The 72,089-nt window shown below is 38.6% G+C and overlaps 4 protein-coding genes across 9 annotated transcripts in view; 3 read left to right on the top strand and 1 right to left on the bottom strand.

Moving 5' to 3' along the window:
* Positions 1–10,459, bottom strand: part of dennd1b (DENN/MADD domain containing 1B) — a 93,596-nt gene extending 83,137 nt beyond the window's left edge. Inside the window, exons 1-2 of the mRNA XM_034308759.2 lie at positions 10,241–10,459; positions 6,631–6,695 (exon numbers count right to left, since the gene is read on the bottom strand). Of these exons, the coding sequence (XP_034164650.1) occupies positions 6,631–6,695; positions 10,241–10,257 (82 nt within the window). The 5' untranslated portion in view covers positions 10,258–10,459. The remainder of the gene's footprint in view (positions 1–6,630; positions 6,696–10,240) is intronic.
* An 8,674-nt stretch (positions 10,460–19,133) lies between these two features.
* On the top strand, positions 19,134–31,194 carry c11h1orf53 (chromosome 11 C1orf53 homolog). 2 transcript variants are annotated; one of them, XM_053238374.1, is made up of 4 exons: positions 19,134–19,674; positions 21,236–21,532; positions 27,346–27,447; positions 27,693–31,194. In XM_053238374.1, exons 1-4 carry the CDS (start codon positions 19,354–19,356, stop codon positions 27,762–27,764), a joined length of 792 nt encoding a protein of 263 aa, XP_053094349.1. In that variant the 5' UTR covers positions 19,134–19,353; the 3' UTR covers positions 27,765–31,194. The 2 variants fall into 2 exon arrangements, with proteins under 2 accessions (XP_053094349.1, XP_026780661.3); XM_026924860.3 differs by lacking the exon at positions 21,236–21,532 and having other exon boundaries at positions 19,201–19,674; positions 27,693–31,185.
* A 9,392-nt stretch (positions 31,195–40,586) lies between these two features.
* Positions 40,587–54,035, top strand: lhx9 (LIM homeobox 9). Of its 5 annotated transcripts, none has more exons than XM_053238346.1 (6): positions 40,587–40,810; positions 43,155–43,391; positions 44,392–44,594; positions 45,150–45,523; positions 48,630–48,832; positions 49,592–51,723. In XM_053238346.1, exons 2-6 carry the CDS (start codon positions 43,197–43,199, stop codon positions 49,844–49,846), a joined length of 1,230 nt encoding a protein of 409 aa, XP_053094321.1. In that variant the 5' UTR covers positions 40,587–40,810; positions 43,155–43,196; the 3' UTR covers positions 49,847–51,723. The 5 variants fall into 5 exon arrangements, with proteins under 5 accessions (XP_053094321.1, XP_026778857.1, XP_026778866.1 ...); XM_026923056.3 differs by having other exon boundaries at positions 43,141–43,391; XM_026923065.3 differs by lacking the exon at positions 40,587–40,810 and having other exon boundaries at positions 41,576–43,391; positions 45,153–45,523.
* A 12,959-nt stretch (positions 54,036–66,994) lies between these two features.
* Positions 66,995–72,089, top strand: part of nek7 (NIMA-related kinase 7) — a 66,575-nt gene continuing 61,480 nt past the window's right edge. The window contains exon 1 of the mRNA XM_026927964.3: positions 66,995–67,279. The gene's annotated coding sequence lies outside the window, so the exon portion shown is untranslated. The remainder of the gene's footprint in view (positions 67,280–72,089) is intronic.

Below are 72,089 nucleotides of genomic sequence, written 5' to 3'. Positions count from 1 at the left end.
TCTAATGCACCTTTGAGTCATTTTTATATAAAATAACAGTGCTTAAACACACACAAAAAATCTGTGGATGAAATTTTAAATCATGTTTACAAATAGTTCCCTATTTATTCTCAGCTCAAGATCGAATAAATTGTGAATCAAATCAAAGATAAAATAAAGCCTTTAGGGATGAAACAAAAAAAAAAAAAAAAAAAAGATGTATTATCTAACTGCTGCACAAGTATAGTTGTAACATTGCTTTTCAGGTGCATTATCATTATCGCTTTATTACTGGGAGCAATTTGGATGAAAAGAACACACTGGACAGGTAGCATCTGTCTCCACCTACTGCCTTGGCACAGTCAGCAACTTCTGCTAGCTTTGGCACGGGCTTGGAAAAACATCAATATGGCTCTATAAAGCCAAGCGCAGGCATGCCAGTCATGCTCGACAAGAGCTGGCCAAGTATTCGCCATCTAACGTTACAGCTCGGCTTAAAAAAAAAAAAAAAAAAAAAAACCACCAGATATTTCTCCACCTCTACTTCAATTCTGCGTTCAGCTAACAGACTGTCATAGCATTACACATTTCCCTATAATGAAAGCATAATGAAAGCATAGTCTCAGAAGGCTGCTTCGTTATAACAGCAATTCAGTGATTCCGAGAAAATGACTGAATTAATGCTGCTAACGTGCCACGATGAACTGTTTATTCTGCACTGATGGCATCACGACAGCTTGCAGTCCAACAAAAGTGTTAAATAAGTGCCCTCCTGCTTTGTAACAGATAAATGTAAGACAGTTTCCTTACAGGACTTTGCGCTTTCTCAGTAACATGACGATCTGCATTTTTTTTGTCTTATTAACTTTAAGAGAGAGAAAATACAAGCTGATGACTGAATGATTGCTCATAGCTGCTATAACGAGTGATGACAGGAACAAACCCGTTTCGTAGACGTTCAACAAAACAAAACTATAAATGAATAAAAGGTATGATGTCATTTCTTAATAGATAGAAATTGTAACCGTTGATACATTGCTGTGGCATAAGAGGAAGATCATCCTGTTCTTGAGGATGTGCAGTTTTTGAAAAAATTATCTACTTTAGAGATGGGTTGCATCACACCATTAATTATTTTTGAATTATTCTCCTATAACAGCACACCCATTGTCATTTATTCCTAACACATTATTACACATTCTCACCATTTCATGTTTCAAGTATCTCAGCAACACTGGTATCCACGTGACTGCGCTGTGACACGTGCTATGACACGTGCTATGACTGCTCTGGACAAAGCCTCCTAGCCACATAACCACTGGTGATGTATCTTGCACGGTCAAATACTTTTTTCTTCCCAAAGACAAAACACTGTAATAGGACAATGAATGAATCCAGTGCAAAAGAATGCATGATAAGAAATTGATAATAAATTAATAATTAATCCCTTCAGTGTTTTTGGATAACATGTCTAATTGTTCTTTGGTCCTAAACTGGCTGAGATGTAACTGAGGTCCTGAGAGCTGGGCTCAGGAAATGAGACTAACCTCAGCAGATCATAAGGGAAGTGGTCTCTAACTATATGTGAGACCTGAACGTTTCACGTCAGTGATTGGACAAGCAACACTTTCCTCTTTCGGTTAGTGTGACCGTTACTCTTGCGGGTCACCTGTGCTTTATCTCCTTAATAGTAAAAACACGCATGAAAAACTGCATACGATCAATTTATATATCACAATAAACTGCAGTGAATGTATTATTTCACATTGTTGTTTTTTTTTGTTCACTACAGAAAATGATTCATTAAATGAAAGCAACAATCATTCTGGTTTTGTTCAGTCCTCAGACAGGAAGTGGTGTACTGCATAAATAAATGCATAAAGTACCTGTATAAGAAGCGACTTGACAGAAGAGTAGCCTGAGCATCAGCAGGGTCATACAAACAAGAAAAACCCTTCTAAAAATAAGTACTGAGTCAGACTCCCAGCTGCGATGTTATAAAAATATACAGATGTAATCACCTACCCATCACCTGATCTAAATCAGGACAGTGCAGTATACTGCATATCAACTCTCATCACAACACTTATGACCAGGACAATCATAAGTAAGGAATAACACACTCCAGACTGTGCGGTTATAGGAGAGTAATGCACGCTGGGGTGGTGTGATGCAGCATGACGCGCAAGCCGAGTGCCGTAACCCCCTGAAGTGCATTATTTTTGTGTAACAGCACGGTCTGAAGTGTGTTAATCTGCTCATACCGCAGTGATTTGCCATTACAGTGTTTAATTTATTAATGTGCAAATGTGCGATGATTTGTACATTACAATGTTTAATTTATTAATGTACAAATCATTGCACATATAAAGGTTTATAGTTAGATTTAATGATGATGTGGAACATCTGAGAGACAAATTACTTCCTGTTCTCACCTATATCTCACCTATGTTATAGCTACCCCTCTCTGTTTCTCTTTCTCTCTCACTCAAAAAAAAAACACAGCTTGTCACTGAGAAAACAGAAAGCATAACTGTGCTGAGAAACTTTGCAAAGCACAGCGACTGTTACAAAGCTCTGACACACAAGAGTCCTTCCATAAATGTTACATAAATGTCTTCTAACAAAAAACATCACCACATCAACAATTACATGTTTTATTTGTTAAACAACAACACATTTTTAATCCTTTTATTCTTAGTCTTAGATTATATGGAGCATCCGCAGTACAAGTCCCTGTGTATGAGCTGTTACTACAGAAACAATAACGCATTAGAACGAGTGCAATAATATTAATCTATCATTCATCTTACAGCTGGAACTACCGTCCATGCTGTTATACAGAAATAATGCACATCTGACCAATCCGATTCGAGCATTCAACCGCTCTATGGTATAAAGAGCAATTATTATGTTTTATATTAATTTATATTATTATACAGCAGTGAGCTGGGGAGAGATTCTCTTGGTTTCTGAAGCCAATAATTCAAAACAATTTTAAAAAAGTTAAATAAAGTTAAGTTTTATACTCTTAATTACCTAGGTGAACTAATCAGTGCCCTGAGCAGCTGGAATAAGCTCACTGCATATCTGGACTACTAGTTATTTACTTATAGTTGCTTGGATGACAATTAAGTTCAAATAAATTTAAAAAAAAATCTTCTCCCTACTGAGTTTCGCAAAAAAAATTATTTGGTATGAATAGCTTACGTTAATGAGCTTCACGATGGTGTGACGCACCTCGGTGCTGTAACTCTATGTGCTACTTGTTTCAGAATCCCCCAGCCTGCTACTTTACACACATCAGATAAGACACAGTAGATTAATTAGCGTTTATAAACGATAGACAATTTCTTTCAGACTCAGGCAAACGCGTACACGTGGCAAAACCGAACAAAATAAGTGCAGAGCGTAGCTGTCACAATTCTCCTGCTAGCACGACATGCACAATACTTCACTCCGCAGTGATATCAAGAGAAAATAAACACGCTAGTTAAAACTCAAACAGCTTTTACGTGACATGCGACTACAGAACACTACATTTCATAGCTGAAACCTTCTGTAAAGACTTGCGATAGGAACAAGAGGAACACTAGGGCTACATGAACTCATGCTCTCTTCCCAAATTCATATACTCATTCGTTTCCGTTAATCTGTATCCATGCGCTTAGAAAGCTAACTAGCACGCCACACATTATTATATTTTATCCCACAGCGCTGCTGATTTCTTGAATCAGAAGGAAGATTAGCTTTCTATAACAACAGCTCTGACAGTAGGTCCAGCTGTAACATAAATGATATAAACCTATCAATGCACTTATTCCAAAATATATACGGTATTGCTTCAATACACAGGAACTTGTATAATAGAAGCTCTACATAATCAAAACTAATAATGAACAGATTAAGAAAACAAGAAGGCAAGTTTTCCAAGTTTTCTTGTTTGCTGGAAAGCAAGTTTTCCTTCAGGACACCGGTGCTTGCGCTTTCCAGTTTGGCTGCATTTTTTATGTCTTATTAACTTCAAATGTAAAGGGAAGGATGTTTATAGCTTCTAAGTAAGTGATAACAGGAACTAACTTGTCTTGTGGATGTTCCATAACAATAAGCGTGACTATAAACAGTTAAAGAGCATGATATGATATGTCATTCATTTGTAAATTAAAAATTGTAAACATTGGCAAACCGTGTGGTAAATGAGGAATAAAACACTTCGTGCCATGCTGTTATAGGAAAACAATCCACGTCAGGGTGGTAACGTTTCACATCGAGCTGTATCACACCACCCCAGCACAGATTCCTTTCCTATAACTGCACAGCCCGTAGTGTGTTATTCCCTATCTGTTCAGTATCATGATATGAAAAGTGATTATGGTCTGAGTTCAGTCTGAAAAACAAAGTCATATTCCTGCTCTTGTTTTTTTTCTTTTCTTTTCTTTTTTTTATCTGGAGTATTTTTTGTGTTGATGTTTAAAAAAAAAAAAAAGAAGCAGCACACACATACACACACACACACACACACACACACACACACAAACATACACGCACACAAACACACACAAACACACACTGAAACCGTAACCCTAGAGAGTTTTTAGCCAGTGTAACTGGACATATGGCAATTAATACGCTAGGTCTCAAGATTAGATTTATTTCTGCAATATTAACTGTCTTGTATATTTTTACTTGCCCAACGAGCTGCATGTTGATTAGCTGAGTAATAAAATACTTCACTATTTAAGGGATTTAAAGAAAAAAATAAGACATGGCTGTAAAATATTTTGCAGTTTTCCTCATAAGCGATAGCCTGCGCTGTAATATTTCCAGCTGCAGATGATATGATGACTAGCCAGGCCTCAGTTATAGGTACAATAGCTGATTTTTTTTTTCCCCCTAGTAGTACACATAACCTGGACAGTATGTAGAACACGATAAAAAATATATATTATTTAAGCCATGGCTTCAGCACACGGGTGTACTGTGTAGCTGAGAAAACTTGTTTGGGAAAGTACGGTTCATGATGATCTGCTTGTTTGTGTTTACATGGGCCTCTCTTTACAGACGCTCCCCAAACAGCCCTTGACTCCACCCCCATCTCAGTCTGTTGCAAAAGAAAACACATGCCGGAAACCGGTAAGCACCCAGCACAGCCAGATACTTTTACAGTGTTATAAGGTCACACTGGATAAGAGAAACGTAATGGCCGTGAATCATCAAATGTAATAAATTGTCACCTGCTGAGCAGAGATACTTATCTATTAGCTGGCTTTCGAAAAAGCAAGCACAGCCACCCTGATACAAACCAGCACACAGCCTCACTGTTCACTTTCGAAATGATCGTTTTAGCTATTAAAGAGGACCGAAGATGTCAACTCCGCTAAGCAAAACGATCGCTGCCACATGATCCGACACTTTTATTTATTTGGGCCTCCTATCAAGCAACGTTAACATAATGTTAACTAGATATTTATCTACTCATAAGGTAACATTATCTTCCCTAATGCAGTGCAACAAACAAAGTAAGGCAATACTCTTAACAAATAAACAACCCACCTCTCATTTGAAAGTAATGTCATGACAGTCCATGTTCTCAGAAAGTTCTCTAAAATCAAATGTTTTACGTAAACCTTATACATCCTAACCTTGGCCAATAAGACAAAAGTATTTACTCATCGCTTAGAGAAGTAGCTAGGTGGTTATTATTTAAAATACAACCGGGAAAAACCAAAGAAAGCACCTCCTAAACTCGGAATTCCTACTCAGGAAATCGGGACGGTGTCCTCAACCCCGAGTTCAGCAAGTGACATCAAATCAACAAAGTAGCTTCTTACTTTTATTATACAGTTATACTGTATCTACAAGTATCTGCTTTAGATTAACCAACATACAGACATATTTATGTGTTAAATCTACAACACTGACTGTACAGTTCACTGTTTTGAGGAGGAATGTATCGCAGCATCACTCATCACCATCAGCTGACCACATCATGGCTAACAAAAGATGAACATGGAGGCGTCCATGTTTTTTTCCCCCGCTTTGTAGCTCTAACTTCCCACTTCTGAGGTAAGCATTAGATGAGTCATCCCTATTAAGCACGCTGTATGTGATTATTAGATAATGCTGTACAAGAAAAACACACTATACTCTCTCTAAACAGGTAATTATGTCATTTCAAACACTCGACTGCAATCCTTCAGCATTAGAATGTTCCTGAAAGAGGAGAGAGGTGCTCTTCATCTAATGCTGAGGCCCACAAGTCACACAGTGACTACTGGAGGATCAGGTTAAGGTAGAGTGGGATAACATGCTGCTCCTTCACGTTCTTAGTACAACTACAGAACTACATCAGGTGTAAACAGCACGACGTGGGCAGTGGAAGCTCAGTAGCGGTTCTGCACTAGTGACCAGAAGGTTTCAAGCTCAAATTCCAACCCGGTCACAGACCTACTGTTGGAACATCTACAGCTGAGCTACACATCTGGGTTACGTTCTGTCTCCCATTGGATAAAAATATCTGTCCGTTGAATCAGTGTTACACAAGAGCACAACAACAGATCTACGTGTAGCACAAATAAAATAAAAAACATAGGATAGTGCTAGCTAACGTATAGGCATTTTTGTTAGTGTGTGAGTGAACTCATTACTCACCTTCATTTTCAGACGACGGACATGACACCTGCAGCACCAGATCAAACGTCCTTTCTGGATTCTCACTGAGACAAATCAAATCATAAGTACACACTCAGTATAAAGTTTATTAGGCATATCTGACTTTTATCTTTGGACACTTTGTAAACATGCACAATATTGCCAAAAGTATGTGGACACCTGAGTATTATTTGAACATCCCATTCCTAAACCATGGGCATTAATATTGACTTGTTGCCTCTTTTGCTGTTATAATAAGCTCCACTCTTCTGAGAAGCTTTCCACTAGATGTTGGAGCGTGGCTGTGGGGATTTGTGATCATTCAGCTACAAGAGCATTAGTGAGATCAGGCGCTGATGTTGGTGAGGAGGTCTGGGGTTCAGTCGGTGTTCCAGTTCATCCCAAAGGTGTTCAGTGGGGTTGAGGTCAGGGCTCTGTGCAGGACACTCGAGTTCTTCCACTCCAACCTTCACACACCATGTCTTCATGGAGCTCGCTTTGTGCACAGGGACATTGTCATGCTGGAACAGGCTTCAGCCTCTTAGTTCCAGTGAAGGGAAACTGTAATGCTACAACATACAGAGACTTTCATTACAATTGTGTGCACAGGTGTCCACATACTTGTGGCCATATAATGTATGTTTGGGGTCATTAACTTACTTACTTAAAGTTCTAAACTGATAAACTGACAATGTTTTGAGCTGAAAATCTTCATATTTGGCTATTAATCTTCACAAGAGCCCCTGGGTCATGAGCTGAAAAACAGCCCCAGAGCATCACTGCTCCATCTGTGTATTAAACGGGGTATCAGGTGCTTTCCTGGTGTTGCAGCAACAGTTCAGTGATGGCCCACATACGAGTCTGATGGTCAGCTATCCACATACTTTTGGCCCTTTAGTGTATGTGTAGGTAGGTAGGTAGGTAGACAATGATGTGCTCGAACATGTTACAGTATACAAAGACATTCTATACAATTGTGTGCTTCAGACGTTGTGGAAACAGTTTGGGGAAGAACCACATATGAGTGTGACGGTCAGGTGTCCACAAACCTCTGGCCATATATTGTACCTAGTGATTGTAGCCCATTTATATGTGTTACATATATATGTGCTATTTGCTGGCCACTATGTACCAAATATTAGCCTCCTAGGCCTCCTAGTTTAAACATTGCCACAAACTGTCTGACACCACAGATGACTAACCACAGACCTTTCCTTGTAATCCGTCTCATTTACTCACCACTATTTCCAATAAACCTCCTTAATAACTTTTAAAGAACAGATGACATGAACTTTTGATGTATGTATATGTGTATATGGAAATTTTGGATGTATGTGTGTGTATATGGAAATGTGCAGAGCCTATCAGACGCCAACACTCACAATCCTGAAACTTGTGGCCAGAAAAGTTACTCTGAGTCTGAGACTATCCTCAGCACAGCAGTGACATGCATAGTAGCACATTAGTGGGTGTTGTGGTGGTATGAGTGTCAAGGTGAAGCAACGTTGCTGGGTTTTCAAAGCGCACACTCACAGCTGGATTGAGAAAAACCACTAACCCAAAAATATCCATCCAACAGTGGGGCTATGGTCTGAATCTGACACTGGGTAGGGGATTTTAGAGGACTTAGCTCAGAAAAAGATAAGCTGTAGTCTTTAACGAGTTGAATCAACAAGTTGGGGTGGTATATAAAAAAAAAATTCATTACGAATACACTGTGTTTTAATACTCAAAGCAAAGCAACCCTTGTACCAGCATAATATCCACTACTGAGAAAGCACTGGCAGAAATTAAAGTACTCCTCCTTGTCGCAGGGGTGGTAGCATTAACGGATAGTGCATGTTCTGCACTTTGTTTGTTTATTGCTTTTTAATGCCATGTCAGCAAGAAGGCTTTTTCATGGTGAGTACAGGGTAAACAATAGCAGCTATACACTTTACAAAACTATAAAAGATATTTAAGCTTAGTACAAGACAGAAATTCTAAAATGCGTTCAGCTGGTACCTTCCTAAATGTTTCCATTAAACGCGTCTCTGAATAAAACCGCCGTCTGATGGTATCAAAGGCTTTGCCGTTCAGTAGGATATGTCTGATAGTCCAAGGCATTTGACAAGGAGGACATAATGGGGGAGCATCGTTCAGCACTTTTCTTTTATGAATCCTTTATCTGCAAAGGTGCATGTGGTGCATCTATAATTAGCTTGCAGAGCACACTTGAAAAGGTCCTTAAGTGCAATCAGTGCATCTTGAGCTAGTTTTAAAAGTAAACTATATTCATGTTCATTCATCCAGGTAAAAGATATTCAGTAAAGGTACACAACATACGCACCTGGAAGCAAGGAAAGCACCTGATACCCCGTGTAACACACAGATGGATCTCTGGGGCTGTTTCTCAGGGGCTCTTGTGAAGATTAATAGCCAAGTATGAAGATTTTCAGCTCAAAATATTGTCAATTCTATCAAGTTAGAACTTTAAGTAAGTAAGTTAATGACCCCAAACATACATTATATGGCCAAAAGTACGTGGACACTCGTGCACACAATTGTATAGAATGTCTTTGTGTGCTGTAACATTACAGTTTCTCTTCACTGGAACTAAGAGGCTGAAGCCTGTTCCAGCATGACAATGCCCCTGTGCACAAAGTGAGCTCCATGAAGACATGGTGTGTGAAGGTTGGAGTGGAAGAACTCGAGTGTCCTGCACAGAGCCCTGACCTCAACCCCACTGAACACCTTTGGGATGAACTGGAACTGGAGACTCCTTACCCAGCATCAGCGCCTGACCTCACTAATACTCTTGTAGCTGAATGAACACAAATCCCCACAGCCACGCTCCAAACTCTAGTGGAAAGCCTTCGCAGAATTGTGGAGGTTATTATAAGAGCTAAGCGGCGAGCAACTTTTGAATGGGATGATGAGAAAGCACATATAGGTGTGATGATCAGGTGACCAGATACAGCGTGCAGAAATTAAAAGATCCCTTTTACACTGATGGACAGATACAAGAGAGCTGACAAACAACAAGCTACAAAGTGACTCACTGAGTGCATTTCCTGTCTTTAAATAAGAAATCTATTCTACATATAGCTTCACAGCAGAGCAGTGTTATATGTTAACCACATTATTATTATTATTATTATTATTATTATTATTAAGTTGTGGATTGTTGATTGCAAACTTGACTCTTCACTGGTGGCTCTTTGAGGAAGAATTGCACACCCCATCAGCAAACAGGTGGGCTAACACACATTTTAAAGCCTTAGTGTGTGTGTGTGTGTGTGTGTGTGTGTGTGTGTGTGTGTGTGTGATACATTTCCAGCTCTGACCCTGCAGGCTAGCTAAAGCTAACAGCTCAGCTTGCATTGCAGCCACAGCACTCCTACTAGCCTGCGTGCTAACTGAACTAGCCAGTCAAGCACCTACACAGCTAATTGGTTTTAATTCATTATAATGCAAGGGTTATGTCGAGTCAAATATTAATAACATGGGTGTACTGAACCCCCTCGCCCACTCCCCACCTCCGTTCTCAGCTGTTATTGGGGAAAAAAGGAAAAATAAACCCAAAACAAAGGCAGAAAGTGTCACTAGGAAGTGAGCAGCTGAGCCTTACCGTATTCTGCTGTCCATGGCTACAGCATCGCGACGCGCCGCGAAGCAACAGGGCACCTCTCTCTCTTTCTGTCTACCTGAGACACATTTCAGACCATCTTTCTTTTTTATTTTTTTTCCCCCCACCTCCCTGTCTTCCTGAGAAGTTCAGTCGCAATGTTTCACTTCTCCTCTTCTGTACACCAGGAAGCGCAAGCGACGCTGCGTGACGTCACGCCGTGTTTGCCAGACACCTCTGGGTTTGTAGTGTCTGAAACTCTAACTCAATAAACACTGAAATTCAGTACACACTCTAACTCAATAAACAGTGAAATTCAGTACACACTCAAACTCAGTAAACACTGAAATTCAGTACACACTCTAACTCAATAAACACTGAAATTCAGTACACACTCTAACTCAGTAAACAGTGATATTCAGTACACACTCTAACTCAATAAACACTGAAATTCAGTACACACTCAAACTCAATAAACACTGAAATTCAGTACACACTCTAACTCAATAAACACTAAAATTCAGTACACACTCAAACTCAGTAAACACTGAAATTCAGTACACACTCAAACTCAATAAACACTGAAATTCAGTACACACTCAAACTCAATAAACACTGAAATTCAGTACACACTCTAACTCAATAAACACTGAAATTCAGTACACACTCTAACTCAATAAACACTGAAATTCAGTACACACTCAAACTCAGTAAACACTGAAATTCAGTACACACTCTAACTCAATAAACACTGAAATTCAGTACACACTCTAACTCAATAAACACTGAAATTCAGTACACACTCAAACTCAATAAACACTGAAATTCAGTACACACTCTAACTCAGTAAACACTGAAATTCAGTACACACTCAAACTCAATAAACAGTGAAATTCAGTACACACTCAAACTCAGTAAACACTGAAATTCAGTACACACTCTAACTCAGTAAACACTGAAATTCAGTACACACTCTAACTCAGTAAACACTGAAATTCAGTACACACTCTAACTCAGTAAACACTGAAATTCAGTACACACTCTAACTCAATAAACAGTGAAATTCAGTACACACTCAAACTCAGTAAACACTGAAATTCAGTACACACTCTAACTCAATAAACACTGAAATTCAGTACACACTCAAACTCAGTAAACACTGAAATTCAGTACACACTCAAACTCAGTAAACACTGAAATTCAGTACACACTCTAACTCAATAAACAGTGAAATTCAGTACACACTCAAACTCAGTAAACACTGAAATTCAGTACACACTCTAACTCAATAAACACTGAAATTCAGTACACACTCTAACTCAATAAACACTGAAATTCAGTACACACTCTAACTCAATAAACACTGAAATTCAGTACACACTCAAACTCAGTAAACACTGAAATTCAGTACACACTCAAACTCAGTAAACACTGAAATTCAGTACACACTCAAACTCAGTAAACACTGAAATTCAGTACACACTCTAACTCAGTAAACACTGAAATTCAGTACACACTCAAACTCAGTAAACACTGAAATTTAGTACACACTCAAACTCAGTAAACAGTGAAATTCAGTACACACTCAAACTCAGTAGATATTGAAATTCAGTACACACTCTAACTCAATAAACACTGAAATTCAGTACACACTCTAACTCAGCAAACACTGAAATTCAGTACACACTCTAACTCAATAAACACTGAAATTCAGTACACACTCTAACTCAGTAAACAGTGATATTCAGTACACACTCAAACTCAATAAACACTGAAATTCAGTACACACTCAAACTCAGTAAACACTGAAATTCAGTACACACTCAAACTCAGTAGACACTGAAATTCAGTACACACTCTAACTCAATAAACAGTGAAATTCAGTACACACTCAAACTCAGTAAACACTGAAATTCAGTACACACTCTAACTCAGTAAACACTGAAATTCAGTACACACTCTAACTCAATAAACACTGAAATTCAGTACACACTCTAACTCAGTAAACACTGAAATTCAGTACACACTCTAACTCAATAAACAGTGAAATTCAGTACACACTCAAACTCAGTAAACACTGAAATTCAGTACACACTCTAACTCAATAAACACTGAAATTCAGTACACACTCAAACTCAGTAAACACTGAAATTCAGTACACACTCAAACTCAGTAAACACTGAAATTCAGTACACACTCTAACTCAATAAACAGTGAAATTCAGTACACACTCAAACTCAGTAAACACTGAAATTCAGTACACACTCTAACTCAATAAACACTGAAATTCAGTACACACTCAAACTCAGTAAACACTGAAATTCAGTACACACTCTAACTCAATAAACACTGAAATTCAGTACACACTCAAACTCAGTAAACACTGAAATTCAGTACACACTCAAACTCAGTAAACACTGAAATTCAGTACACACTCTAACTCAGTAAACACTGAAATTCAGTACACACTCTAACTCAGTAAACACTGAAATTCAGTACACACTCAAACTCAGTAAACACTGAAATTTAGTACACACTCAAACTCAGTAAACAGTGAAATTCAGTACACACTCAAACTCAGTAGATATTGAAATTCAGTACACACTCTAACTCAATAAACACTGAAATTCAGTACACACTCTAACTCAGCAAACACTGAAATTCAGTACACACTCTAACTCAATAAACACTGAAATTCAGTACACACTCTAACTCAGTAAACAGTGATATTCAGTACACACTCAAACTCAATAAACACTGAAATTCAGTACACACTCAAACTCAGTAAACACTGAAATTCAGTACACACTCAAACTCAGTAGACACTGAAATTCAGTACACACTCTAACTCAATAAACAGTGAAATTCAGTACACACTCAAACTCAGTAAACACTGAAATTCAGTACACACTCTAACTCAATAAACACTGAAATTCAGTACACACTCAAACTCAGTAAACACTGAAATTCAGTACACACTCTAACTCAGTAAACAGTGATATTCAGTACACACTCAAACTCAGTAAACACTGAAATTCAGTACACACTCAAACTCAGTAAACAGTGAAATTCAGTACACACTCTAACTCAATAAACACTGAAATTCAGTACACACTCTAACTCAGTAAACAGTGATATTCAGTACACACTCAAACTCAGTAAACACTGAAATTCAGTACACACTCTAACTCAGTAAACACTGAAATTCTGTACACACTCTAACTCAGTAAACACTGAAATTCAGCAAACACTCTAACTCAATAAACACTGAACTTCAGTACACACTCTAACTCAATAAACACTGAAATTCAGTACACACTCTAACTCAATAAACACTGAAATTCAGTACACACTCTAACTCAGTAAACACTGAAATTCAGTACACACTCTAACTCAATAAACACTGAAATTCAGTACACACTCAAACTCAGTAGACACTGAAATTCAGTACACACTCAAACTCAATAAACACTGAACTTCAGTACACACTCTAACTCAATAAACACTGAAATTCAGTACACACTCTAACTCAATAAACACTGAAATTCAGTACACACTCAAACTCAATAAACACTGAAATTCAGTACACACTCTAACTCAGTAAACACTGAAATTCAGTACACACTCTAACTCAGTAAACACTGAAATTCAGTACACACTCTAACTCAATAAACAGTGAAATTCAGTACACACTCAAACTCAGTAAACACTGAAATTCAGTACACACTCTAACTCAATAAACACTGAAATTCAGTACACACTCAAACTCAGTAAACACTGAAATTCAGTACACACTCAAACTCAGTAAACACTGAAATTCAGTACACACTCTAACTCAATAAACAGTGAAATTCAGTACACACTCAAACTCAGTAAACACTGAAATTCAGTACACACTCTAACTCAATAAACAGTGAAATTCAGTACACACTCAAACTCAGTAAACACTGAAATTCAGTACACACTCTAACTCAATAAACACTGAAATTCAGTACACACTCAAACTCAGTAAACACTGAAATTCAGTACACACTCAAACTCAGTAAACACTGAAATTCAGTACACACTCTAACTCAGTAAACACTGAAATTCAGTACACACTCTAACTCAGTAAACACTGAAATTCAGTACACACTCAAACTCAGTAAACACTGAAATTTAGTACACACTCAAACTCAGTAAACAGTGAAATTCAGTACACACTCAAACTCAGTAGATATTGAAATTCAGTACACACTCTAACTCAATAAACACTGAAATTCAGTACACACTCTAACTCAGCAAACACTGAAATTCAGTACACACTCTAACTCAATAAACACTGAAATTCAGTACACACTCTAACTCAGTAAACAGTGATATTCAGTACACACTCAAACTCAATAAACACTGAAATTCAGTACACACTCAAACTCAGTAAACACTGAAATTCAGTACACACTCAAACTCAGTAGACACTGAAATTCAGTACACACTCTAACTCAGTAAACACTGAACTTCAGTACACACTCTAACTCAATAAACACTGAAATTCAGTACACACTCTAACTCAATAAACACTGAAATTCAGTACACACTCTAACTCAGTAAACACTGAAATTCAGTACACACTCTAACTCAGTAAATACTGAAATTCAGTACACACTCAAACTCAGTAGACACTGAAATTCAGTACACACTCTAACTCAATAAACAGTGAAATTCAGTACACACTCAAACTCAGTAAACACTGAAATTCAGTACACACTCAAACTCAATAAACAGTGAAATTCAGTACACACTCAAACTCAGTAAACACTGAAATTCAGTACACACTCTAACTCAGTAAACAGTGATATTCAGTACACACTCAAACTCAGTAAACACTGAAATTCAGTACACACTCAAACTCAGTAAACAGTGAAATTCAGTACACACTCAAACTCAATAAACACTGAAATTCAGTACACACTCTAACTCAGTAAACAGTGATATTCAGTACACACTCAAACTCAATAAACACTGAAATTCAGTACACACTTAAACTCAGTAAACACTGAAATTCAGTACACACTTAAACTCAGTAAACACTGAAATTCAGCAAACACTCTAACTCAATAAACACTGAACTTCAGTACACACTCTAACTCAATAAACACTGAAATTCAGTACACACTCAAACTCAATAAACACTGAAATTCAGTACACACTCAAACTCAGTAAACACTGAAATTCAGTACACACTCTAACTCAATAAACACTGAAATTCAGTACACACTCAAACTCAGTAAACACTGAAATTCAGTACACACTCAAACTCAGTAAACAGTGATATTCAGTACACACTCAAACTCAGTAAACACTGAAATTCAGTACACACTTTAACTCAGTAAACACTGAAATTCAGTACACACTCAAACTCAATAAACACTAAAATTCAGTACACACTCTAACTCAGTAAATACTGAAATTCAGTACACACTCAAACTCAGTAAACAGTGAAATTCAGTACACACTCAAACTCAGTAAACACTGAAATTCAGTACACACTCTAACTCAATAAACACTGAAATTCAGTACAAACTGACACTCAATAAACACTGAAATTCAGTACACACTTAAACTCAATAAACACTGAAATTCAGTACACACTTAAACTCAATAAACACTGAAATTCAGTACACACTCAAACTTAATAAACACTGAAATTCAGTACACACTCTAACTCAGTAGACACTGAAATTCAGTACACACTCTAACTCAGTAAACACTGAAATTCAGTACACACTCAAACTCAGTAAACACTGAAATTCAGTACACACTCAAACTCAATAAACACTGAAATTCAGTACACACTCTAACTCAGTAAATACTGAAATTCAGTACACACTCAAACTCAATAAACACTGAAATTCAGTACACACTCTAACTCAATAAACACTGAAATTCAGTACACACTCAAACTCAGTAAACACTGAAATTCAGTACACACTCAAACTCAGTAAACACTGAAATTCAGTACACACTCTAACTCAATAAACACTGAAATTTAGTACACACTCTAACTCAGTAAACACTGAAATTCAGTACACACTCTAACTCAGTAAACAGTGATATTCAGTACACACTCAAACTCAGTAAACACTGAAATTCAGTACACACTTTAACTCAGTAAACACTGAAATTCAGTACACACTCAAACTCAATAAACACTAAAATTCAGTACACACTCTAACTCAGTAAATACTGAAATTCAGTACACACTCAAACTCAGTAAACAGTGAAATTCAGTACACACTCAAACTCAGTAAACACTGAAATTCAGTACACACTCTAACTCAATAAACACTGAAATTCAGTACAAACTGACACTCAATAAACACTGAAATTCAGTACACACTTAAACTCAATAAACACTGAAATTCAGTACACACTTAAACTCAATAAACACTGAAATTCAGTACACACTCAAACTTAATAAACACTGAAATTCAGTACACACTCTAACTCAGTAGACACTGAAATTCAGTACACACTCAAACTCAATAAACAGTGAAATTCAGTACACACTCAAACTCAGTAAACACTGAAATTCAGTACACACTCTAACTCAATAAACACTGAAATTCAGTACACACTCAAACTCAATAAACACTGAAATTCAGTACACACTCAAACTCAGTAAACAGTGATATTCAGTACACACTCTAACTCAGTAAACACTGAAATTCAGTACACACTCTAACTCAATAAACACTGAAATTCAGTACACACTCAAACTCAGTAAACACTGAAATTCAGTACACACTCAAACTCAGTAGATATTGAAATTCAGTACACACTCAAACTCAGTAGACACTGAAATTCAGTACACACTCTAACTCAGTAAACACTGAAATTCAGTACACACTCAAACTCAGTAGATATTGAAATTCAGTACACACTCAAACTCAGTAAACAGTGAAATTCAGTGCACACTCAAACTCAGTAAACAGTGAAATTCAGTACACACTCAAACTCAGTAGATATTGAAATTCAGTACACACTCAAACTCAGTAGATATTGAAATTCAGTACACATTCAAACTCAGTAGACACTGAAATTCAGTACACAGACACTCAGTAGATGTTGAAATTCAGTAGACACTGAAACTCAGTAGATGTTGAATTTCAGTTCTTTTGGTCATGCAGTTATATTTTCCAGCTCTGGACACATGTTACTTTGTTTATCTCAAATATTGTCTTGCAAGGTTTTTCAATGAATCCCCAAAGTGTTATTTTTGGATATTTTGAAGCAGATCCAAGTGCTTGATTTATTAGAAATTTAATTCTTTTTCTATATAGATTTCTATACTAATGAATGTAAGTTTTTGAACTCTAAACCTACTTTTTTTTTTCTTAAAAGAGGTAACACATTATTTGATTACAATTCACTTTCTGTTAACAAAAAAGCACTTAGGACATGTACAACCTGCATGGCCTACAAACTCTACCACTTTAATGGATTCGTAAATTCTTCATTTGAGTAATGCCCTCTCCCTTCCTTTTTTCTTATTTTCTCATTTATTTTCTTTTTTTTAGTTATTATTCTTATTATTATTTATAATCGCACTATTTGTAGTCACCCAGATGAGGATGGGTTCCCTTTTGAGTCTAGTTCCTCTTAAGGTTATGCATGTTGCACAAAAAAAAAAAGGAAAAGAACAGAAAGCAAGGATTCCCCTCACTAAGTCTTCCTCTGACACACCTCTGGCATGTCCAGACAAGCCAGGTGACATGCTGAGGAATCCTCAACAGGAGACACCTGAGATACTGTTTAGTACTGAAGCATGCCTAGCCTATATGAAGATCATGCAAAAGATCATACAAATATCGGGAAGTTCTTGCGGTTTTCAGAAGGAAACAGGGCCTCATCACACACCACCCACCCAGTGGTTTTGGTTTTGATCATCTGAGGAAATGATTAAAGTCAATGAACACGCTAGGCCATGCTTATTATAACACAAAAATGCCTTTAAGACCTGAAGAAACTTCAATTGAGAAGAAGCACAGTTTTGGAGAGAGTATAACTCATTGGCCATTTTATCAGATGGCTTTTGTAGATATAAAACAACTAACATTTCTATTACAAGAGGAGTGAGAGTGCTGTGGTCAGATATGAGGAAAAAAATGTAAAAAAAATCAGCATTTTTTGGAGAGAATAAGGAACTGCGTACAAGGAAAGCACCTGATACCCCGTTTAATACACAGATGGAGCAGTGATGCTCTGGGGCTGTTTTGCCACTCATGATCCAGGGGCTCTTGTGAAGATTAATAGCCAAGTATGAAGATTTTCAGCTCAAAACATTGTCAGTTTATCAGTTTAGAACTTTAAGTAAGTAAGTTAATGACCCCAAACATACATTATATGGCCAAAAGTATGTGGACACCTGTGCACACAATTAGATAGAGCATCTTTGTGTGCTGTAGCATTACAGTTTCTCTTCACTGGAGCTAAGAGGCTGAAACCTGTTCCAGCATGACAATGCCTCTGTGCACAAAGCGAGCTCCATGAAGACATGGTGTGTGAAGGTTGGAGTGGAAGAACTCGAGTGTCCTGCACAGAGCCCTGACCTCAACCCCACTGAACACCTTTGGGATGAACTGGAACTGGAGACTCCTTACCCAACATCAGTGCCTGACCTCACTAATACTCTTGTAGCTGAATGAACACAAATCCCCACAGCCACGCTCCAAACTCTAATGGAAAGCCTTCGCAGATGAGTGGAGCTTATTATAACAGCAAAGTGAAGTGGAGTCATTATTAACGCCCACATTTTAGGTTCATGTTGAAGGTGTTGAAGGGCTCAGTGAAAGAAATTCAAAGCAGCAAGAGAAAAGTCAGTGACAGTAATACCCAAAGCACTGAAATAGTCAGGGAAGTGAAGACTTCCCTTTGTTAGAAAATATGGGGAACCATGAAATGATGCTACAGGCAGTAAAAGAGCAGGGAAATGCCTGAGCAGCTAAACCAGCATTAATCAGCACAAAGCAGTTTGGAACTGAAGATTCATTCTTGGAGATAGTACTTTTTAATGCACTACGCACTACAAAGTAATAAGGGCAGAAGGACAGCATTTAGAAGGGCACTAAAACTCAATGCACTTCCTACAGCCATGCGTCTTGGCTCTACCTCGCTTCCTATTGGTTCAGATGCACTTCCGGTATGTGATGTTTACAGAGCTGTTCGAGTTGCCTGCATGGGACGGAATGTTTCTTGTAAACGGGCTTCGCAGAGCAGCGCGAGCTCGTCCGTATGCGCTCATAATGTCGGCTCGCGCTTGCAGCGAGTGCTCTGAGGAGGTCACACTGATCTCCCTGCACACGGCTGAGGGACGCATTGAGCCGCAGCTCCCGGGGAAAGCCAAGCTGTCTGAGCAGGACACACTGATTCACAGGCTTCACCAGGACGCATGCAAGGTGAGCGTCCTGCTTTATGACAGTACTGCCTTCTACAGGCGTGTACACACCAGGCACATCGTGTCATCCGTCATTAACATGCTCTGTGCATTAGTGGCCAGTTTGCAAAACACATCCACAAGCCATACACTCACCGTCCACTTTATTAGGAACACCTCTACACCTTCGAATGTATGCAGTTCTCCAATCAGCCAATCATGTGGCAGCACCACAATGCATAAAAGCATCCAGATAGAGGTTAAGAGCTTCACTTAATGTTCACACCAAACATCAGACCCACATAATTGTTGCTCACTCAATGTTTTTTGTTTTTCGCACCATTCTGTGTAAACTCTAGAGACTGCTGTGTGTGCGAAAATCCCAGGAGATCAGTACTGAGGTACTCAATCCAGCCCATCTGGCACCAACACCTATCTACACCGCGATCAAAGTCACTGAGAACACAATTTTTCCTCATTCTTATGTTATCTGAAGCTCTTGACCTGTATCTGCAGGATTTTATGCATTGTGCTGCTGCCAAATGACTGGCTGATTAGATAACTGCAAGAATGTGCAGGTGTTCCTAATAAAGTGGACGGTGAGTGTATATGACTGTAGATGTGTTGAGAAATCCACATACTTGTCCAAGCTGAAAAATGTGTATTAGGACAGATTCTAAAGTAAAACGTGCTACTCTGTGGGAACTTACTGAAGTCCAGAAAGGCCATGAGTTATTTATATTTTTCTGTTGCCTTTATCTTGATATCAGGATTTGTTTTTATTCAAAAGTTTTCTTGATCTCATGATAACAAAAGTTGTTTTCTTGAGATAACATCTTAGACTATATGGTCAAAAGTTTGTGGACACCTGATTATCATACCCATATGTGCTTGTTGAACGTCTCATTCCAGATTTAGTCCCTCATTTCTGTTGTAATAATCTCCACTCTTCTGGATGTTGGAGCGTGGCTGTGGGGATTTGTGTTCATTCAGCTACAGGAGCATTAGTGAGGTCAGGCGCTGATGTTGGTGAGGAGGTCTGGGGTTCAGTCGGTGTTCCAGTTCATCCCAAAGGTGTTCAGTGGGGTTGAGGTCAGGGCTCTGTGCAGGACACTCGAGTTCTTCCACTCCAACCTTCACACACCATGTCTTCATGGAGCTCGCTTTGTGCACAGGGGCATTGTCACGCTGGAACAGGTTTCAGCCTCTTAGTTCCAGTGAAGAGAGATTGTAATGCTACAGCATACAGAGACATTCTATACAATTGTGTGCTTCCAACTTTGTGGGAACAGTTTGGGGAAGAACCACATATGGATGTGATGGTCAGGTGTCCACATACTTTTGGCCGTATACTGTAGTGTAGTTGTATTAAGGCTTCCGCATTTTTTTCCCTTGCACATATTGAAATCTGACTAAGGTCATAATCACGTGATCTTCATGCAACAAAATTTTATTATAATTTTTTATTATTATTATTATTTTTTTTTTTTCAGTGTTCTGGGTTTGCAGAGTTTTCACCAGGCATTCCATTTACTGCACTCTGAAAAAATAATATTAAACTGTACGTTTTTTGTGAATCACAGACCTTGCCTATCCTTCACCATCCCCACTTCAGTGACACTGGGTTCTTCACAACACTCTGTTTTATGGTCCAGAAATTACATTTCAAGCTCATCTCTGGAACTACTGCTCACCATTTACAGGGATTGGTGATTTTGTTTGTTTGTTTGTTGGTGGCATCGCCTCGGCACAGTCCCAGCGTCTGTGGTTCGCTCCTGAGCTCGTTTTACTGTCTGTGTGGAATTTCTCCCCATGTCTGTTTTCCCCATGATGGTTTCCTCTGGGTTTTCCAGTTATCTCCTACCTCCCAAAACATAGAGGTAGGCAGACTGACTACGCTGAATTGCCTCTAGGTGGGAATGAGTGTGTGGATATGTCTGTGCATGATGCCCAGCAATGGACTGGCATCCCATTCAGGGTATATTCCACTATAATCAAGAATAGGATAAAGCAGTTACTGATGATTAAACGTTTGTTTTTATATATTTTAGATGATGTCTGTTTTTGTATGAATGGGGGTTAGTATTGACACAAAACAAAGCTAATATGCTTACATGGCACAGAAAGGCTCTTGATAAACAAAAGAACATGCTCTTAAAGAGCCAGTCTTACAGATAATAAGCCTGTGAAGACTCATTCAGCTGCAGCAACTCAATCCCACTAATATATTATATAATGTAACTGCTAATAATCACAATAGGCCTCATTTATCAAGATGGATAGGAACGGATTTATGTGTAGATCATTCGTACCAGCATTTGCACAAGAAATTCATGAAAATTTTGTATATTCGGAAAAAACGTTTGTGTCCTACTCATGCTCCTGTGTGTGTGTAAATTTATGCATAAGAAGACTGTAAACCTCGACTTTGTTGACTTCAGTCATATAATTTGCATGGATTAGTGCGCAATTATATCTGGAATATACTGTCAAATTTAAATTGCTTATCTTATTTTATTTTATTTATTTATTTATAGGAGACAGCCTTATCCAGAGTGACTTATAGAAGAACTTTGGAGTCTTTATCAAAAACACATCCTCATGCCAGTTCACTAGGTCAGAGAATAAGAGTACCATCAAGAACAGTTTGTGAAAACCAGTCATTTTATATTACTGGGCTATGAAAAATAAAGAAATTTAGCCAACCCAAACCCATAAATTAAGGCAAATAAAACTAACAGTTTTTGACTGACAGATAATTTAACGCTTGCTTATTATTAGTAGTATTAAATATTATTAAATATTTTTATTGGCATAGAAGTGAGTCAAAATAACTTCCACTTCCGTCTTTCAGCCTTTACCCTTATTGTTCATTTCGTGCTCCCAGCTGTCTGTGCACTTTACCTTTTATGGAACTTTGTGGGCGTCACTACATGCAAGTGATCTGTGTCAAGAATGTACTTTGCACATTATAGGTGATCAACATACGTACACAAGTAGGAAGAAAATCAGCCTTTTCAAACTTTTATCAGCTCACTTTGGCTTACGCAAACATTTATAGACAAATTTAATAAAATGGGGCACAATGATGATAAGCTTTTGTTTGACATACAGAGAAATTAAGTGATTAGTGCATTTAAATCTTTACTACTGCCAAAGAGTGATCAGACAATAATTAAATAGTTATCGGGCTATGCAAGAATAACTAAAAATGAGTGACTGCGTTCCTGTCTCCTAAATAGCAGAATATATCATCCTATCATACTAAATCGCAGAATATATCATCCTATCATACTAAATCGCAGGTCCCTGTGAAAACAGTGTGCCATTATGGTGAAATAAAGAACCTGTAATACTTTTATATAGTGTTTAGTGAAATGCAGTTTCCTGCTCTACTATTTTAACACATTATTTAGTAGTACGCTGTTTTTGGCCTAACCTCAGAGAGTCCTTGCGGCTGTCACGAAATATATTTTTTGATGTTGCACTCAAACTTTATGGCAGAAAAGGAGTTATAGAAGAGCCGTTACCAAGTGCCAGCTTCACTATGGAGCACAGAGATGGCATGTGAAATGGTGTGTCACAGAAATGCCTCAGGCACTCCTGGCCTTGGAACCTGTCACAGCTGAAGTTAGCATGCTTGCTTTTATAAACTTCCTCAGAAATGAGGGTTACAAACTTCTGAGCAGCTTTTTTATCGTCATTTGAGTGACTTCGCTTCAGTTCATGTGGTACCTAATGATGGAAACAAATCAGCAATGAATTTGACTATCTTTTCCTCTGCTCTAAATAAAATAATGTTGTTTTTTTTAATCTCTTTATCAGTGAAGTATTCTTAAAGCAGGAGGAAACAGTTCTCAACACAGTATAAGGATTTTGGGGCAGCATCTTGTGCGCCATCTTGTGAAAAAGATGGTTCATACCAAGATAACCTAAACCAAAATATGGTATCTAAACCAGTTATTTAGGTTAAGCAAAATTAACATGGTATACTCATATGGCTAGGCCACTAAACAGGAGTGATCATGATGCAGTAACTCCCTTATATACCTGGATATAATTAATTGCCTTGTCTTATAGCTATGTTCACAAGCAATTTTTGCCATCCATCAGAATATGCACTGATATGGATTGCTGGTTTGACATAGGGTGCAATCTATATTAGGTGAAAGGTACACTATATGGCCAAAAGTATGTGGACACCTGACCATCATATCCAAATGTGGTTCTTCCCCAAACTGTTGCCACAAAGTTAGAAGCAAACAATTGTAATGAATGTCTTTGCGTGCTGTAGCATTACAGTTTCCCTTCACTGGAGCTAAGAGGCTGAAACCTGTTCCAGCATGACAATGCCCCTGTGCACAAAGCGAGCTCCATGAAGACATGGTGTGACCTGACCTCAACCCCACTGAACACCTTTGGGATGAACTGGAACACTGACTGAACCCCAGACCTCCTCACCAACATCAGTGCCTGATCTCACTAATGCTCTTGTAGCTGAATGAACACAAATCCCCACAGCCACGCTCCAACATCTAGTGGAAAGCCTTCCCAGAAGAGTTTGTTGACACCTGACCATCAGACCAATATGTGCTTGTTGGTCTGATGGTCAGGTGTCAACAAACCTTTGACCATGTAGTGTATATATATGCTATAATCTGATAGGTCTGTGCACACTGAGTTTTAGTGCTGAATTGTGGAGCTCTGAACACAAGCAATCAATTGTGATTGCAACATTTTCCTTAAAAAGTAAAACCTGGCTAAAACCTCATCAATACCTATTGGCTGATGCACATTGATATCAATGTACGTTCCAACAAATGTTCAACTTAACAGAGGAGTCGGTGTCATTTTTACACGTAGGTATGCATTGGTGTGCATCACCTAATTCTCACTGAAATGAGAATGTAGCGGTGCATTTTTGATTGAAACAGTCATTGGAAGTTGTTAAGAATGCGTTCATAGGCTCACTACAATATGCATGTGTTTAAATGTCAGAGTGCATCGACAGACCATGAACAGTTTAGTAATGACAGGAAATTTGCAAGCTATTAAACTGCTCTAATAGTCATACAAGTAACTGAGTTGCTTGGCCAGATTTTTAGCACACTTTTAGCTATACCTGACCTATCCATCAACCGGCTTCTGTGAATGTGAAGTAATAGCTTCAAGTGTTCTTCAAACATTTTTAAGGGTTTGTTGGATAATTAAGGTTCTTAGTCTCCAAAAAGGTTCTACTTGCAACCCTTCTGGATAGGGAAACCCTCTGTGTAGGCTTTTACATAGAACCCTTAAGGGTTCCACTAGAGGAACAACTGAATAACCCTTAATGGTGTAGTCTAAAAGTGTCGACAGCTTTGTTTGTTTCTTTTGCACATATGAATGTGTAGTTCTTGTAGTTTAATGACTTGTGAGTTTGAAGCTCTTTCACCTAGCAGTTGTTAAAGTGTTCATGGGCCTCCTGAGATATATAACATTTACATTTACCTAGTGTATGCAATGAGCCTAAAGAGGAAGTCATTTTAACTCCAAAGGTGAATTTGGAGGTCAGTTTAATATGTCGGCATCCAGAAAACTAGTAATGTCAATCACCAACCCCTAAATTAATCTCTGCTCATTGAGATACCATGGTAACATTCCCCAGTGACAGTAAAAGCTCATTTACCTCAAACATTCATTTGTGAATTTATTTCATGCAGATCATCGCAAGACCCTATTATTTCTACACATAAAACTAATTGACCTATTAAACATGTTGGGCAATTAATACCACATTAATACCACATTTATCAAGCATAGCTGAGATTGCTCTGGAAATGCAGCTGTTGAGCTACAAGGCACCGTGTGAAATTGTGGTACAGTCAGGTCCGTAGTTATTTGGACAGTGACACAGTTTTCGTAATTTTGTCCCTGACAATTGACTGATAAGCAGTTTAATGGCCAGATGTGGCCTGTTTCCTCGTTATTTCATGACAAATTAAGGAGATAAAAGGTCTGGAGTTGATTTAGCTAGAAAACATCTAATGATTAACTTGTACCAGCATGATGGGAAGAGAAGAGTATGGAGAAGGAAAGGAAGGGCTCATGATCCAAAGCATACCACATCATCTGTCAAACATGGTGGAGGCAGTGTTAGGGCATGGGGATGTATAGCTGGCAGTGGAACTGGGTCAGTGGTGTTTATTGATGATGCGACTGCTGATAGAGGTAGCAGGATGAATTCTGAAGTGTATAGAGCTATACTTTCTACTCAGATTCAGTCAAATGCTGCAAAACTGATAGAACAGCGCTTCACAGTACAGATGGATAATGACCCAAAACATAATATGAAAGTAACCCAAGGGCTTCTTAAGGCAAAGAAATGTAATGTTCTTAAATGGCTGAGTCAGGCACCTGATCTCAACCCAATAGAGCATGCTTTTCACTTACTGAAGACAAAACTGAAGGCAGAAAGACCCACAAACAAGCAAGGCAGCACCTGATTTTTCTTAAACCCCTTGAATTAAAGCTGAAATTCTACACTTCAATCACATCTTGATTGCTTCATTTCAAATCCATTGTGGTGGTGTACAGAGGCAAAATAACAGAAATTGTGTCACTGTCCAAATACTTATGCACCTGACTGCATGCATACATCATGTCTAGCTTACACAAAAGGCATCCTATGGTCTTAAGTAGCCTACGTTATGTGAATATAAAAACAATTTAAAAAAAATTTAAATAGAAAAAACAACTGTGCGTGTCTTTGTCAGTTCTCAAAGCTAAAGCTATGGGGTTTAAGCGGTAGCTTTAATAGAGAGCATAAGAGCAGCTGACCTGAGCCTGAGCGTGTGTGCAGGATCTGCAAGCATGGTCATTAAAGATACTGGGAGTTGCACACACTCAAAGGTATTCGGGAGCAGGGAGCAGTGCAGAGAAACTGTGCGTGAGAGCAATTCAGTTCAGCGAGCACTGAGACGTGCATTTCCTTTCCCTTCGCTTTGCGAGTCAAGTTAATTAAAGTGAAAGAGTCATGGACTAAAGTAAAAAAAAAAAAAAAAAAAGCCATGTTATTTTATTAGTGTTCTGACAATTTGTTTTAAATAAATAGTAAAACAATTTTAAATAAAAAACTCAAGTTTTTCCGGGATTTTTTTAACCACCACCTTTTTTTATTGCTATGTGTCTAAACTTTTTGTAGGATAAAAAAAATAGAAGGTAAAGCAAACATGTGTGACATTTACCTGCTGAAGATGGCTCTAATGGCTTGAGCTAAGAGGGGGAAACCAGTGGCGGGTAGGAAATGGCAGATTTTTCTCAGAAAGGTAATAAGTATTAATACTTCCACATTTAATATATTTCAAGTGAAGGAAATGGCCTTAAATATTTAAATAATGATTCCTTGGCACTTTTTTGCATGATGCAACACCTAAACAACATGCAGAAAGTATCAGCACATTTAACCCATAAAATTCTGCTTGTTTTACTGTCTTGTGCAACTGAAAACGTTGATTTACTTAAGAATTGTTCCCAGATCACTCTGTTCATTTCTCCAATACGTCAAGTGTAAAGCAAATAACAACAACCTGTGCATTTCTCACGGGATGACGAAACCCCACAAAAAGCAATGCAGCGTGACGGTATTCCACATTCCCTATGCACATCCACAGCCATTGTCCATGCAGGATGTCATGTATGTTTTATTCATTTTCAGGCTGGGAAAACAACGTACACAGACCCAGTATCCGGCTACACGGTGTTCACAGAGGTTGCCCATAAGAATAGGGGGAGATGCTGTGGAAGCGCATGTAGGCATGTAAGTCCTGTTTCAGTAAGTCAGCCTGCAGCACATGCAGGATTTAGGAGCTGTCTGAATTAGGAGACACACACACACACACACACACACATGTATATATTCAACAGTCAATTAGACTCTACTTTAGCAGCTATTCAGATTTTCCAGGAATTCAGCTTATATTAGATTAGGCATCAAATCAAACATCAAACTTTAACCTGATATATAATCGTTGTTTTTTTTGTTTGTTTTTCTTTTTTTTACAGTGTCCATATGGTCAAATTAATGTAAAGGACTCTTCTAAGAAGAAAACATTCAATTCTGCCTTCTATGTATAGTCATTTATAAAATCTCTTAGTTGTTGTCGGCCTAACACTGCCAATAAAGATGAAGTAAAAAGTCGAATAAACGTGGAAGAAGCCATGGAACCAGCCAAAGGACAGGGTAAAGAGAAGAGGAGCAATCACAGATCTCATTAATGTAATATATGTAACATTCCACTTCCTGAATAAGGCTTTTTGTGAGTGCTTATTTGGACTGAATGTGCATTTGCCTTACACTCCATTTGAATGATGAAATAGTGCACAGCAGACATGTAACCCACGCTTCTCGAACCTGTAAGATGTGAATCACACCGTGATTTGTGTCATCAGGTGTTGGTCTGTTCCTCAATCCCGTGAAGGCATAGAAGTGTGGATTCGGTTGCAACATAAACAGTCACATTGTCACATGTACTACATTTCTCAATCAATAAAAAATCATGACATGACTAAAATGTGAAAAAAACAGAACATTCATGAGGAAAAAACTGTTGAGACAAATTTTCAGATTCTTATTCGCAAATACATTATGAGCATGTCAAGAAACACTATACACCATATGGCCAAAAGTATGTGGACACCTGATCACCACACCTATATGAGCTTGTTGAACATCCCTTTCCAAAATCATGGGCATTAATATGGAGTTGGTCCCCTCTATGTGGCTGTAACAACCTCCACTCTTCTGGGAAGGCTTTCCACTAGATTTTGGAGTGTGTCTGTGGGAATTTTTGCCCATTCAGTTAAAAGAGCATTAGTGAGGTCAGGCAGTGATGTTGGGCGTTGAGGCCTGGCTCGCAATCAATGTTCCAGTTTATCTCAAAGGTGTTCAGTGGGGTTGAGGTCAGGGCTCTGTGCAGGACACTGGAGTTCTTCCATTCTAAACTCGTCAGACCGTGTCTTCATAGAGCTCGCTTTGCGCACAGGCATACAGTCATGCTGAAACAGGAAAGGACCTTCCCAAAATGTTCCTGCAAATTTGGAAGCATACAGTTGTCTAAAATGTCTTTGTATGCTGTAGCATTAAGATTACCCTTCACTGGAACTACGGGGCCCAAATCCTTTAAAAAAAAACAGCTCCAGACCATTATCCCTCTGCCACCAAACTTCACTGTTGGCACTGTGTGTTTCTGGGAGGTGGTGTTCTTCTGGCATCCACCAAACCCAGATTCATCCATCAGACTGCCAGATAGCGAAGCGTGATTCATCACTCCAGGGAACATGTTTCCACTGCTCCAGAATCCAGCAGTGCTGCTTTACACCACTTCAGCTGACACTTGGCATTGTGCATAGTGACCTCAGGCTTGGGTGCAGCTGCTCGGCCATGGAAACCCATTTCATGAAGCTCCTGATACACAGTTCCTGTGTTGATGTTGCTTCCAGAGGCAGTTTGGAACTCTGTAGTGAGTGATGCAACAGAGGATAGGCTACTTTTATGTGCTTCAGCACTCGGTGGTCCTGCTTTGTGAGTTTGCGTGGTCTACCGCATGGTGGCTGAGCTTTTGTTTCTCCTAGACACTTCCATTTAACAATAATAGCACTTGTTGACAGGGGCAGGAATTTTCATGATTAAAAAAGGTAGCATCCTATGACAGTTTAAAGTCACTGAGCTCTTCAGTACGACCCATTCTCTTGGCAATATTCATCTATGAGATTGAGATTGCATGGCTATGTCCTTGATGTTAGGAACCTGTTAGCAATGGGAGTAGCTGAAACACCTGAACTCAATAATTAGGAGTGGTGTCCACATACTTTTGGCCATATAGTGTATGATGATCTGTTTCATATCTTTACTGTCCTTAAGCTTTTTTCCCTTTGTTGTGTATCATTTCAAGACTACACCCAGAGTAAGCCATTACATTATCTTACTCATAGGTCATTATATCTTTACTTGAAATAATTCTCTTCATAAATAACACAATAGAAATGCCTATGGTTATGAGTCACTTATTGCGAATGCTTAAGTGAAAACCAGATGGTGAAATCACAAAGGAATATTGGATTCTATTAGATGTTTGGTATTAAACAGATGTAATGTTATCGGTGCGTCTGCAACCGCGTGACATTAATCAGCCCTTTCTCAGGCTGTAGGCCGACTCTTACACGAGCTGACGGAGTCCTACTGTTAACAAACATGCCACCTACATCAACATATTAATTTCCATCTGTGTACTCAGCCTAGACTCCTGGCATTCATGCACTTCTCCATAGCTCCCTGAGGCTTAACACTTGGGTTGCTACCAAGTTCAGTCACTGTCATTCTCATCTCAAGAGGACACACTTTCAACTTGCACAGTGGGGTCCAAACGTCTAAAAACAAATACAAAATTGCTGTGTTACTGTACAATGTAGCTGAGGTTTCAGATTCTCATAAAAAATCGAAATGTACACTGAGTTGCCAGTTTATATTTTGTATGTGTGTATTTTGTATGATTAATGTATTCGTTTCCTAACACATTATTCATTGTTGTTTCTCATTATATCCAACACATGACAGTTCAAACGTCTGCTTCGCTTCATGCATTAACATTGCAACTGCTTTCATCAAGTGGTACCTTTAAATTATAGTGTAGAATGATGTAAGTAGGCATGAGAGATATGTAAGAAATAAACACCACAGGGCATGCTGTTATAGGAAAGAAGTCAATGACGGGATAGTGTGATGCCATTATGACCTCGAAGTTGATTATTTTCCAATAACAGAACATCCCAAAGTGTTTTATTCCCTTTTATACAACAGCAATCTGCCAAAGCGATCATTTTTATTTTATTAAAAAAAACGACCTGTCATAAGTTTTTATGTGTTATCGCATACTTTATAGCAGATATAAACAGTCGCTCCATCACAAGCATAATTTTATTTTTTCTCTCTCTTCAAGTTAGTAAGATGAAAAAAATCCAACTTGTCATGTTACCGGACAAGCACGGTGCCCTCCATCAAAAGACTTTCCCATGTCGGAAAATTTAAAGTTACAGCTTTACCTCTGACTGTTACAAAGTGCTGACACTAGAGACTTGTACCAAAAATGCTGATTAAAAGGTTAACGGTTGAACATTAAACCTTTTTTATGTTTAACATTTATGTGGAGTGTCTGCTACACAAGTCCGTGTGTAAGCTGTGACTATAGAAATGATAATGTATTAGAACAAGCAGTGGATACTACAGTCAGGGCTGCTGTTATAGAAAATTAATCAACTCCTTCTGAGCAGAATGGAGAATTCAGCAGTGCTGTGGTATAAAATATGACAGTTTTGATTCAGTGAGGAAATAAATTCCAGGTAGTGTAGTCAGACAGTAATGCACAGACATGTTAATTATTATGAGTGTTAATACTTGTGTCTACTATTATGTGTACTTTTATCCTGGTCAATTTACTTTGAGGTGGCAGTATATAGAGTTCTTCTGTTTAATCTTTATTAGAGGAATAAAACATGACAAGGTGTGCTGCGATAGAAAAATAATCCATGATGAGGATTATTACAGCACTAGTAGAGTTACTGTTACCACCCCAAAGTCAACTATTTTCCAATAACATCATGTTTTAAAGCCTATTATTCCTTTTATATGGCAGCAATTTGACCATTTGAACATACAACTTTCAATTTATTAATGAACAACACGTCATGTTTTTTTAAAAAATCATTTATGGTTACATTTGATGTTGTGTCCATGTCCATGAAACAGGTTAGTGATTATTGCTTAATAACAGATTTAAACAGTCATTCCACCACCAGCCTCCGCCTGCAGTTTGTAATGTTACAGATAAACCCGAAAGCGAAAACTTTGTCCTGAAGACTTTACTGTAGTGGAAAACCGCCTGAGCATTACAAAGTGCTGACACCTGGGACAATTTAAAATAAACATCTCCTAACAGAAAACCCAGACATCAACGATAATTTGTTTTTCTTCGTGAAATAACAGCACATTCATTTAATTCTTTTATTATTAGCCTTAGATTATGTAGATCATAGAACTCATATACATGAATTGTTTCTATAGAAACAATAATATATTAGAAAGAGCACATTAATATAAGTTTATAATAATTATATAAGTTTAAATAAGTTATATAAGATTAAGTTATATATAAGTATATATATATATATATATATATATATATATATATATATATATATATATATATATATATATATATATATATATACATGCACATGTATACACATATATATATAATATATATATTATATATTTGCACAAACAGCACTGTGGTATTTATACAGACGAGAGAGAAATAACAGATGGAGAATTTTCTGTTTTTATGAAGTCCAGTATTTTAAAATGTATTAAAAACACCACATTGTTTTTGTCAGAATGACCTGAACATAATTTCTGTAATATAACAGAATTTTCATGGTTTCTTACAGAAATAGAGTCAGGCACATAAAGCTTAATGTTGCAGATAAATATTGCTGTTGTTTACTAAAAGGTGTAAGTGGGTCATTTTGACCTGAACAGAAGGGTTAAGTGTTTTGGCCTGTCTGTGCATGTAAGTCACATCCGTGTAAACGTAAGTGGCACGGAGCCCTCAGGCACCAGCACCCACTCCGGCACCCGGTGCACACCAGGCGTTAGTGCAGGGACAGGCACGGCTGCCCGAGCAAATAGCATCTGAGCGTGTGTGTGTGTGTGTGTGTTTGTGTGTCAGAGTGCTGCTCAGTGATCAAGTCCCTCAAATGTCAGCAGAGAGCTTTATGATCCGAATTGGAGCAGGGCGGACAGGTTCAGCACAGCTTGCTCGAGGGCTCCATGCCATTAACTCTCCACATGTGGAGCAAATTTGTTTTATTTATTTACAAGCGTATAGCGACTCATGGCAGGGGTGTGTAGAAACACCATTTCCAGTGACGGTGTCACACTCATCGAGTACCTGGGCTTGTCTGGCTCTGCTCATTTTGCCTAGGGACTTGTCTGTCACATTAAAGTAGACACATTGCCATTCAAGACCCTCTCCAGTCCCCGCTGCCTGACCATGAAATAGGCCAACTTTCATGTCTTGCCTTGCTTCTCGGCATTCTCTGACTTTTGAGATTGCCTCGCCTTGTCTTCTCATTCGGCTTTCTAGCAGTTGGTGAATGAGACATAGCTGCCGCATTGCTCTCATAGGTCCCTCAGCAGACAGATTTCAGCAGGGCTTCCTGTAGCAAAAGGACTCGCTAGTCAGCACTCCTTTTGTCATGTGCAGTATTCACAGCCCTCGAGCAAGCGAGAATTTGAACACTTGGCTGAGAGATGGACGAATTCGAAATTAGATGTGACTATGTAATATATATAGAATCTAGCATGTACACAGAGAATATCTATCTATCTATATCTATATCTATATCTATCTATCTATCTATATATATATGTAATGTGTGTGTGTGTGTGTGTGTGTGTGTGTGTGTATAGATAGATAGATAGATAGACACACACATTAGCCATAACATTAAAATTACTGAAAGGTGAAGTGAGTAGCATTATCTCATTACAATAGCACCTGTCAAGGGTTGAGATATATTAGGCAGAAAGTGAACAGTCAGCTCTCGAAGTTGATGTGTTGGAAGCAGGAAAAATGGGCAAGCGTAAGGATCTCAGCAACTTTGACAATGGCCAAATTGTGATGGCTAGATGACTGGGTCAGAGCATCTCCAAAACGGCAGGTCTTGTGGGGTGTTCCTGGTATGCTGTGGTTAGGACCTACCAAAAGTGGTCCAAGGAAGGACAACATGTGAACCAGCGACAGGGTCATGGGTGTCCAAGGCTCACTGATGTGCGTGTGGAGCGAAGGCTAGTCCGTCTGGTCCGATCCCACAGAAGAGCTAAAAAGTTAATGCTGGCTATGATAGAAAGGTGTCAGAACACACAGTGCATCGCAGCTTGCTGTGAATGGAGCTGCGTAGCTGCAGACCGGTCAGAGTGCCCACGCTGACCCCCGTCCACCACTGAAAACACCTACAATAGGCACGAGAGCATCAGAACTGGACCATGGAGCAATGGAAGAAGGTGGCCTGGTCTGATGAATCACATTTTCGTCTACATTATATGGATGGCTGGGTGCGTGTGCCTCGCTTACCTGGGAAAGAGATGGCACCCGGAAGACAAGCCATCAGAAGCAGTGTCACCACAGATTTGCATGTTCTCGTTGTGTCCATGTGAGTTTCCTCCGGGTTCTCTGGCTTCCTAGGTAGGTGGTTTTTAATGTTATGGATGATCGGTGTATACACACACACACACACACACACAGATATATGAAATATGTCTCTCTTGTGCATGTACCTCAACCAGAAATAAACGTATAGAATTTACCTAGTCCACTGAAAATACTGCACCTACCTCTACATTTATAATTTAATTTACTTATGAAAAAAACACTGACATGTTACTGCAAAAATTTTTAAGAATTATACATTTAAAATGACAAATTAGGTATCAGTTACAGTTATTGCTGATGATCAGCATCATCCACATCAGTCTCTATCTTTTCATCTGAGGTAAAAGTCACTCGTGGCACATGACAGCTCCAGGGTCCTCTTTTCAATCCTGACATCAGGTTACTGTCTGACCAGAGCTTTGCATGTTCTCGTTGTGTTCCATATGAGTTTCCTTCATGTTCTCTGGCTTCCTCCGTACTCCCAAAAACATTCCACTGGGTGGACTGGCTTCGCAAATTTGCTCCTGGATAAAACGGTTACTGAAGATGAATGGATGAATGGTACATAGGAAACAGTATCAATGAACAAAAATACATGATGAGTTCCATTAGCATCCAGCATTTTTCAGAAATATGTTCTGAACGGTTTCTATCCTCTGTTGAAGGTTGTAGGTCTAAATCTGAGGAATGCTGTAACACCATTTGGGTTCTTCAGCAAGGCCAACCAAGATGGAGGCAATCATCTTTATGTCAGAACTTTTTTTTTTAATAATATTTGGTGACGTTCTCCTCACATTCTGGCAGCTGTCAATAAAATATATACGCTCAAAGGAAACATGGTGCCTGCCCCAGGCTCTGTATATGAGGGTGGGGGAAATCATGTTGGCCACCAACATCCAACCAAATACTACAAGGAGGTGGCTCTACTTGCCTGTCAATCATGTTGCATGTCAGTTCAGAGCGCTCCCTCTTTTGCACCAGGATTAAGGCGTTCTGGTCTAGACAAGACGCATGCAGGAGTTTTTGAGATCATGGCTTTAGAGAGAACGCTGAAGGAGATAGCTGTATTTTCAAAACAGCTAGGTGCAGCTGACTTCAACCAAAATGATTGATCTTTAACAATTAAACCTTTGACCTTTATACCTTTAACAATCAATTGTTCAGCTCTACAAGCTTAGGAGAAAGGGGCGTTTGGGTAGTTCAAGGGTTGTAGCTTTCTCATGGGGTTGTACTTTGAACACATAGGGAAACACTCTGTTGTAGGTCTCTACATTTAACCTTATTTTAACAAACATATTAATAAATGTATAGATTTACCATGCCCATCTCATTTATGTATATATATATATATATATATATATATATATATATATATATATATATATATATATATATGTGTGTGTGTGTGTGTGTGTGTGTGTGTATGAATATTTTGTAGTTACTAACAATTCAGTCCTAAAATGAAATATAATTAACTATATCTTTGCTTTGTTCTTCACCTTCTCTATAATCTCTGTTGCCACCATCGTGTTACATCTAACACTGCTTTGCTAACAGGTCATTAATTAGTTTGCACAATTTCCCCAGCATCAGCGCATGTCACGTGTGTTCTATCACAGTTCTCTGCCTCATGTTCTGAAACGTACCCAAGATGCTGTGGGGCAGACAACATCTGCATCAGCAGCGCTTTGGAGTCTCGAGCTGACCTTCAGCTAGACCATATGCTGCATACTCTGAAACCAGTCAGCTCGGCACAAAGAAGACGATGCAGTTTGATTTTTTATTGTGGAGTGACTTTGACAAATGTACAAAATAATGATTACAATTCTTCTTCTTCTTCTTCTTCTTCTTATTATTATTATTATTGGTCATTGAGCCAAAGACAGTTTCTCACTCCCACTGTTGGTGTGGATGATGACACACACTTGGCCACTAGAAGCTGATGTCAACTGGCTGATGGCTGAGAATCAGTTTTAGCATCTGCTTTGTCCCTTTGTGTGTGTGTGTGTGTGTGTGTGTGTGTGTGTGTGTGTGTGTGTGAGAGAGAGAGAGAGAGAGAGACAGTGAGTGAGTGTGTGTGTGTGAGAGAGAGAGAGAGAGAGAGAGAGAGTGAGTGAGTGTGTATGTGTGTGTGTGTGTGTGTGTGTGCAGTCCTGGCTTGGTTGGCTGAGTTGTTCTAGTTGTTCCAGTCCAGGGGTGTCAGACTCCAGTCCTGGAAGGCTACAGCTGTGCAGAGATCTGTGTTTTTGAACAAATTCAACCCACGAAGGCATTGATAATTAGCTGATGAGCTGATTCAGATGTTTTGAACGTAGTAGAATCTTAAATATATATATATATATATATGTGTGTGCGTGTGTGTGTGTGTGTGTGTGTGTGTCTGTGTGTGCGTGTGTGCTGGATCAAGCAGCAGCTGAGCAGCCTCCAGATCACCGTCTGGTCATGCAGCAGTGACAATGTCACTCAGCCCCGGGGCTTCATCCTCTCCAAAGTGGTCAGATGGACAACAACTGTGGTTGTGCCAACATTGCTGGAAGAGCCCACCACATCTGACTGACAGTGGCATGAGATTCCTTTGGGCACAACTGCAAATAGCCACACAAAACAGTAGGCCATCTCCTCAAGACCACTCTAAGTGATCCAATCAGGACATCTCACTCCAGCTCTCATTCTGGGTGGAAACACTGGCTGACACACTGCATATGTGGCCATGTATGTAATTAAAGCAGCAATATAAATGTTTTCAAAACTAAATTATGCTTCAAAACCTCCTGTTCTCCTGAGAAGACCTATAGTATATCGAGAAATAACATGAGTCAGGTTTCCTTTCAAATGTGTCACCATTTTTTCATATGCTGAAGAGGAGTGACAAGCCAGCTGATGCTCAAACACACTTTTGCAATCATCATTAATTTAAAAAATATATATATGTTAGTCATGCTTTCTTGCATCTTTCCAAGTGCAGAAAACTTTAAGAATTATTTTAAACTTTCTGATTTAACATCAGGTTTTCTTCTGTACAGATTATATATTAATAATAATAATAAAAAAAACAGATGACTGCATTTTAGAACTTGGAAATGGCCCTTCACTACACTGTTTTGTGAAAAATATACACAATTCAAGCAGTGGTGCAAGTTCAGCTCACCTGTGCCTTGCTGACATCGCTCACTTCACTTATTCTGAGGACTCTTTACCATATCAAGAACCTGATGGTAGTCCAGCCGTCTTCAACTGGTGGACTGCAAAATATTTCAGTCGACTGAACCATGTACTGGAAAAAAAACTGTATCAGAACCAATCAATGTATGAAAAATAAAGTGGACAACAGAAACGAAATGTCTAAAGACAGACGCATTTATTGCCAGTTCAAACCGGATGTCTTATCTGTTCCTGACTCTGTAGCACTAGTCTAAAGGGGTAACATGACGCACCAATACCAAAAACATAACTACCTCAATCTGATGTCTTATTTATAGCCATGAACTAATTGCTGATGGTAAGTACAGCAGCAGCTTGTGACCATAGATTTTGGTGGGGCAGGACAACATTAATTACAACATTAATAGCCTCAAACTAAATTAAATCGAGAGGCTATCACACTCGACTTATGCTATCGACTACTATCTAGTGAACTGTGTTTGATACACTGCCATTATCACCAAGGAGGCCAGGTTTCTGCACAATGTCCAGCCCATCTACAGCTCAAATCCACACAAACATCCTGAAACTAGCCACAAGAATTCCACTGGAAAGGGGAGACACATTTTTAATTTTTTTCTCTGCATTTGCATGAGAAACATGGTCACTGTGGTGCACACGCATTTCTGAAGTACAGACAATATCTACTCCATAATCCCCCTTTCCCTCTCCCAGCCTTCGCAATCTTACAATAGAAATTGTTCTGTACATCATACACTGTCTGCACTTACACTTTGTCTTTGATTGTAGAAATTTATTAGATTTAATTCCAGTTGTTTACTATAAAACAATATTTTTTTTTTACAAAAAGAATTAGCCCAGTTTGGCATAAAACCATAAAAACCATAAAACCAGTGTTCTCTCTAAAACCTTTTCCTGTTCGCGCCTCCTCCTTCACCACAAAATAACTGTTCATAGAGTGAGCATGGGGCAGCATGATTCCCGCCCCAATGGGCCTCTATTAGCACTTGTTGCAGTTCCCATGTTGACCACTAGGTGCTATAATAACTCTGTGGAAGCTGAGTGGGGCAGTGAGCACTCTGCCCCATGATGGCGCAACATCTTGAAAGGCAAGCAAATCAGTGGAGCAATCAGTGGCTTATACCTGTCAAATAGCAACATTTTTCAAACTGTCAGTCAGTCAAAAGAGGCAAATAGTATTTGAAAGGAATTTAAAATGTCTGAAACTGCTAATGAGAACTTTGTGAAGGAACCTAGATCTTTGCAGGTATTAATTGAGGAGCCTTATGACAGTCTATTGTTTCACTGCTTTCGCACAATTCAAGAGATTTACGCTAATTCAGATATTAACTCCTGTTCGCACTGTTTATGAGCTTGGATCTTATCTTCAGCTTTTATATGAAACTCCGACCTAAAGATAAATTTTATTTTTAACCAGGTTTTGGAGCTATGCTTACCAGACACAGGATATTATTTAAATAAGACATGTTTTTTTTTTTTTTTTTTTTCTGGGGTGGGGGGAGTATAGTATTGTCAGGTCTGTAGTACAATCACTGATCTCTTGTAAAATGAAATACAAGCCATAAAATTATAATCCACTTCAAATTTGTTCAATCTCTGAAGTTAATAGTGAGGGCATTATTTTCTCATTTGGAAAATTTGGCCTAAAAACGAGGAGACGTGCTGAGAAGAACCAGCCTTTAAGTCATTCTAGGTTATATTGCTCAGCTTTTGGGAAAAGCCCGAGTTACTTGGTTTAATATAATTATTAATACCAGTCTTTTCCATGCCAGGGACAGCTATTATCGAATCTGTAGCTTCAAGAAACCTATCTGACGATTTAGGGATCAGTCATCTCTGAATTAGGAGGAAAAAAAAAACTTCCATCTGTCAACGCGCATGCAGTGTGTGTGTGTGTGTGTGTGTGTGTGTGGGTAGGGAGGTGGTGGTGGGGTGTATATTCTCATTAGGCTCGTCCTCTATTAGCTCTATCAAAGCCCTAAATGCCGGCGCAGCGAAAAAACGCACTGTGACGTCACGCGCACGTCATTCGCCACTGTAAACACAGTCGCGTGCGGCCGTGAAATATGACGTCACTAACAGTGTCAGGGACTTGCACTTAGCTGTAAGTGAAACTGGAGGATTTGGGAAATATAAATAGATTTTTGTTGAAGAAATATTTTGCAAGTTTTAATAAGGAACTGAGGATCCTCTGCACAGTGACCAAGCTAATGGAAGATAATGACTAGTTTCTTTTTCAACACAATTTGAAACTATATTAAGCTAAGACATACAGACTGGGAGCATGGGGAGAAGCTACACACACACACACACACACACACACACACACGCACATGCTGCAGTTTGAAGCTCATGTCTTCAGCTCAGAGCTGTCAGGCTCCAGTCGTGGAAGGTCACAGCTCTGCAGGGATTTGTCCTGTTCCTCTCAGCTCCTGAGCTCCTGAGTTAAACTCAGGTTTGGAGCCTGATATTTATTCCATCATTGCTGTTGTGTTTATGTTTGTGCGTGTGTGTGTGTGTGTGTGTGTGTGAGTGTGTTTTCTACTTTATATTAGGCTAGTGTTGAGCATGCGACAGTGGTTTAGGGGGAAAAAAAGCTCAGGACAGAAGTCTTGCATTGCACTTGGTGTAACAGCATGGCTGTGAGGTGCACGTGCAGGCAGACGTGAACTCGTTACAGTGAAAACTAGAAATCTGTTTCAGCATGCACGCGCTTTTCCAAATGACGCTCATCTGATCATTTTCATCTCCTTCCTCCAGTCAACTCGGAATCAGCTCACAAAACAAGCTGACTTGCTCCACTCCAGCTCCGAGTGTAAACACGACCACCGACACACACACACACACACACACACACCGGCCTTCCCCGGGCAGCCACTGCAGGTTCACTCCAGCCTGCAGGATACTACAGCTATTCTGCTTTAGCACGTGCGCTAAAATCCTCCTCCTTCACTCTCTTATTATTATTATTATTATTATCATTATTATTATTACTGTTGTTGTTGTTGTATTAATAAGCCATGTACTGAATAAATAGCGGGCTATATTTAAATAGATTTAATATTTTACAAATATTAAGACAAAAATATTTATATAAATACATACATATAAATACATATAAATACAGATATTAATACAGGTTAAAGACAAGGTATATTACACCAAATTATTGCATGTAACCATCATGACATAGGCATACAGTAATACAGTAATTATATACATTATTATTATTCTATTTGTTAGGATAAATAAAATATTTTAAAAATGTAAAAAGCTTATATATGTATATAGATTAAAAACTGAAGGTTTGAGGAGGAACTAAAACTTTGGGTGTGAAAGCCCTGATCAAGGCCAGTCATGGATCTGAGATATAAACAGTAAGTGCACACACAGAGATTGTGCTGTAAATGACACCCGCACTTACGGCGAGAAAGAAGGACCAACCCTGTGCTCTCTCTCTCTCTCTCTCTCTCTCTCTCTCTCTCTCTCTCGGGCGCGCGCGCAGGACGGCATCTCACGAGCTGACGGAGAAGCCTCGCGCATTTCCACACTGATGGACTGAAGTTAGATTTAATAAGCAGAAATGCCGTGACTGATATATTTCCAGCCTGCGCACAGGATCATTAGCTCATTAATGCGAAACGTTCAGAGAAAAAAAAAATGTAAATGAAATAGAGAGCTCGTGCTCAGGGGCTATTTACGGGTCAGGACGAAATAGTCTACGGACAGGTAAGATCAGCGCGAGCACACATCTGTGTGTGTGTGTGTGTGTGTGTGGGTGGGTGTTTCCTGTCATTTGAAATATAATCATTTATAAACATATAAAAATTTGGGCGCTATCTATCTATCTATCTATCTATCTATATATCTATCTATATATCTATCTATCTATCTATATATCTATCTATCCAGTCCACTTACAGGATAAAGATTTTTTTCTCGTCACCTTTTGGACAAATGATGTTTGACATTTAAGCACAGTAGCTTACCGGCTTCTAGTAGGGAAAACAGCAGAAAATGTATTTTATTTATTTGTTTGTTTGTTTAATTTACTATTTATTTTTTTCCTCCGCATTATAAACTCCGTGGTTTTTTTTTTCGTTTTTGTTTTACCTTTTTTTTGGTATTTATTTTGTAATACAAAAAAGGACATTTATTTTTAATATTTTTATTTATTCATCTAGTAATTCTTTTTTAGGTTTTTCATTTTTTTAAAATTTAGTTACTATTTATTTATTTGTTTGTTTGTTTGTTTGTTCTCCGCATTCCATCCTCCGTGTTTGTATTTTTATCATTCCATAAGCGAGAAGTGCCAGAAAATAATATAACACAGGGTTTATAATAATAATAATAATAATAATAATAATAATAATAATAATAATAATAATAATAATAATGTGTATCCTATTTTGCTTTAGTCACTGGATAGAAGCTTTTTTTTTTTTTTTTTTTAGGTTTCCTCATTTGTAAGAACATCATATTAATTGCCGGATTTCTTTCTTTTTTTTTTTTTTTTTAATCTATAAGTCTTTTGAGCTCGTGCTCAGTCTGTCCACTGCCATGTGTCTGTTCTTCTTGGACAGTTATAAAACCCTGGCCTTGCACTCCTCTTTCCCTTCATTCCTCCAGGAATTAATCCAACATCTACCTCTCACAAATCCGCGGTTTTTGTATTTAGATCTCTACTTCATAGATCTCTATAACTTTCACATTTATATAAAAAAGTACAAATATATACATATACAATATACACATACAGTCCTAGGAGCAATTACTGTTTTAATAAATAAAATGAAAACAACAAAATATATGGGCTAAAGTTTATTTAACCTTTATTATCTTCCCTGAATATGAGCCTGAAAATTTTGCGCGCTCACACACACACACACACACGCACACACACACACACCTTACTGGTCAAAATAAATAAATGCAATAAATAATAACGGCAAATAATTTGCATGTAAAAAAAGAGTTAAAGCTTAATAGAAATTATTTATTCTCTCTCTCTCTCTCTCTCTCTCTCTCTTTCTCTCTCTCTCACACACACACACACACAGAGAGAGAGAGCACTGATTTCTGATTTACACACATATCTGCCATTCCTCACCACATCACTTCTTTTCTTTCTTTCTTTCTTTCTTTCTTTTAACTATTAAGATTAAAACAGTGGAGTGTTGTGCATGCGTTTGAAACCATAAGAAGCCTTAAATCCATCCTGCTTCATCATTCCCATCACTTGGGAAAGTGTGAACACTGGATCCTCAGCTAATCAGAGCTACAGAGCTGCTCAGTGAGTTTACTGGAACAGGCTGAACATGGTGGTGATGAATGAACATGAATGAAAGTAGTATTAGTAGTCATTACAATCACTTCATTAAATGCTCAATTAAGCACATTCAGCCTTTTTTGTTGTTGCTGTTGTTGTAAATCAGGTCTGTGTCACTGGATGAGCTCACATCAAATGGCCGAACAGACAGTGCTGCAGCATGCTGGAGGTGAGGGACTGAAATAAGTGCACTGGCCATCAGCAGCACACAGTGACAGCTCTTTGTTAGTGAACAGAAGAAATCAGGATTGAGAGAGGGAGAACTCCTCCTACCAAATTACCCAAGCAGGGCAGGCGTTTCTCTCACTCCCTCTCTCCCTCTCTCTCTCTCTCTCTCTCTCTTCACAAATAAGACACACGTCTCCAAGCCTCACACACTCCCCACACCCGACTCCTGAGCACTCGGATCCCTATAAGAGCCAAACTGGGAACTAAAATCGCACGCTTTTAAACAAATCTTCCATCCGTTTCTCAGCAGATTTCCTCCTCACCCGGACTATACTTTTGATTTTTTTTTTTTTTTTTTTTTTGCTTCTCTCGCTCTCTTTCTTTTTTCTTTTTTTTTTTAAACCAGAAGTGGATGTGCGCTTTACCACTGTTCATGCCGTTTGCAGTTTGCGAGGCGGCCTGCTAAAGTGCGCGCACGTGCGCGCGCGGGCGCGTGTGTGTGTGTGTGTGTGCGTGTGTGTGTGTGTGGTGGTGGTGTATGCGTGGTGTGTGTGTGTGTAAGTTTCCCTGCAGCAGATCGCTTTCGGATGGTGTGAGGGGCTCCGTGGCGCCTGGTATATGGAAGTTGTGGCGTGTAAGGCGAAAGAGAGCAGTTGCACATTGCGCCCCGCAGCAGCAGCAGCAGCAGCAGCAGCCATGCTGTTCCACGGCATCTCCGGCGAGCACATCCAAGGCATCATGGAGGAAATGGAGAGGAGAAACAAAACCGAGTCTCGCCTAGCCAAAGCTGTCCAGATGAACGGAAGAGAAACGGTAAGACCTTTTTTTTTTGCGCTTGTATATACATATATCTACACATACACATACACATATTTAGCTAAAACTGCATAGGATACATTTATTTTTGCTTCATCAACTAATGAAACTATTGCAGCGCCAGCAAATCGCTGCTCTCCTCTTTTTAGGTCAAAAGAAGCGCGTGTGTTTGCACTTAGGGCTATGTTTACAAAAGAAAGAAAGAAAGAAAGAAAGAAAGAAAGAAAGAACGATAAACTACTAAAAAAAAATCCTGTAAAAATACTGAACAGAATGAAAAGATTTACAGCAGCGTCCTTGTTTAATGGGAGATTATTGAGCTTGCTTAGAAAATGGCAGCATGAAAAACTTTAAAAGTGGAAAATAGAATTATTATTATTATTATTATTATTATTATTATTATTATTATTGTTAATTGTAAAACAATTTAAAACAATATACTAATACTAATACTACTATTAACAACAACAACAACAACAACATAGTTAAACAACAATAATAATAATAGAAGAAATAATAATAATAATAATAATAATAATAATAATAATAATAATAACAGTTGTTTGTATTTTTGACAAAGAAACAACTGACGCCTAATTTTGATTCAAACAAACCAAATTAAATGCATTTTGAAAATGTGTTTTGCAGATAAATCTCTGTGAGAGTGTAAATACCCAGTCTAATGTGCAGTCCTGGTTTTGTTCAGAGATGTGCACTTTTTTAGGTTAGGCCTCTCTTATGCCTCTAGCAGTGGAGTTAAACTAATAATAATTCAATAATGGATTGTTTCTCTGGAGAGTTATTTGTATTTGCTGTAAGTATTAAAGCAGGCAGTAAATAATTTTAGCTTCAGATTGCAATATCAGTGAATATGTCAAGGTAGAATGATTTATTATTATTATTATTATTATTATTATTATTATTATTATTTTGGTGTAAGACATCACCAGCCCTCTTCCTGATTTTTCTGCATTGACTGATTTCCTTTGCCCCCCAGAGCATGCCGTCTGCGAGCCCGGAGAAGCCTGCTCTGTGCGCCGGATGCGGGGGGAAGATCTCTGACCGCTATTATTTACTGGCTGTGGATAAACAGTGGCACCTGCGCTGCCTCAAGTGCTGCGAGTGCAAACTGGCGCTGGAGTCCGAGCTCACGTGCTTCGCCAAGGACGGCAGCATTTACTGCAAAGAGGATTACTACAGGTGAGGGCAAACATGCCAAAACATCCTCCATTCTCCTGTTCATTTGTTTTTCCTTCTTTCTTTCTAATGCACCTAATTAACTCCGAGACACTGTGGCTGTAAACAGGGAGTAGTGTGCATCATGACGCAAGCCTGGCTGCAAAATAAACACACTTTAGCTACACGGCTGTTCTTGCTATTATTTAGGCCACTTCTATGACACTCTGTGCGTCGCTGTAGATGTGGTCATGCTGGTAATTTGCTTAAATAAATAACATCATTCGTTATACATTTTGCAATTTTCGATTAGTTTAGTTACAGTACATCATGAGCACTGGATCTGGTGAAATCTTTTTAATCGACTCGGGAATTGTCGTTCAAGACTTTCCCAGGCCACTTGCACTGAGAAGCATTTTCTCTTTGGCAAATAAGCGACGCCATCTGCGCGTGAAGAAATAACAACAACAACAATAATAATAATAATAATAATAATAATAATGATGATGATGATGATGATGATGATGATGCATGTGCGTGCGTTGGATCCGATTGTAAATAAGGTCCTTGCCGTTCCAGAAGGTTCTCCGTGCAGCGGTGCGCGCGCTGCCACCTGGGCATCTCGGCGTCGGAAATGGTGATGCGCGCGCGCGACTCCGTGTACCACCTGAGCTGCTTCACGTGCACGTCGTGCCACAAGACGCTGAGCACGGGCGACCACTTCGGCATGAAGGAGAGCCTGGTGTACTGCCGCCTGCACTTCGAGAGCCTCGTGCACGGGGAATACCAGCACCACCAGCAGCAGCACGGCCAGCTGAACTACGCAGACCTGGCTGCCAAGGGCGCGAGCCTGGCGCTGCCCTACTTCAACGGCTCGGGCACGGTGCAGAAGGGCAGGCCCCGGAAACGGAAGAGCCCGGCCATGGGCATAGACATCAGCACGTACAACTCAGGTGAGCAGTGTTGTGCTTCTTCTTCCTGTTGTTGTTGTTGTTGCTGTTGTTCGCCTTTTTCCGCATCTACATTACATTTCACACCAATCATCCAGCGCGCGCCTCTCAGGGCGCATTACGCACGTGCACTAAGCCGTGAAGCACATCACAATAAGATAGTTTTTATTTTTATAATTTTTTAAAATATATATATATATATATATATATATATATATATGCATCGGGGTTATTCCAATTATAAAAAATTTAATATGCTAAAAAGTTATATTAAATATCAAATATTACATTGGCACGTGAAACAAAACAAATATAGCGGAAAAAATAGAATCAGTCATAATTCAGGAATAAATTCAGAAACTGTGCAACATTCAGCAAATAACTGGTTATAAAGACTTCCAAGCTGCTGTATACAGCGTTAGAGAAGAAACAATAATAACAAAGGGTCAGATTTAGACCAGAATTATTAGAAGAATTTAATAAACTGAAATAGATAATCATTTATTTTAATTTGATTTTATTTTAAATAACACGTTTAGCTCATTGCTGCGTGAACAGAAGTGCAGCTTAGATTTCCTCAAGGAAGGAAACACTCGCAGCAGTGTCGCATTAATGCACGAAATAGCTTACACTCTGCACCACTACACTACATCACAGCTGATATTTTATACACTACAGTTTATTATATTTACTGTAAGAAATGCTGTTGGCGTTAATTCACGCGCTGCGACTTTCTCCTTAAATTAATATCCGTGTGGAAAAGTGAGATTTTCAGCATTTCTTATCAAGTGTGTTTAATGTGAATTAAATTGTGTTGTCGGGGGGGAAATATTAAAAACATTAATTCTGTCGGAATAAAGCTAAACACACACACACACACACACACACACTCAGACGGAGAGAGGGTTTTCCTCCCAAAAAACAAACAAACAAAAAAAAAAAAACAACAAAAAAACAAAACAAAACAAATCCAAGTAAAGGAATATTATATCTTGGAATATTATATTCCAGGATCTCTTGGAATATTGTATCTTGGAATATTGTATCTTGGAATATTGTATATTGGAATATTATATCCTGGAATATTATATACTGGAATATAGTGTGTCTCGCGCTGTGGCTCAGGATAAACACACGCATCTAAAGCCAGTGTGTTCAGTGTGTTAAGAGTTTTGAGATAAGCCTGAACACACACTGTGCTTTAGAAGATATTTTCCAGCAGTGTGACGCATGCAGCATGCACTCCAGCATTAGTGGACATTTCATTCCTCTTTTTTTTAATTAGCCCTGAAGACATGCAGATCATTCCAGGAAGGTTTGTTTGTTGTTTGGGAGGGAAAAAAAAAGCACGCTTGAGCTTCATGTATAACACTGTGATGGAAAAAAAAAAGCAACAGCTGGAATTTTTCACACACCAGCATTTATCCTTTATCCTAATGTTGATTCCTGATGTTTCTATATGCGTAAATTATGTTTTTAAATGATTTCTTCATCATGAAACAGTGATACAGTAGCCTAGAAAACTGCTACTGCTCCTTTTTTTTGACCCAGCACTATATATTTAAAAAGCAGTTGTGCTTAGAGCCCCCTGCTGGTCACATCAGGAAGTGACCTACTCTCAGACCTTCACTTCTTCTCTTCACAACAGCTTTACAAGCAAAACTGAAACAATTTATAAATGTCTGCTTTTGGGCTCTTTCTGGTTTTGTTCCTGTAAATATTGATGTTGCTGTGGTGAATAGGTTAAATGTCCAATAACAGTTCAAGCAGCTTTAACAAACACAAGTGAAAAATGAACTGATGGAAAGGGATTTTTTGGTCTTCTGAAGGTTTGCTAGCTGTGTATAGTGCAAAAGAAATGATTTTTTTTTTAAATAAAAAAAAATCGTGGAAAATATATATAGATAGAGTGAATAAATATAATATCAATATATAAATATAAAATATAAATATATAGATTGAATTTATTTTAACACTCATGATCCTATCCGGTTTTCTATTTGGAAAATAAATTTTACCCAACCGTGGTCATTACTGCACCAAAAAAACTGTAGTCTTCAACCAAAAAACAAAAAAAACCAAAAAAAAAAGGTTGCTGCCACAAATTTTTATTATTTTTATTTTTTATCCATATAATTATTATTATTATTAGTAGTAGTAGTATTTGTGTTATTGTTATTATTATTATTATTGCTAGTGTTAGTATTATTGGCTACATACAAAAATCCAAATTTGAATCAAATTTAAATGTACTGTTTCATTCAGGGTGCAAGAATAAATCTGACGAATTGAATCAGTGCTAAAATATCATAAAACAGAAAGAAATGGACATTTCTTGGACGTACCTGCATTAAAATACACAACCAGAATATCCCGCAGATTTTCGGCCAATATGTACAACTTAATGATTGATTTCTGCTTATTTTTAAATATAGAATTTGTATATTAGTTCTTTTTTATTAAATAAATTTTCGCTTTCCAATCCTATTCTGTTCTGTTCTGTTCCTTTTCGGTGTTACATATTTTTGATTTTTTTTTATGTACTGTTGCTAAGATTCTAAGACATATAGAAAATATGATTTCTTATTTTACAGCTGTGTTTTTGAGAAACTGGGTGTTTGTCGTATCATTCCTTTCATTCTGTGTGCACTCTTCTTCTATTTCTCTTAACACATCCCTCGTTCTTAACTGGATTTTTTTTGTAGTTGTTGTCATGTAGTGCGCTATTATTAGATTATTGTTTTGAAGGATTAGTTGCTTTTAGATTTAAAAATCTTTGTAAATGTCCTTTAGTGGTTGATATTCATTAGAAATATCCTCACACACTCATCCAGAGGACTGAACTAATCTAACATATAACCTGAACATATTTTTCTTGATTATTTGTCCGTATTGTTGTTTATTTGGAGGATCATTGAGGCTAATTTTGAGTTATCCAGACGCTTCACAATGTAAAGTCTCGTAAAGAGAGAGAGAACACAACCTATGACAAACCTGGAAACACATACTGAGACATAATACACAACAAGACAGGAAAAAATAATAATTGGAGGAAAAAATGATCACGGCTCATGATTTTTAATTTGAATCTTGATTTTTTTTGTCTCAGGTTGTAATGAGAACGATTCTGAGCATCTGGATCGAGACCAGCAGGCATACGCTCCATCGCAGAAGACCAAACGCATGCGCACGTCCTTCAAGCACCACCAGCTTCGCACCATGAAGTCCTACTTCGCCATCAATCACAACCCTGATGCCAAGGATTTAAAGCAGCTTGCGCAGAAGACGGGCCTCACCAAAAGAGTGCTGCAGGTAAGCGTCGACTTCTGTCTTTCCAAAGAAAAAAAAATCTAGATCTTATTTCATGTGCCCCCTTTAGCGGAGATTTCCTCTCATATCACTCATCCAAGCTTGAGTTATTCCATGTCATATCATTTAGCTTTATGTTTCCATCCATGTCCTTGTAGTGATTTAAACACCTTATTGTTGAGACAGAAAAATGTAGAGAAAGCTAACTCTTACCTTCGAAAATTCAATGTTTAAGACAGGAGTTAATGATTAGAGAGAAGGAAATTCATTTCTGAAATTATTATTATTATTATTATTAAAATGTATGAATTATTTAATTTATAAATTAACATTTATTACAGTGTTTTTTATTTGAAAATAAATCAAAGCACTGTACATTCAAAGAATTATAAATATGGCTGTCTCTATACTGTATAAATACCAGCATTAAGCATTAACAGGAATGTACAAATTTTTATTTTTTTGCAGAAAAGCGTATTTTGTAGTTTTTGAGGTCGATTTAATAAATAAATCATTCCTGTGATATTGTTGTGATTTATGTATAGTAAAAGTATTTACACAGTACAAGATTAGAAATGTATAGATTAAGGGTATAGTGTTTTCTTTAGAGACAAGCAGTATTTATATTTCATCACCTTTTTTTTTCCATTATGGCATTTTTTTTTTCAACAGTAATGTAAATATTCTAAAGGTAGGAATGTAACAGTATCCCGACAACACCCACAAACACAAAAAGTAAAAGGCATTGGGGTTGGTTTGCAGGTCTGGTTCCAAAACGCGCGGGCCAAATTCAGACGGAACGTTTTGCGGCAGGAGAGTGGGGGTGTCGAGAAGGCTGACGGCACGTCACTTCCCGCACCCTCCTCCGACAGTGGTGCTCTGACCCCGCCAAGCACAGCCAGCACGCTAACAGACCTGACCAATCCCTCTATCACCGTAGTCACCTCAGTCACCTCTAGTTTGGACAGCCACGAGTCCGGGAGTCCCCCGCAAACTACCCTGACGAACCTTTTCTAACGCAGAGTTGGGGTTTTGTCCTTTATTGTTTTTCTTTTTTTTTTTTTCCTCCCTTCCAAATGTGGCTTTTTGTTGTTATTTACAAAACACTCTTAAGCAACCAGAGACAGATTCATTTGAAGACGAAGTAGTCACCTCAAGTCAACTCTATTTTGGACTGTATTTTGATTTCGCATAAAATAAAACACAAACAAATTAAAAAAAAAAAAAAAAAAAACGACTTCGACATTTTGATTACATTTACATTTGATTTTTTTTGTTTGTTTGTTTACACTTTTTAGACAAACCCATTCAAATCAGCTATAATTTAATTAGCTACAACTCTGTAAACCTTACTATTTTTTTTGTTTTGTTTTTCTATTACTTTACAAATTTGACAGATTTCATTTGCAAATCAACCAGTGACAGTCCCATTCCCACAGAAAGTACTAAAACAAATGAGAGGGTCAACTTGTAGCACTTGCAACCACTTGGCAGCTGAGTTTACACGTGCGTCCATTTTTTTTTTCCATTTTTTTTTTTACCGTTTTCACCATGTCAGCATAGTGTCGGCATGTTTTAACACTTCATACGTGAAAGTGGAAACATGTCTTAGACGACGTGCTTTAAGCCACGCAGAAAATCCTTCATTCTGTTTTGTATTTTATTATTTTTTAAATTTAGATTTCATTGATAATCTGCATTTTATTTCCAAAAACATTTTGCATTCCAGTTTTATCCAGTGAAAGTAGCTTTGACAAACGAGTCCATTGCCGTTTTTTTTTTTTTACACTTTATACTTTCACAACTCGCATGCCAGGTGGTGCTTCAACCTCAAGATAGCATCATACCAGTGTGGCTCTAATTAGGGTTAAACAATATCGACAACTGTGCAGTGGTAACTGTTCAAAAAAAGCTCAAGAGCCCTTTATATCATTTTTTTAAACGGGCTACATTTTAATTGATTGTACAGATAAGGCACTTTTAACAAGTATTTTGGCGTATAGAGTATTTCAACTTTTGGTATGCCAATTCCTATTAATTGCTATAGATTTGCAGTTTGCTTAGTGTTTGATAAGTGTGTTACGGTGGTGCAGCTCAGGGTGATCATGAGATTCAATACATTCGGAGATGGAAAATCTAGACTGTCATTTTTTTCTTTTAGAAATGTATAACTTCTGAGCTTGTGGTTTACAGAACAGACGAAACAAACACCACTTACGATTGGAGATAGTTAGTCATATATATATATATAATAAAGTCACTTTTTTTTCCTCCTCAGTCAAATTCAAATTTGTTATTTTTTTAGTTTTTTTTAATTTTATGGACACTTGCCACTGAACAGACCAAAAACACGACAGGAAATTTGGCTGGAAGTGACAGCGAGGGACAGTTAAGGGGTTGATTAGTTCATTGTGTGATGGAGAGTTGGTTCTGTTTGTAGAACAAAGTGCTCCTCTAAGATCTACTTCATGAAGTAGATGCCTAACTCAGTTCTACTATGTGCCTTACGCTATAACCTGGAAGAGAGCTTGTGAAATTCAGGAGATACATGTGTGTTTGTTTAATGGATATCGCATTCTTTGAACGCCTCACTAGTTTTGTACTGTTCTGTTTTTCATCTGAGGATCTTTTTAATGGTGTAATTCTGTTACAAAGGAGGCAAGCGATGGCCTAGAAAGCAGTTGTGCACTCTTTCAAATATAGTCGGTAAATCCGAGAATCTTATATATTGATCTTCGTGTTAATAGTATGGTACGTGTTCTATCAAGATTGTCCATTGTTTCCTTGTTTCTTGAAAAAAAAAAAAAGATGGTGTATAGAAACTATTTCCCATTAAATATTTATGGACCAAGCGGTTGTTATATCTTATTAAATTTGTGTGAATAAAAAAAAAACGCCTTGCATTGACAGTGTTTTATTTCTCTCATTGCACAACCATTCTTTATGTTGCGTCTCTCAGATTTGAACTGGAACCTAATATTGGTATATGATAATCCAAGAAAAAAAAAAAAACAAAAAAAAAACCTCCCACCACACATTTCTCTCTTGCTCTCATTTTTGATATTGATTTCCAATTTCATTCTCTTTATTAATCTAAAGTAATGCCCCATGGATTTGCACTAAGGCCCTGTGGTTGATACAGAAAAATGAGCCAGAAGAATTAGGATTGTTTTTTTTTTTTTTTTTTTTTAATGCATGAATATGGCAACATTATCAAAAGCTCTACTGTGCTAGAAAGTGCACACTGGTATTAAAAAAAAAGTCAAACTAAATGCAAACCTCTTAAAGTCAGGTTGCTTTGTAGTTTAATATATTGTTACTTTATGATTTCTTTCAGGGAGAACAAATCTTGGGGCATTACAGCCATACTTCACGGCGTTTGAAAATTCCCTAAAGTATTAAAAGACGGGGAAAACTTTGATCGGAATTCCTCACCATTGAAGACAAAGACAGTATTAGGATCAGATGATAGTAATAAACCTAAATCAGCAACAATAAATGTAATGCAAAAGTCTTTTTTTTTTTTTTTTTTTTTTTTAATTCTTCTGAATGTTTGAATCCACACTTGGAGGAGAACCCACTCAATATGTGAGCTTTTTTTTTCCTAATATCTTTGTTATATTAGAGCTAAAATTGTTCTTTGTATCAGGATGACAATGACAAGAAACATGTATCATATTCTAGTTGTATATACCTGAATAAGGATTACATTCACAAAACATATACACATACTGATTCTCTGCCTGTTTCTCTATCACACACACACACACACACACACACTTCTTCTTTGCTACAATATCACGCATAAAACTAACTCATACTTTCTAAATGCATGGAAACTGACATTCTCAAAACACCAAAGCAGTAAAACATTGATCAGGAGAACAGATTTAGCAGAAAAGAGAAAATAATAATAATAATAATAATAATAAAAAAAAAAGATTTGTATGTTGCATGCACCTTATCAGTGGTTTACATTTTTAACGCTGAGTATTATTTTGTCTGATGTTTCATTTGTTGTCGACTGTAAATTAAATTATATAACACATTTTACCTTGTGAAACCAATATCCTTCCACGAAAAAAAAAAAAACAATACAATAAATGCACAACTGCATGCAGTATTTGAATAATAAAATGCTCCTTTCCAAATAGAAACGATTTGCTTTGGGATTTACTTAGTTTGCATTGTTGTTTTGAAATAAGCAGTGACAACACCATGGACGGTATGAGCTGAACACACGCACGATGGCTGCTTTACAGTGCTCTTAGACGTTTATTGCGTGTCACACTGTAGGAGCTGATACCAATAAAATCCTGTGGCAGAATTTCAGCTATCAGTGTACAGCAAGCTTAACAGATGGCTTCCAAACAAGGCCACATACATGATTAGCTATTTACACAAACTGGCATATTGATATAAATTGTTTGCTTTTATTTATTTACTTATTTGATTTGGTAAGTTAGCTGATGGTTGTGAGCTACCACAGTTCTCAGGACACACAATTCTATGTAAAAGGTAACAAATACCAAGGAGTGCTATTAAACTAATTCTGTTGCACTGTTACATATGGCATTCTGCTTTTTTTTTTTTTTTAATACAAGCTTTGGGTGTAAAATGCACAAACATCAGCTGGTTCCAATTGGAAACATTTCCACAGTGGTGAGTTCTTGGAGCAAAGTCATGCCAATGCATCAGAACTTCTTAAAGCTCGTGACTTCAGAGACGTTGCTATAAAATGGATGTCTTTAAGAGGAATATGTCATATAAGACTAGATGAAACTAGAAGGTGGATCCCCTAAACCTTGACAAGGACGTAGCGCTGCTGCTTCACAGCTCCAGGGTCCCTCGGTTTGATCTTGAGCTCAGGTTACAGTCTGTGTGGACTTTCACATGTTCCCCCATGTTCACGTGGGTTTCCTTGCTGGTAGGTGGACTGGATATGCTAAATTAGCCCTAGGTGTGTGAATGTGTGTGTGTGTGTAGTGCCCTGAGATGGGCTGGTGTCCCATCGAGGGTGTATTCCCGCCTCGCATCCAGTTTTTCCGGGACAGACTCCAGATCCAGAGTGACCCTGACCTGCGTTAAGCGCTTACTGAAGATGAAGGAATGAATGAGTTCAGTAAGTACTTACACCAGTGCCAAAAAATAGTGTGTCTGATATTATATACAGCGTTATCTTTCATAATCTGTGCTCACTGCAAAAAATTATATCCTACCTAGTATATATATATATATATATATATATATATATATATATATATATATATATATATATATACACACACACACACACACATATGTAGGCCAATTTGTTTTATTTTTCTCATTATGAGAATATTATATATAACTATATAGACTGTAGACTTTGCTAGACTTTTCAAGCTTAAAATTCTTTTTTAATAAATTTCAACCAAGCAAAATAAGAGAATTTTAAGCTTAAGATTGCATTAAACTACTTAAACTACTATAACAGACTTACGTCCAAACAAGTAATCGGACTGATCATAGATAATAATTAATGTCCAGTCACCTAGATTTTCTCCTATTAGACATTTCAGAGACCTGAAGGTCTTCATACTCCTGGATGAATTTACACAGATAAACACAGGCCTATTTCAACTCAGCACAGAGTTATGATTGTGCTATGGCTTCAGCTGATGATATGACTGATATGGTAGAGTGGGCCTGAGAGAGACTGGCAGATCAGACATGTTTACAGTGACAGGTACAACACACACACTCGGAAAGATTCGGGTGTCAGGAGATGTGTACATCCAACTCTGTGTGTTCCTGGACCAGCATTCACCTCTCCTCTGAACATATAAATATGACTAACACACACACACACACACACACACACAAAACCTGTCTATGCTCAGTGTGAGTGAGAAGTGTGGGAACATGAGTGCATTGCCAACTAGCAACAGGAAATGTAAGTATGCGTGTGTGTACATGCCCTGTTCACATAAATGGAATAAGAACACTACTATTTCCTACTTTCATGTGTATTTCAGACCTTTCAGTAGAAATTAATTCATCTGTAACGCCCTGAATGGACTACACAAAGGCCCTAATACAAGGACATTCACCTCTATTACATGTAATATGCTCTTACTCAGGAAAAATGATTTACTATAAAAATGGCAGGTAAACATCAATATAGTTCATATTCAGTAATACTTGAACTAATGTTAGTCTAACCTAACTAACACGATAAGTAATGGTCTTCTAATTTCATGGGTTAAATTTGAGTATTTTAATGAAATTATACATGATATGGCCAAAAGTTTGTGGACATCACACCCATATGTGCTTGTTGAACATCCCATTCCATATGAAGTCCCCCTTTGTTTTCCACTCTTCTGGGAAGCTTTCCACTAGATGTTGGAGCGTGGCTGTGGGGATTTGTGTTCATTCAGCTACAAGAGCATTAGTGAGATCAGGCACTGATGTTGGTGAGGAGGTCTGGGGTTCAGTCGGTGTTCCAGTTCGTCCCAAAGGTGTTCAGTGGGGTTGAGGTCAGGGCTCTGTGCAGGACACTCGAGTTCTTCCACTCCAACCTTCACACACCATGTCTTCATGGAGCTCGCTTTGTGCACAGGGGCATCGTCATGCTGGAACAGGTTTCAGCCTCTTAGCTCCAGTGAAGGGAAATTTAAATCTACATACAAAGACATTCTAGATAATTGCGTGCTCATGTGATGATCGGGTGTCCACATACTTTTGGCCATATAGTATATGATGATCCATATACATGGAGTCATAAACATGAACAATATAACATAAGAATTTGATTCATATACATAGAATACTAAATATAAATATAAACTCCAGTTAGATTTACATAAAAACATGCAAATGTACATACAAAGGAGCTGGAAGGAATTCTTTAGACTAGGATTATGCATTTCATCTACGTCTTAAAAGCTTAATTTCACCTTTGATATGATTTGATCTTTCATGGTGTGAGCATCATCACAGACTTTTACGGGTCACATTAAATTATAAATCTTTTTTTATGAGTGCCATAAAGTTCTGTGTTGTACAAACACAACAGAAAAAAACAACGCCAAGACAACTTTTAAAATAATGAGCTTAGGCTCGTACCAAGCAAGTACAATGGACTGGTTTGTGGACTGCTCCAGTAGTCATGTCTTTATCAGGAGACATATACTCACATTACTGCAATTAAGTGGAAAGAGCAGGAGGAATTCTCACTCAATACCAACCAGGAGCTTGCAGGCACGCTAGCATTGCTCAGATGTTGTTTAAGTGGAGTTTATATAGAACATTAAGAAGTGTATTATCATTCACATCAATATCCTAGGATAAGTCTAAGATTTTTTTTTTTTTTTTTTTTTTTTAAAAACAACTCATATTTTATGAATTATGTTTGTGAACTGCCCCTTTCATAGTGCTCAGAAAGGAAGCAAGCATTTGGACGAACTATAACTTATAACTGAATAATCTGAATTGTTTGATAACGAGATTATGAGAAAATGTTAATATTATTTAGAAATGTCTGTGGTCACTGATTTTTATTGACTCATATTTGTATATAGATTATATAAGATATTTTCACTGTAATATGTTCCTGTCTAATATGCAGTAGTGTAGTATAAGAAAAGACTCTACTCTACTCTACTCTATAGTGTGCAGCAGGAAAATACGAAGAAAACAATTGAAGTGAAGAATGTAATCCGCATTCCAGAAAAATAACAGAAATTAAAACAATGTTCACAAAGAAGAAACAGAAGGCAATGGGTTTATAATAGAAAACCTCAGCGTATGCTACAGTACTTTCAAAACAATACAGGTTGTACACAGTTGTTAAACAAATTTTGACAAAGCCAACGTGTGTGTTTGCAGTCAGAAGCTCGCGTCTCATCCAGCCCTCTAATTATTCCCTCAGAAACCACAAATTTGAAGATACTAAACACAGTCCCAATTTGTAAAAGAAAGACATTGATCTCATTGAGAGAAAATGTGGGTGTCGAGTGAGCCCAATATAACCCATGCCATTAAATTTCAATGCAGCGTTCAACAGCAGAACTGACAGATTTACCAGAGATGTTTCTTTTTAATCTTGTTCAAGAAGAGGGAAAACACACACCATGTGTGCCTTACCTTTATATATATATATGTGTGTGTGTGTGAAAAAGCTATTGAAGTATCAGGTGAGTAATATTAAGCACACATCACTTACTGATTATTAAGTGTCAGGAATAATATTGTGTTTCTTGTCATGCAGAAATAAAAATTATTTTAGCATTTCAGCTCGTAGTACTTAGTTTTACTATATGATAAATCATATTGCTGCTAAAGGTAAGTGTGATATTTATTGTGTTAAGGTTCCAAGCAAGACATTACACATAAAAAGTGCTATAATACTGTAATACAACAAAATGTATATAGTTTACTGTAAACAATACCGTAAATCAGAGGTACTGTAAAAGCTTGTTTACTCAGTCTTCTTTATTTAGCCACAGGTTCTAATCAATATCAGATCTTTTCTCATCTCTGGAAAAAACATCCTTGCATGCTTGATCCCTCCTTGGAGATCTTCAGCTCGTAGGTACACTGTGTCCAGGAAGGTCATCTCATTGTGTAGAAGATGATAAACATTTAATATCTTATTTGGAGTTAAGGAATGGTGAAGGTAAGGTGGGAGGAAAAGTGACTCCAGATTTGGATGGACTGTAAATCAGTTTATGAGTGTATAAGGACATGCCATGTTGTCCCGTGCATTCACAAACATCTGTAGGTTTGTCCAGTTCCCTGACCTCCAGCTTAATCCTTCCATAGAGTTCATGCAATAATAAAAATCTCTCACTATGGTGTCACACTCCAGTCCTGGAGGCCACAGCCCTAAAGAGGTTTGCCTTCTCCCTCTTTGAAACCACCAACATCAGCCCATGAAGGTCTTGGTAAGTAGCTGATGAGTTGTCTCATTTTTTCACAAATGCTGCTATTGTTATTGCTCAATAGCACCTGATTCTCAATAATCAAAGCTTGTCATTAGTTGGAGCAAAACTTTAAACACATTTAACTAGAGATCATTGGTGATATTCTAATATACAGTGGATATAAGTCTACACACCCCTGTTAAAATGGCAGGATTTTGTGAAGTAAAAGAAAGGCACTAAGATAAATCATGTCAGATCTTTTCTCACCTTTAATGTGAAATTGCAAATTATACAAATAAAATAAAAAAAAATCTGAAACTTTTTTAGGGAAAAAAAAAAAAGCTTGCAATAACCTGGTTAACCATAAGTGTGCACACCCCTAAACTGATACTTTTTTGAAGCAGCTTTTGATTGTATTACGCCACTCAGTCTGTTTGGATAAGAGTCTATCAGCGTGGCATGTATTAACTTGGTAATATTTTTTCACTCTTTCTTGCAAAAACGTTCTAGATCCGTCAAATTGTAAGGGCGTCTCCTGTGCACAGCTCGCTTCAGGTCACACCACAGATTTTTAGTTGGATTCAGGTCTGGACTCTGGCTCGGTCACTCAAAACATTGATCTTCTTTTAGTTAAACCATTCCTTTGTTGATTTGGATGTATGCACTGGGTCGTTGTTGTGCTAAAAGGTGAAAGTCCTTTTGATCTTCAGCTCACTAGCAGACACCTGAAGGCTTTACACAAAAATCGACTGGTATTTGTAGATATTCATGATTCCCTCCACCTTCATAAAGCCCCAGTTCTGGCTGAAGAAAAGCAGCACTAAAGCGTGATGCTGCCACCACCATGCTTCACCGTGGGTATAGTGTCCTTTTAGTGATGTGCTTTTTTGCACCAAACATACCTTTTATAATTATGAAATTATTATACCTTTTGGAATTGGTCTCATCAGACCATAAGACATTTTGCCACATGGTTTGGGGTGATTTAGTTGAGCTTGTATGTTTTTTGTGAGAAAGAGCTTCTGTATAGCCGCCCTACCCCATAGCCCAGACATGTGAAGAATATGAGAGATTGTTGTCACATGCAGAGAGTAATCAGTACTTGGCAGGTTTTCCTGCAGCTCCTTTAATGTTGCTGCTGGTCTCTTGGCAGCCTCCCTGGTAAGTTTTGTCTTGTTTTTTTGTTGACTGTGATTGAATGTGATTGATTCATTCTGAACACAGCCACATCCCCAGTAATAAAAGGGTGTGCACATTTATGCAACCAGGTTATTGCAACTTTTATATTTCCCTAAAATGTTTCTGATTGTTTTCACTTAATTTTTGTACGTTGCAATTTCACATTCAGGGTACTAGGGTACTATATATATATATATATAATACTAGTAATAAACACAGACAAACAATCATTTTACTGTAGTAAGACAGTTTAAAATCAAAATGTGGTCTGCCCTCATGTTTAATTTTCTGTTTCTGAAGTGATAGCTAGCTTGATTTATAATCAACATAATTCAGAGATGAATGCAAATAATCCAGCAGAACTTTATACTCACAGTTTATTTACAATATTTACAAATTACACCTACAGCACACTCCAAGCAATTCCAGCAATGGTGCTGATATGTTTAAGTTTGACATGTCAGTCATGTTCATTCCTGATTTACTTATTAGCAGCTGTTTACGAGGTTCCTGCACTTTGAGAGGTCTACAAATCATCATAAAGAGAAGCCGTGCGTCCAGAGGTGGGAGAAACAAAGAGTGCACTGTCCAATAAACGTCAGGATGTTTTTTTTTTTCCTGTGCAAAATCCACACGCCTACACTCCCAGTGAAGCAGTGTGTCTGGGCATGGCTCAAAATGACGTGTTAAAAGCCCGTTGTCCAGGGTACGTTACTCTTTGTCCCATTAAAAGAGCAACTACACGAACACCTAACAAACACTAAGTGATGCACTGGCTTCAAAAAATTTGTATTAGTGCTGTGTCAGGGGCTTCAAAGGAGATTTCACAGGAGCCAGGCTTCCCGTGTAGTCTTAAAGCAATCGCCTGTGGAGATCACCCACACCACACGAACTTATTAAACACTTTTTGCAAAGCACTTCACACAGTGATCCACACCTGAGCACCACCTCTTGCTGTCGGCTGAGTGAAAAATGCTTGAATGACTAATGAAGGGCAAGCAATGACAATTATTCACAATTTAGTCCACATGAAGTACCTTTGTGCTAACTATGTAGAGTTGGAATTAAAATATTACAAACCTCTCACTTACCTTCCACAGAGGTCAACCAGTAAAGTAATTAGATCCTCTGTATTACACGGCCCAATATGGGATTCATGTTACACCAGTTCAGAGCAGTGGATAATATTGCTGCTGACACAGGATCGTATTCTGAGTCGGTAACTGAAGTCAGCAGTTTCAGTATAAATGATATGTTAATAGATATGTGAGCAATGTTATTCAGAGTTGCGCCACACGCATGCTTAACTTGATTTTTGATTATTGAACTTACATCAGGGAATTAAAAAAAAGGCATGGAATAGAGGAACTGTGAAGAAAAATCAAAGAGGTATGATATGATTAAATATAAAAATTGGACAAATTCTGAAGGCCTCGATAGAAACAGAAGCTATCACTACTAGGAAAACAGATTAGCGTGAACACCAACACAGACTGTGTGGTGATTGTTAGATGCAGGTGTCAGGTGTCAGGGGAGACAGAACATTGGCTGTATATTGATGGAGACTCCTCCACGAGCTGCTCCTGAGGTGTGGGGGTGTATATTTGGTGAACAGGTTCTAGAGGATTTATATGACAACTGAGAGGATGGTCAGTTTCTTGGAAATGTCATAAGATAAGTTAACTCTAGTAGCTACTTCCAAGATACCCATGTGTGTGTGTGTGAGTGTGTGTGTGTGTGTGCATGTGTGTGTTGGAGGAGTGTTGTAAGAATCTTGACAATGTCTGTAGATCTCTGTCTTGAGTAAGGGGTCCCCTCATGGTGAAGGAGCTACATCCAAATTGAAGGCAAGAGGGGTTTTCCAGCTGATTTCCTGCTTCACTCTCTCTGCCTGACTGTAGGATTCAAGATCATGAGTGAAGGTGAGACTAATGTTCACAACCAGACACTTCATAAATGCTATATATAACAGTGCACCTCGGTCAGAGAGGATATTATGTGGTAGCCTGTGTCAGCACAAAAGTACTGGAATATGGCCCCTACTCTCTGGTATGTAGTGTAAGACCTGCAAAGGAGCAACATGGCTTACAGAATTGATCAACCACCACCAGTACTATGATACTACCTGTTTCTGGAAGGTCGAACACAAAGTCCAGAGATGACGCGAGGGCTGTTGGTGGTGGTTCTAGAGTCTCTGGAAGTCATGAGAATTCTTCATTTGGGCACAAACTGTACATGACTGACTATATTTGTAAAACTTGATGTGAAAAGTAGACCACCAGTATTTTGTCATGAGCAATTATTGCATGTTTGTGACCCCAGGATGCCCAGTACCAGGTGACTTGTGTGACCCAGTAATCAGCTTACTCTGAAGGGCCCCTGGAACATACACCTTGACTGGCTGGTCTGATGGTCTGGGATTACCAGCTACTACAATTGCTATTTCTGGATCCAGAAAATGGGACAACCACGCTGTTGGGCAGCAGGATGGTGGCTGGCATATGATATGTGAGACACCATCATTTGGTATTCATTGAACCTTGATGATAATTAATGTAAAAGTGAAATGTAAAAAGAGAATCTACTAAAGGACATGGCCCACCTAGCTAGATGAAGAGTGAGATGCTGAGCTCAGCAGATGTACTTTAGGTTCCAGTGGTTTGTAAACACAGTGGAGGGATGGCAAGCCCCATCCAAACCTGCCATGTCTCCAGGGTCAAACTGATGGCAAGGAACTGTTACCGACATCATAATTCTTCTTTGTTGGGTGACAGCTTCTTGATGAAGAATATACTAGGTGATCTTTTGGTTGTTCTCTTTGTTATTGGGAGAGCACACCCTAATGCTCACCTCAAAGGTATCCACATCAACAGCAAATGAGGTTGTGGGGTCTGCATGATGAAGAACAGGAACTCATGGTGAACACTTTCTTCAGTGAGGTGAACATTGCTTTTGCAGCTAGTTACCAGGCCAGTCTGCAAAAAAAGCCTTTGAAGATCAAGGGCTTTGAAGAGATGTGAGGCATTCATGCTGAGGTTTCAGATGGAATTCCTGTAGATGTTGTATGCACATCTAAGGTTAGGTTTGGTGTAATACCACAGTCCACACAATGGGGCTGACACCAAAGGAGCTACACTGTTATGTCTTGGACTCCAAATGGAAGGAGTCTGTCTTTCTTTCCCACATAGAAGTCAATGGTCAGATGAACCCCTGCTTCAGAATCTCATTGCTTCTCGAATACTTTCTCCATAGCTGCCATTTATTTGATGGCAAGGGGTGTTATGGCCTGGCTGAAATTCCTCTGAGCTACGAGGTAGAAGTTCACTTGCACCCTTCATAAAAGGACAGGGCTTGATTTGTTCCTGGATCCTCTTCAGGCCTGGGGAACATTCATCCACGACCTGTACTAACAGAGACAGCTGGTAAATTTGTGCCAGTGTTTCAATGGCTTGAACCAGGCACTGAGCAATAATATGCTATTATACAATCTATTATCCATGTGCCATTAGCAGAGTTACTATTCCAATATACAGTAGATAGGTTCATGAGAAGAGGAAGATACCATATTTCTTTAACTTTGGATTCCTTCACTCATACCTTAGATTTAGCCTGAGGTGTTACTGGGCAAACTTCACCCTGGAGATGCACATGTCCTTACATTACAGACATAACTCAGACTTGCAGCTCTTCTGGAGAAAGGTGGGTCATGCCTAGCTCCATGTGCTTGGGGATACTGGCTAGAGAGGGTGTATTCCAGACAGGTGAGTTGGGATAATGGGATAATGAGGGCCTTCACATTTCATCTGCTACTGGCTGCCAAGTTGCAGAACTCAGAAGCTCTTAAACTGGAGTAACTGCTGGCATGACTCTCTTTCCTCTTTGGGGTAGTCAAAAACTTCTCAAACAAGGTTGGTGCAACACTTATGAGATACTTATAACACTCCTTTCCCTGTCATTCCCAGATTGCAGTGGCCCATTCTGTCGCACCTGTTAGTAGATCATTATGGACACGAGATGGGTTCTGGCATATTTACAAGCGGCACTGCAAGACAACACACTCCTGGGCAAGAAATGGGCCAAAATGGCAAATATTATACTTTTAATGGTCTTAACAACAAATCATTGGTGAGAAAATTAGCAAGAATTAAACAAATACACTCCTAAGGCCTCCTGTGGCACCATTTGCTCATTTACTTTTGCTGCAGTGAACTGTTTGGGGAAAACAGGGACCAAACAGAGAAATTCACTTATATAGTCTTCTTGTATACAAAGGTAAAATCATGATAATGATTGAAATGTTTGATGTAAAGTTCAAACTAACACATGTCTGGGTGTGCAAAATTTTCCAAAAATATCTTCTGGGATGTTTTTTTCTAAAAAGATTAGTCATTATTTGGTTATCTGCCGCACCTGATGCAGCCCATCAAGGGCCACAAGGATTAAACATTTAAAGAAATCAAAGGCAAACGCTCCCATACTAAGTTCCTAAGTTAAGACCAATAAAAAGTTTAATATTTTGCCATTTTGGGCTTGGCTCTTTTTTTTTTTTTGCCCGTGAGTATACAGAAGTATGATACATGGTTACAAGGTTTTTAGATATGAGCGTCACCTGGAACAACGGGAAGATTCACACTCGCGTTCCCTATGGCGGGCGGATGTGTGGACTGGAAAGCAGTCAGTTGCTGGTTAATGTTAACCCATGGCAGTGGGAGTTTGTTGCTTTTGTTGCTGAAAGCTCAGAAGTTGCTGTAGCTGCATAAACACAATCTGTTCCAAGCTGACTGCTCCATGCACGAGCATAACTTTGTTCTGAAAAGTGCTGGGGACAGGATTCGAGGCCAAAACGCCTTGCATGATCACTCAGGTCAATTCACACCAAAAGTGTTTCTGAAAGATTTTCGGTTGTCTGTATTGAGCACATCTCATGAAAAAGATACACTTCTTTTTTAACCAGTGTTTAAATCCACACCAACTTTTTAAACATTAAAGAATCAAGTGAATGCTAGATGTTTTGAAAGTCTTTTAAATTGTAGTTGCCTTGGTTTACATCACATACATGTATCTTGCAGAGCCCATTAGAACAAAATAAAAGTAAAGTAAGGAGGGTGTTCTTACAGGCTATATCATGCTGGTGTTGAGCTGGGCTTTATATCTGCATATACAGTACGAGATCATATACAGTAGCCATGTGTGACACAAATATCTGGATTCGTAGCTGAGTAAATCTACCTGAAAGTCACTCATGCCATGTTCATTTACAGATGTCCGGATGTGAGAGTTAGAGGAGGAAACATTTTATTTCTGACAAACTGAGAAACTAACACCATGAATATGGCTAAACTGATCATTTAAGAAAGTGTGATAAAGTTGAACATGTTAAAGATCTCCTTACAGAAAGTTTCACAATATCAACAAATACATCTTTGTTAAGTAATGCCACATTTTTAGATCTGTTTACTGTTAGGCTTATACTATGTGGCGTGTCCCCTATACAAGTCCCAGTGAATGATATATATGATACTTTAGAAACAAGGATTGGTTACTGCTCAGGGGAAAGTAACTAAAGCATTCTCAAAATGGTGCTAGAAGTTGTCAGATGATGTTACTGACTAATTTGCATATTAATTGAATCATCATGATCATTTGAAATCAAAACATGTTACATGAAGAAGGAAGAATAAAACGGAACAGAATATTTTTATCAGAATTGCAAATCTAGTAAATATAGCCAAGACGAGAAAAGAAGTGTGCAGGCGAGACAAACAGTGATCAGTGATTGGCTGTTGGGAACATAGCGTGCGAGCGCAACTCAGTCAGCCTTTACACACTGAGGGTGAGCTGAGCAAGCCTGCTCTCACAACTAATAATATATCCAGCAGCTGTGATGTGAGCTGGAGAGCTGTATCGAGTGCAGGACAGTCACTAAAAAGTTGCTAGATTCTATAGAGGTCTAAAAATCACCAAATCCAGTGACAAGGTTACAAAGTTGGCAACACTGATAGAAACAATAATGCATCAGAATGAATGTATTGTGATTTGCCTTGCAGGCGGAACTACTGTCAGAGCTGCTCACTCACTCACTCTGCACAAGTGGAACCACGCAATAAGCACTTTAGCCTGATCAGAGACGCTGTGAATCTGGAGCCTATCCCGGGAGCACTGGCTGTGAGGTGGGAAGTGTATTGTCCATCACAGGGCACCAGACACACACACACACACACACACACGTTCACTCCTAGGGGCAATTTTTCTTAGCCAGTCCATTTACTGGCATGTTCTTGGGAGGTGGGAGGAAACCGGAAAACCAAGAAGAAACCTATGCAGACACTGGTAGAACATGAACAGAAACTTCACACAGACAGTAACCTGAGCTCAGGATCAAACCCGGGATCCTGGAGCTGTGAGGCATCAACACTACATGCCTGTCGGAGCTGCTGTTACAGAAAATGAATCGACACCTTCCTGAAAAAATTTGAATCAACAGCACTGTGGTGTAATAATATTCTTTAATCACTTGCATGCCCAGTATTTGTATTTATAACTGCCTCCAAACTTATGGAATAAAATCAGGGTCAGCAGAACCTGAAACTGAATTTGTAATGCTTTGAAAAAAAAAAAAATTTAGGTTAAAAACTTCAGGTAATAAAAATTCAGGTTAAAAATTTGAAGCTGTTGAAAATTCCAGTTTAAAAATTCATTTAGAAAAAAAAATTCAGGTTAAAAAAAATTCAAGCAGTCAAAAATTTCTAGGAGTGAAATATTCGGGTTGAGCAATTCAGAGAAAACACCTGCGATACTCAAAAAGAACAAACGAGTCAAACTGTAATCGAACGCAGTCCTGGCCAATCACAGCCCACCTGTGAGCTCGTGGAGGCGGGGCTTCAGTTATTAGTCATACTTTCTGGCTATGGAGTTTGCAAGGAGTAATCTTGTGGAGTTTTCCCCATTTTAAGTTGCTTGTGTTACCTTTTCTTGATATGAAATCAAACTCCAGAGTAACTTGTTTAATTAGCTGCCATTATAAGTATTTGATTTCATATCAAGGAAAGGTGGCACACGAGTTCCCACTGGTTTATACTCGGTGTTTACATGCAGAAGCAGCAGCAGCACGAGTGGCATTGTTCACACACACACACACACACACACACACACACACACACACTCGCTGCGTATCTGATGTACGTCCTGAAGATTTAAAAGCAGCATCCACAAGACGGCACATCAGATCCAAAACATCTCCGTCTGTCAGGGTTCCAAGTTGAACTGTAAAATGTTTAGCGATTTAATACACAGCTCTGTCTCTCTTAAACCGTTCCGCCGTCATCGTGATTGTTGTCATGGACTATATCTCAGATCGAACACTTTGACCTTATATTCAAAAGTGTTTAATAATCCAGAGAATCCACAAGATCTTTCGGTAGGTTTGAAGGCTACATGAGAGGTTTTTGAAGTACATACACTAGCTGTAATAGGAAACGTGTGCGATTTGAGACACGGCAGTGTTTAACGGGAGCAGACTGACGGTGAAATTTGCGCATTTTCGTTGCTGGACTACGCAAGTGCACACTCAGGAGAGGGAGAAAGACTGAAACAGCACATGTTGATTTAAACGTGGCTTGTCTGAAGGTGACTCCAGGCAACTTTTCAAAATATCGTCACACAAAACCCATCTTTGGGATTTCTAATATTAATCTGTAAAATAATTTAATGACCCCATGTGAGGTCACGACCCCTAGTTTGGGAACCAAACTTGTGAGTTAGCACAAGCAACTACATTTTTTTTTTGGAAAATTTCGTAAACCTGAATTTCGGACTGCTTGAAATTTTATTACAAGAATTATTTTTTAAACCTAAAATTTGCCAAAAGATCAAATTTACACTATTATGTTTTTTTTTTCAGACCATTACAAATTCAGGTTCAGGTTCTGCTGATTCTGATTTCACTCCATATCACAAACACTTCTCTCTAACAGCTTTGGTAATATTCCAGTGTAGTGTGTGTGTGTGTGTGTGTGTCGCTGTGCAATGGGCATGCTGGGATGTGTATTTTACAGATCAGGAATTGTGAGCTAGAAGTCGCTCTGTGTACACACACACACACACACACACACTGCTCCTGGGACTACCCACCACAGTCTGTGCGCGCGCACGCATGTGTGAGTGTGTGTATGTGTTACACACTCGCTCAGCAGCTGTTGAATTAATCCGAAGTTGAAGTTTGGAGTGATTTTTACACCACCAGCACCATCACCACCACCATCTTCCTCCTCCTCCTCCTCCTGCTCCTGCTGCTGCTGCTGCTGCTCGTCGCCAGTCGGGGTTCCAGTTGAAGAGTGTGTGGACGCGAGGCTGGCTCTTCCTGGTAAGAGACACAGCCATGCTAGCTAGCTAAGCTAACTCTGCTAGCTAATGACATGGTTTAATGGCTTACAAGTTGCGAGTCAGGGCTGGAAGTAACGCGAAAACGCCTGTGTTTAGAGAACCGCTGGAGAGCAAAGTTAGCAGAACGGTGAATTAGAAAAGAAGAAGGTAGTCACTCTGTAAACAAAAAACAAAAACAAACACAAAAAAGAGGTTTAGCTGAAGTTTGGCTAAAACTCTAGCTAGCTGGCTAGTTAGCTGGTTAGCATGGGAGCGTTGCTAGCTGTCCTGGGTGACCTGGGTGTTATTACTGGACTTGCGCAATTCATCATCAGGGCTTAATTTATTTCTTGTTTTTAAAGTTGTTACAGGAAACTTGGCACTGTGTTACGGCGTGTGTGTGTGTGTGTGTGTGTGTGTCTTTGCACTCCAGAACCCTGTTATAGCTGTTAACGCGTTATAAGTCGTTAATAGCACGACGTTGTCGCTGTCTCTGGTGTACTCCAGGCACGACATGTGTGCTGAGATGGTGTTATTTACGTGTGAGATAAACACTGAGGCCAACAAGTGAAGCGCGTCACATGCAGAAGAGATGATGCAGAGACAGAAAGTTAGCGCATGCGCAGTGGCCACGTTTCTAATGTCGGCTGCACGCACCAAACTTATCCTGTGTCTCTGTCCACTTGGATCAAAGTGTTGTGATGAAGCTGAACTCACAGCTCGAATAAGCGCTGTAGTAGTCTGTCTATCTATCTATCTGTTTATTTATTTATTAATTAATGATGTATTTATTATATTGCATTAGTATTAGGCTTATAATAAAGCTCTGAAGTTGCACACTGCTACACATTATATAAGTTATTATTGTTGTTCATTCTAGCTAACACTCGTAGCCCACATTAAAGGTGCATAAGTGAAGATTAGTCAAGACTGGACTTCTGCATGTGAAGAAGTTGAAGTACATCAACAATTTTTTTTTACTCTTTGGACCCGCCTCTCGCCCCGCCCACACCAACAAAGCCACGCCCCCAGAATCTGTAGTGGCCAGTGAGTTAAGGCTGATTTACACTAGTCATGAAATCACTATAATATTAAGTGATAAACTGTTCATTACGGACATTTTTTTCACACATTGATGATAAAAGTACCCAGTGTTTGTTGTACCGCATTAGGGAAGATAACATTACCTCACAAGTACATAAATACCTAGCTCTTTCGTAGCTGAAATGTCTGATCGCTTCCATGTGGCACAGCAGAAAAGCCCTGTCGCTTCGTCTCGTCTCGTCCAGACGTCGTAAGTTTGAGTCCCGACGATGCCACAGCCGTCTGAAAGTCAAAACTGGCCGTGCTGTCTGGGTGGGAGGGGCATACTCCGTCCTCTCCTGTCAATCACAGTGACACCAGCCAATCTTGGGCATCTGTGAGCTCATGTATGTAGAAGAGGACAGATAGCACTTTGCTCCGCGTGTTTCGCCGCCCTGACATGGCAGTTTGAAAGGAACTGGCCTCACGTGTCTCGGTTCATGTGTCTCAGAGGAAGCACGTTAGCCTTCATGTGTTAGTCCTCCCTGTCCTTACGGTGCCTCTCTCTCGGCGCGCGTCCTTGCGGTGCCGCTCTTTCTCTGAGTTAATTAGCATTACCTACATTTCTATATGCAGAGAGTGTTTACAGACCTGTACAGAAGCTGTGTTGCCAATCCCACGTGCAACTTTGTCCCCATCACCAGTAATACATTTCTTCTTCTTGTAAAAGTGTTTATTCTAGTTTTACTGCAATTCTTGTCATTAAGTTTTGTGGAAGCACGGACACCTTATTGCTGACTCTCTGGGATTTCTGTCCGAATCCATCGCATCAGTAATTTATTTATTTATTTATTTTAACAGACAGCAACCATGACATCAGAAGAACCCTATCTTTGACCTGCAATCTGCTGGTCCCATGCAGCTGGGCTAGTGATTTGTCCTTCCTTAAGAGTTAAGGGTCTTGGTCAAGGGCCACTTTCACATGTAATTTTCACACGTTAGTGTTTTTTCCCCGAACTCATATGATTGGTGAAGTGTGAACGCTGTTTTTGAGCCCGGGAGCGCTCCAGGGATCCGATCGCTGGTCCTCTTGAAAACAGTAGTCTGGAGTTCTCTTAAAAAGAACCGCGGCACGGTCCACATCGGGTGTGGAAGTTATTCACGCTCGGGGCCGCATGCCGAGGAACGTGATTGGTTCAGCTTGTTATGCTACTTACTGTTTGTAGTTTTGTGATACTAGGGAAAGGGTTGTTATTGCTATTGATAAATAACACCAGACTTTCATCGGGCTGGAGAGCTGAAACCAGTTCAGTTTGTGGTGTGAGGGGTTGCATTAAAGTGCACGTCTCATGTCTACCTGCGTGTCTAAAAATCTTATTTTATACGAGATCAGCTCTGTGTTTGCAGGTGTTCCTTCATGATGACATTCCCTGCTGTTGGTACAACAGGGAAATAAACATCAAACAAATGAACCTAGTGTCTACCATTATGCAACCCGAGTGCACAAAAGTGACATATGGAATTGCGCAATCGAGCCATGGTTCAGAAAGATTCCCAAATGTGTGATTATGAGCCTCGCCAACAAACAAGCTCAGAGCTTGGCCTCGAGTATTCGGAGCAAGTATGAAAAAGCCTTTACTGACTCTCTAGACCCGACCTTTTCGTCTCGGGATCCGTTTAAACGCAGCATAATTTGTATAAACAAACATTAGACAACTTTTCCAACTGGTTAAGTGACTTCAGAGCTTCAGACGTTTAATGCGAAAAAGGCAGAGGAAGCTAAATCACGCAGAGAAGCTCTGGAATTCATCAGTTGTAACGTACGATTTTTTTTTCTCAGCTCCAGACTTATAGAAACAGTGCCATAGCTGGTGAGCTTGGGAGCTTATAGTTGTGTTTAAAAGGGCAGAGGAAGCCAAATCCACAAGCCGAATCCTGCAGTGAAGCCAGGCAGCGCACACTGTGTCTGTAAGACTCGCTCTTGGCATTTTGTAATCAATTTCAGGAGTTAAAACTTTGATCCTACTGTTATAAATGATAGCGTACTGCTTCAGTATTCAGAAAAAAAAGACCAGGGGCTTATACGCAGTGTTTCAATAAAGCTTGAGGGAGGATCGGATGAGATTAGGGTGGGGTGTGTTTCTGTGGATTCTCATATATATGTATATATATATATATATATATATACACAAAATTCAGTCTATAACCAGCAACCGTAGAGAGAGATGATTTCATATCGTACAGTTAGCAGGGAAAGAGAAGCTTCAGCAGGTCTGTCAGGTTCTTCTCTCTCCAGTTATGAAACACTGACGTGCTTCTTCTCATGTCTCTCTGTAATATTTTTATTTACGTAAGACTTCACACAGGATAAAAATGTTAATAAGGACAGTACCCAATCTCATTCAGCTGAAAGGAGACGACTGTTTTATTAGCGCAGTTTTATTATTTTCACACGTGGTGTGTTGGCGCTGATAGCTGAAGTCGTAGCTGTCAGACACATGGCCCCCTTGTAGCCATTTTTAGCAAAGGCTTTGGTATCACATTGATTTGGTATCAGATTGATTTTACTTCTCTGAGCTTTTGGATAAGCACATTATGTATCCAAACTAGTTTTTTTGAGTAGGTTCAGAATGTTGTTAGAGGAGTTTTTCTTTTCTCCTACAACCAACAAAAAATAAAAGCTCACTTCCTGTTGACTTTCACAAAACAACATTTGGTGGTGCGACACAGCTCTGTGCTGTAACTAAAGCTTGGTAGGTGAAAAGATATATGAAGATAATTAACCCTGCATAGATTATTAATGTGTTATTAATAGGCGTGTAACGATACACAGAATACGGTGGGGTCTTGATACTATACATTTTGATACAGCAAAATGCAGGTTTCCATTTTTTTTAGTTGATTAAAACATAAAAGTGCAGAAACTGAAATGTAATAAAGACAGTGTTCGTGTGATCCGACTCTTAGCAGAATTTATGAGATTTATTTTAGATTTTAAAACATTTTTATATATATGAAAAATAGGTTAAATATATTTAATACTGAAAAAGAATTTTCTTTTTAAATGTATTATTATTATTATTTTATTTTAATATTTATTGATTTAATTTTTTTTTTTATTCTGTACAAAATTTTAAGCTTGTTGCTTAAATTTTTTTTTAGAAATGTAATAAAATATATGTTTATAAATATTACCTTATATTTAGATATCACAATATCCTCAATATCTCAGAAAAGTGACATAACGTATTCAGTGTCAGTGTCGAGGAAGAGAAAATGTCATCCCTCACACGGACCAGCCTTAACCGTACACCACCGAATGAGGTTTGTCGTTAGTCACTGAATATTCTGGGAGAAATAAAAGCACTTACTTGTTTGCAGCATCTGTATTTCTATCAAATAGCAGATGGCTGTAACATTCTAGCATCTGATTTATAAATTTGATAATTATTACTATAAAACACATTAAATATGTTTATATTGAAGTGATGGGATTCGTGAGTTTGATGCTTATTTATTGGTCGGTGCTGTATTTTCGTTGTAGGGTGCGTGGTCGACCAGTCACGTGACTCGAGTGTTTAGGGATCCGCGTGACGCCGCGCGCGATGGCATTAACGGTGGTGTTAGTATGAGACTTGTAGCTTTGGAAGCTGATCTGTTTGAGCAGAGTGTACAGATGAGGAGGTGAGAGAGCTGGACTCAAGGACTAAAGTGCTTCTGCTTTGCTCTTTTTAGGTAGAGATAAAAGCGAGAGATAAGTCCCACTGCACCACTTTCAGCAGGTAGTT

This window comes from Pangasianodon hypophthalmus, chromosome 11, assembly GCF_027358585.1.
Source record: "Pangasianodon hypophthalmus isolate fPanHyp1 chromosome 11, fPanHyp1.pri, whole genome shotgun sequence".
Taxonomy (NCBI): domain Eukaryota; kingdom Metazoa; phylum Chordata; class Actinopteri; order Siluriformes; family Pangasiidae; genus Pangasianodon; species Pangasianodon hypophthalmus.
This window is presented reverse-complemented; position numbering and strand designations above follow the sequence as displayed.

Coding starts and splice junctions, on each gene's coding strand:
- c11h1orf53 (XM_053238374.1), top strand. CDS start 19,354: ATGCACTTCCTACAGCCATGCGTCTTGGCTCTACCTCGCTTCCTATTG. Junction 19,675..21,235: donor TTCACCAGGACGCATGCAAG/GTGAGCGTCCTG, acceptor TGTGAATCACAG/ACCTTGCCTATCCTTCACCA. Junction 21,533..27,345: donor CTACCTCCCAAAACATAGAG/GTAGGCAGACTG, acceptor ATTCATTTTCAG/GCTGGGAAAACAACGTACAC.
- lhx9 (XM_053238346.1), top strand. CDS start 43,197: ATGGAAGTTGTGGCGTGTAAGGCGAAAGAGAGCAGTTGCACATTGCGC. Junction 44,595..45,149: donor TGCAAAGAGGATTACTACAG/GTGAGGGCAAAC, acceptor TTGCCGTTCCAG/AAGGTTCTCCGTGCAGCGGT. Junction 48,833..49,591: donor TCACCAAAAGAGTGCTGCAG/GTAAGCGTCGAC, acceptor GTTGGTTTGCAG/GTCTGGTTCCAAAACGCGCG.